Genomic DNA, 60,948 nt, shown 5'->3' on the forward strand with positions numbered 1-60,948 from the left:
CACTGCATTGAACTGCGCCTTCAGTTCCAAGTAGGGGCGCCTCTTGATGATGACGCGTTTCAAGCTCTTCTGCAAGGTCTGCACTCTGGCTTCAGCCGCATGGCATTGCCGGGTCACCCGCTGGTGCTCAAACTCGCTGCGCAGTCGCTCCTCCTCTGCCTCATTCACCTGTTACCGGGATCAAGGAACCAGAAATGAGTAATAAAAAAAACAAACAAAATTAATAAAAAAATCACAACAACCTTTTTCAATGCCAGAACTGTTCTGTCTCAAAAAAAAAAAAAAAAAAAAAAAAATCACCAGTTAACAATATGATTTAAAGTGGTTCTAAAGACTGAAGGTTTTTTACCTTTCTGTATTCTATGCATGAAGGTAAAAAAAAAACCTTCTGTGTGCAGCTCTCCCATGATACTTACCTGAGGCCAATCGTGATCCAGTGCTGTGCCTAAGAGCAGCATCTCTCTCTGCTCTCTTCTTTGACTTGGACCTCATACACACTATACGACTTTTGCTGTCTGATTTCCTTTAGATTTACCAAAACCATGTAATGGAAGGGCCTACCTGATTGCATGCAAATTGAAACTCTTAAAGCGTTTGTTACCCCAACACTTTATATTCCTGATATATGCCTTCTGTACCATGGTACTTGTGTGAGAAAGTCTCCTGTTCTCTTTGTATTGCTTCCTTTATGTGTAATCCCCAATGTTCCTTGCTAGTGCCTCTGCTTTCCTATTAAAAACTGACCACAATAAGCAGGAGAACACACCGTGGTCAGTTCTCTAGCTATGCTGGGAACTCAGTGTACTCTTCTCCAACGATCAGACCTGAGAACAGAGGGAATGTGATCACTTATAAAAAAAAAAGAGGGAGAAAAAAGGTGTTTATAATGTATTTTTATATCTATACAAAAATGTTTTGCCTTTCATTTCTATTTTAAACTGAATGGGTTGTTTTAAAAGCTGATCGTTTACAATCACTTTAAGGTTTGACCTCATATTATATGGTTTTGGTAAATCTAAAGAAACAAAAAAAAAAAAAATTGACCGAAAATTGTATAGTATGTATCCAGCTTTAGAGACAGCAGCAGGAGCGATTGGTGAGGAGGAGAGCGGGGGGATGGGGCAGCATACACAGATTCGGCTCGGGATCGAGCACGTATGAGTGCCCCCATATCAAGTGGCTTGCTATGGGGGTACTCAGCAGGGGAGGAGCCAGGAGCCCTGGTGGAGGACACGAGAAGAAGAGGATCAGGGCTGTTCTGTGCAAAACCATTACACAGAGCAGGTATTTATAACATGTTTGTTATTAAAAAAAAAAAATTTAAAAAATGGACCTTTAGTATCACTTCAAGTTTCTGAGAACTAATATGCATTTTACCTGATCTTTCAAGAAATGTGTTGCCTATGCCTGTCTTTTATTAAAGGATAGATTCATTTTTTTAAAAAATAATGAATGCACATTTTTTTTTTTTTTTGCAAGTAGAGTGGAACCTTGGATTACGAGCATAATCTGTTCCAGGAGAATGCTTGTAATCCAAAAGCACTCGCATATCAAAGCAAGTTTCCCCATAGAAGTCAATAGAAACGAAGATAATTCGTTCCACATTGACTTCTATTGCATGCAATACCGCATGTGGCCAGAAGTGGTGGGGGGGCGCCGGAGAGCCTCGGAAATACTCGGGGACACCTCGGCTGAACTCGGAAAGGCTCGGAAACACTCGGGAACAGAGAGTGATTAGAAGTATTTCCGAACCTCTCCGAGTGTCACCGGTGCCCCCGCACCTCTGGCCAAATGCGGTACTGCACCGCCCATTGGCTTGAATCCTGCTCATTTTGTGAGACAACACTCGCAAACCGAGTCAGGATTTAAAAAAAAAAAAAAGTTGCTCATCTTTCAAAACGCTCGTTAGCCGCGTTACCCATAAACCAAGGTTCCACTGTAAAAAAAAACCCTAGTTAGACTTACCGGTAACGGTATTTCTACGAGTCTTTCAGGACAGCACCTGGAGAGAGCGCAGCTCCACCCACTTTCCCAGGAAACACTGCAGTCAGTTTCTTTAAAGACCGGACACTTCCACCATGGCCTCAGTTGTTCATAGAGTACCTCCAGCCATGCTGAAATTAGATAAGCAGAACACAGCAATAACACATCTTACAACCTCAAAACTTAGGGCGGGTCATCGGCGCTGTCCTGAAAGACTCGTAGAAATACCGTTACCGGTAAGTCTAACTAGGGTTTTCTCCCTTCGTCTTTCAGGACAGCACCTGGAGATGATAAAAGAGTACTTACTCTAGGGTGGGACCACCGCCTGCAGGACCTTCCTGCCAAACGACTGTTCCGCTGCTGATAGCAAGTCCAACCTGTAGTGGCGGGTGAAGGTGGAGAAACTTGTCCACGTGGCCGCTTTACAGATCCGACCCGGGGAAGCCCCTGCCCTCTCCGCCCAGGACGTTGCTACTGCCCTTGTTGAATGGGCTACTACCCCCTTAGGGGGCTCTGCTCCTGAAGCTTTATAAGCTTCGCTGATGGCCATTCTGAGCCATCTACCTATGGTGCTTTTGGATGCTCTATACCCCTTCCGTGGACCAGAGAAGAGAACAAAGAGCGAATCTGATCTTCTAAAATCTTTCGTTATCTCTATATAATGTAATAAACACCTTCTCACGTCCAGGGAATGGAAAGACCTCTCCTTAGCACTGGACGGGTTAGGACAAAAGGTAGGGAGAATTATCTCTTGTTCCCTATGAAATGCTGATGCCACCTTTGGCAAGAAACCCGGGTCAGTTTTTAGCACTACCCGGTCTGGAAAAATATAACAAAAGGGTTCTCTTATGGAAAGAGCTTGTAACTCGCTTACTCTCCTAGCTGAAGTTACTGCTACTAACAGGACTATTTTTAACGACCATAGCCTGATTGACGCTTCCTCTGGAGGTTCAAACGGCCCTTTGATTAGACCCCGCAGGACCACAGACAGGTCCCATCTAGGAAAAAACTTAAAAGGTATTGGCCTAGCTCTGGCCAATGCCTTGAAAAACCTAATAATAAGCGGCTCCCTTGATAACTGCCTCTCAAGAAAAACCGATAATGCAGCTACCTGCACTTTTAGGGTGCTAGCTGCCAACCCCATCTCCATTCCCTCATGGAGAAACTCTAGCACTGAAGCGATTTCCTGTGGCGAAAGTATCCTAATCGCACACCAGCTATTAAATCGTTTCCACGTTTTGAAGTAGATGGCCCTGGTAACCTCCTTACGACTGTTCAGCAGGGTAGAGACCAGTTTATCTGAAAGGCCCTTATTTTTTAACATCTGCTCCTCAGTAACCAACCTGTCAACCTGAGATGCTGGGTATTTGGGTGATGAAGGGGGCCCTGCGTTAGGAGGTCCTTCCGGAGCGGAAGCTCCCAATAAGGTTCCACCGCCATCCCCTGTATTGTTGCGAACCAAGCCCGTTTGGGCCAGAAAGGAGCCACCAGAATCATAGTCGTGTTCTCTTTCTGTAGCTTTCTTAAGACCAAGGGGATCATCTGAAAGGGGGGAAAGGCGTAGCACAACTGGAATTTCCATGGCTGCGCTAATGCATCCAATCCCTCTGCCTGATCCTGCCTGTTCAGTGAGAAGAAGGCCTCTACTTTTGCATTCTTTTGGGATGCGAAAAGATCTATTTGGGGCATTCCCCATCTTTCTGTTAGTTGTTGAAAAGTCTCTACATTTAGACTCCATTCTGCTTCCAGTACTCTTTCTCTGCTCAGAAAGTCTGCCATAAGGTTTAAATCTCCCTTCAGATGTATCGCTGTTATGGAGTTTAGCCTGTCTTCTGCCCAGGCTAGAATCTGGAGTGCCAAGGATAGCAGAACCCTGCTCCTTGTTCCTCCCTGCCTTGATATATAGGCCACCGCTGTGGCATTGTCCGATAGGACCTGAACATGATGGCCCCGGACTGTTCTTTCGAAGGCCCATAGACCCAAGAGAATAGCCCTCAGCTCTCTCCAATTGGAGGACTTTCTGGCTTCCCAGTCTGTCCAACTCCCCTGAGCCATCTGCTCGTCCAGGTGGGCGCCCCAACCCCAGGAACTTGCGTCTGTTGTTAATCTTTTCTGCAAAGGAAAACTCCAGAGCAGACCCCTGTTCAGGTTTGAGTGATTTCTCCACCACCAAAGCTTCCTCTGAACCCGCGCAGGTATCCTTATTAATTTTTCTAGGGACTCTCCATAGGACCAACTCGTTAAAATTGTCTGCTGGAGCTCCCTTCCATGTAGACGTGCCCACTGCACCGCTGGAATAGTCGCAGTGAGTAGCCCTAAGACCGACATAGCTGCTCTTATGGAGATTGGCATATTTGTCTGCGTCTTCTTCACTGCCTCCTGAAGCTTCTCCCTCTTCCCTTCGGGGAGAAAAATTTTCTCCTGGATGGAATCTATCGTGTAACCCAAGAATAGTATGGTCTGAGATGGAATCAAGTTTGATTTCTCCTCGTTGATTATCCATCCTAGACCTACCAAGTGTCTCATTGTCTTTTCCAGATCTCTCACTAACAGGTCCCTTGTTTTGGCAAAAATTAGTAGATCGTCCAGATAGGGCAGGACTGATACCCCCTCTACTCTGAGTGGGGCCAAGGCCTCCGCCAGGACTTTTGTAAAAATCCTCGGAGAAGATGACAGCCCGAAAGGGAGAGCTCTGAACTGGAGATGAAGGGTAGATTCCCCCAGTTTTATCGCAAACCTTAGGTGTTTCTGAGATGTTGACGCTACTGGTACATGCAAGTATGCATCTCTCAGGTCTATGGAAGCCATAAAACATCCCGGGGTCAGGAGATTCTTTACTGAGAATATTGTGTCCATCCTGAACTTCTTGTACCTGATAGTCTTGTTTAGAATCTTCAGGTTCAGGATGAGCCTGAATTTTCCCGCCGGTTTCTTCACAAGAAATATGTGTGAATAGCACCCCTGTTCTAATTCCCCAGGGGGTACGTTCACTATCACCTTTTGTAGCATCAAGTCCTTCAGGATAGCTGTCATTGCTAGTGACTTTTCTGAGTCTCGGGGAGCCTGGGTTATGTAAAAACGCACAGGAGGAGGTTGAGAAAATTCCAGCCTGTAACCCTCCAAGATGGTCCTGAGGATAAACTGGCTGCTTGTTATAGTCTTCCACTGTAAAAAGAAGGTCTGTAACCTTGCTCCCACAGTTGGCTGACCGTCACTGGGTTTTTGGGCTTGTGGTTGGGGGGCGAAAAAGTACTCCTGACTTACCCCTCCCTCTTTGAGACTTCCAAGGCCTTTTGTAGCCTGCCTCTTTGGTATCTGGGGTCTTTCGAAAAGCACGAAAATTTCTGTTGCCTTGCGGAAGTACCTTCTTCTTTATAGGGAAAGCCTTCTTTTTGTCAGCTGTTCTGTCAAGAATAGCTTCCAGCCCAGGGCCAAACACTAGATCACCTTCAAAGGGTAAACCGCATAATTTTGTCTTTGAAGCAGTATCCCCTGTCCATGTCTTGACCCATAACGCCCTGCGAGCTGAGTTTATCAGAGCTGTGGATCTGGCTGACATCCTGATTGACTCCGCTGAGGCATCTGCTATATACCCTACCGCCTTTGATAACACCGGTAGCGTATCTAGCAGATCCTTACGAGGCGTCCCTGCCTCAATGTGGATCTTCAGCTGCTCCAGCCAGTGTTCCAGATTTCTGGCTACCACAGTTGAGGCCATGGCAGGCTTCAAATTTGCTAAAGAAGAATCCCATGCCTTCCTTAATAGGGAGTCTGCCTTTTTGTCCATGGTATCTTTAAGGATACCCATGTCCTCAAAGGCCAGGTCAGTATTCCTAGATACCTGGGAAAAGGCTGCGTCTAGTCTTGGCTTTTTATTCCAAATATGCGAGCTATCCTCATCAAACGGAAACCTTCGCTTGAGGGATTTAGAAAAAAAGGGGGCTCTCTCTGGATCCTTCCACTCCCTCTTAATGGTCTCTGATAGGAATTTATGTACAGGAAAAACCCTGTGTTTTTCCTCCCCGAGGCCTTGGAACATCTTATCGTGTAGGGATAGCTGAGCCTTATCCTCTGTGATGTTAAGGGTAGTATGAATTGTTCTCAGTAAATCATCTACCTCCTCAAGGGATAACTTGTACCTAGAAGAAGGAGAAGAAGCTTCATTTACTTCTTCTGCTTCCTCCTCCGAATTTAGTAAAATGTTACTTTCCTCCTCCTCTGAGTCGCTGCCCCCTCTGGATGCTGAAACAGAGGATTGAGAATGTGGCACCACACTGCTATGCGCCGTTGGACGCCTATCTAGGTAGGACCTGAAGGACTCAAAGGTGTCTGCCAGTTCCTTCCTGAAAGAGCTTAGCAACTCGCTTTGTTGAGCTGCAGGACTAGCAGGAGCTGTCTCCTCCTTAACTATGTCCGTAATGCAAGATTTGCATAATACTTTGGGCCAGGAATCCCTCAGTAACCCCTTACAAGAGGGACACTTCCTTTTAACAATAGGGGAGACATGCTTGGTCTTTTCCTTAGCCTTCTGCAATATCCCAAGGGAAAAAAGACAATAGCTGAACCATATTTCACAAACAACAGTTTACATGCTGTATAAGGAACACAGAAAAAAACACCACCAAGGAAGTTAACCCTTTAACACCTATGATCTGTTCCACAGCCGGTGAATCACCCCACAGATCCACCTTAAAACATAATTAATCACTTATCCCTCCTTTAGTACTCAGGACCAAGTGATCTGCAGGCTCCCCACTTTTTTTTTTTTTTTTTTTTAGGGAAGGGATAATAAATAAACATTATAAATGCCCATAGAGTAAAGACAGAGACCAGTATCCCTGCTTACCTGAGCCTGGCTGATTGTTGTGGCTCCTGCTCCTGCCACCGCCGTCTGATCGTCCTCCATTATTGACAGGACACACAGCGGCGTTTGTGCTCTTTTATTTGATTTTCCCGGGCCGCTCACCGCTGTGAGGGCCGGAAATGAAATCAGCCATGGAGACCGCCCCCCCCTCCTGCGTTCCAGCGGCCGGAACCGGAAGCCGCGTCGCGCCGCTCGAGGCCCCGCCCCCGGTCGGAAATGACACGCTTGCCATCCGAACCCGGAAGGCGTGCGGCCCGTGGAATAGACGCCGCTCTACTCCACAGCCCTGCCACCGGTCTGTAGGAGCGGGACCCTCGCAGCCTGGCTCTCGCCGAGCATGAAGAGGAGGAGGCACCGGAGAATCCCCCACACGTCAGGGAGGATGCTGGGCTGTCTTGGAAAAGAAGAAAAAACGATCCGGTATGCCCTAACTTTCACCACCTGGAGAAAGCGCAGCACACCCCTGGTTCCCTGCAGCGCTTCCACCATGGCGGAGGAAACACTACAACTGAGGCCATGGTGGAAGTGTCCGGTCTTTAAAGAAACTGACTGCAGTGTTTCCTGGGAAAGTGGGTGGAGCTGCGCTCTCTCCAGGTGCTGTCCTGAAAGACGAAGGGAGAAATATGCATTTATTATTATTTTTGTTAGGAGCCTGTAAAGCATTGCACCTACGAACAGCAGATCGAGGGCGCTATTCAGGGCTCTTGCAGACTGTCAGTGTATCTGTCTGCTCATACTTCATACAATCAGGCAGACACACACTGACAGGAAGCATCAATGAACTACCTAGAGAGCTCAAAAGCGCCCTGGTAGTATATTGAGAACTACAAGCCATCAGCCGCAAAGGCTGTTGGTACTTGTAGTGCACAGGAATCTGTGAATCAATGACACGGCCGTGTGGGTGGAGCTCCGCATGGCCGCGGTTTCTTTGAACTGTGAGGAGTGTGGGGAGAAGATCCCCGGCTCGCTGTCACAAGGAGGGAGGGGATCGGGGGAGGAGAGGGGTTAGATCAGTGGTTCTCAACTGCGGTCCTCAGGACCCACCAACAGGCCAGGTTTGCAAGATAACTGAAATACAATCACAGGTGATATCATATGCTGCTCAGTGATTGCAGTATTCTAGTCTACATCTCCCCAAAGTAATACATAAAACCTGGCCTGTTAGTGGGTCCTGAGGACAGGAGTTGAGAACCACCGGGTTAGATGATGAACATGTTACACCCTAAATCTGGGTTCTGAAAGGTGAACTTATCCTTTAGGCCTCAAGCACACTGGGCATTTTTACAGCTGCTCCTAGGGGGCGTTGTGTTTAATTTTTCTTTTTACAGCTTAACCACTTCTGGACCGCCGCACGACGATATACACCCTCACTATAAGGAGGAATATAGTTGTTATGGCAGCAGCTAGCCGCCATAACCCCGGTATCCTCTTCTTCGGCTGGCGATTCTCTTTCCGATATGAGCGGATTTTACGCGTGATCACTTTTATCGGTGCCCTCCGCCGCATACCGGAGCTGTTGGCAGCAGCGATCGGATCTTCACCCTTGCTGGGTATGGAGACAAGTGAGGGGAAGATGGCCCCCACCCGTCTCCATAACATTGCAGGGCGGAAGAGACGTCAAAATGTCACTTCCGCCCATAGCTCTTAAAGGGCCATTTTTTTTTTTTAAATATAAATGACATTTTTTTTTTTATTGCATTTCAGTGTAAATATGAGATCTGAGGACTTTTTGACCCCAGATCTCATATTTAAGAGGTCCTGTCATGCTTTTTTTCTATTACAAGGGATGTTTACATTCCTTGTAATAGGAATAAAAGTGACACAATTTAAAAAAAAAAACAAAAGAAACGTAAAAATAAAAAAGGTAAATAAAAAAAATTTTTTTTTTTTTTAAAACGCGCCCCATCCCGCCGAGCTTGCGTACAGAAGCGAACGCATACATGAGTAGCGCCCGCATATGAAAATGGTATTCAAACGACACATGTGAGGTATCGCCGCGATCGGTAGAGCGAGAGCAAAAAACCTAGCCCTAGACCTCCTCTGCAACTTAAAACATGCAACCTGTATTTTTTAAACGTCGCCTATGGAGATTTTTAAGAGTAGAAAAGTTTGTCGCCATTTTGCGAGTGGGCGCAATTTTGAAGTGTGACATGTTGGGTATCAATTTACTCGGCGTAACATTATCTTTCACAGTATAATACAAAAATTGGGCTAACTTTACTGTTTTCTTATTATTTAATTCAAATAAGTGTATTTTTTCCAAAAAAAGTGCGCTTGTATGACCCGCTGCGCAAATATGGTGTGACAGAAAGTATTGCAATGACCGCCATTTTATTCTCTAGGGTGAAAAAAATGAATAATGTTTGGGGGTTCTAAGTAATTTTGTGAACTTGTAAACAACAAATCTCAGAAAGAGGCTCGGTCCTTAACCACTTGACGACCGCCTCACGCCGATGTACGTCGGCAAGGCGGCACAGACAGGCAAAATCACGTACAGGGTACGTGATTTGCCTTCCGCGGGTGGGGGGTCCGATCGGACACCCCCCCCGCCACCCGAGGCGGTCCCGTTCTGTCCCCCGGCGATCAGAGACGAGGGGGAGGCCATCCGTTCGTGGTCCCCCCCTCGCGATCGCCGCCGGCCAATGGGAACACTCCTTTGCTGCTGTATGCTAAACAGCAGCAAAGGAAGTGATGTATTCTCCCCTCGGGTCGGTAGTTTCCGTTCCGGCCCGAGGAGAGACGACATGTGAGTGAGTGCACCAACACACACACACACAGTAGAACATGCCAGGCACACATTACACCCCGATCCCCCCCCCGATCGCCCCCCGATCCCCCCCCAATCACCTCCCCCCCCCCGTCACAAACTGACCCCAGCAGTTTTTTTTTTTTTTTTCTGATTACTGCTGTGTCAGTTTGTGACAGTTACTGTGTTAGCACAGTTACTGTTACCCCCCTGTAGGTCTAGGGTACCCCCCTAACCCCCCCTAATAAAGTTTTAACCCCTTGATCACCCCCTGTCATCAGTGTCGCTAAGCGATCATTTTTCTGATCGCTGTATTAGTGTCGCTGGTGACGCTAGTTAGTGAGGTAAATATTTAGGTTCGCCGTCAGCGTTTTATAGCGACAGGGACCCCCGTATACTACCTAATAAATGTTTTAACCCCTTGATTGCCCCCTAGTTAACCCTTTCACCACTGATCACCGTATAACCGTTACGGTTGACGCTGGTTAGTTTTTTTTTTTTTTATAGTGTCAGGGCACCCGCCGTTTATTACCGAATAAAGGTTTAGCCCCCCGATCGCCCGGCGGTGATATGCGTCGCCCCAGGCAGCGTCAGATTAGCGCCAGTACCGCTAACACCCACGCACACAGCATGCGCCTCCCTTAGTGGTATAGTATCTGATCGGATCAATATCTGATCGGATCAGATCTATACTAGCGTCCCCAGCAGTTTAGGGTTCCCAAAAACGCAGTGTTAGCGGGATCAGCCCAGATACCTGCTAGCACCTGCGTTTTGCCCCTCCGCCCAGCCCACCCAAGTGCAGTATCGATCGATCGCTGTCACTTACAAGGCACTAAACGCATAACTGCAGCGTTCGCAGAGTCAGGCCTGATCCCTGCGATTGCTAACAGTTTTTTTGGTAGCATTTTGGTGAACTGGCAAGCACCAGCCCCAGGCAGCGTCAGGTTAGCGCCAGTACCGCTAACACCCACGCACGCACCGTACACCTCCCTTAGTGGTATAGTATCTGAACGGATCAATATCTGATCCGATCAGATCTATACTAGCGTCACCAGCAGTTTAGGGTTCCCAAAAACGCAGTGTTAGCGGGATCAGCCCAGATACCTGCTAGCACCTGCGTTTTTCCCCTCCGCCCGGCCCAGCCCAGCGCACCCAAGTGCAGTATCGATCGATCACTGTCACTTACAGAACACTAAACGCATAACTGCAGCGTTCGCAGAGTCAGGCCTGATCCCTGCGATCGCTAACAGTTTTTTTTGTAGCGTTTTGGTGAACTGGCAAGAACCAGCCCCAGGCAGCGTCAGGTTAGCGCCAGTACCGCTAACACCCACGCACGCACCGTACACCTCCCTTAGTGGTATAGTATCTGATCGCATCAATATCTGATCCGATCAGATCTATACTAGCGTCACCAGCAGTTTAGGGTTCCCAAAAACGCAGTGTTAGCGGGATCAGCCCAGATACCTGCTAGCACCTGCGTTTTGCCCCTCCGCCCGGCCCAGCCCACCCAAGTGCAGTATCGATCGATCACTGTCACTTACAAAACACTAAACGCATAACTGCAGCGTTCGCAGAGTCAGGCCTGATCCCTGCGATCGCTAACAGTTTTTTGGTAGCGTTTTGGGGAACTGGCAAGCGCCAGCGGCCTAGTACACCCCGGTCGTAGTCAAACCAGCACTGCAGTAACACGTGGTGACGTGGCGAGTCCCATAAGTGCAGTTCAAGCTGGTGAGGTGGCAAGCACAAGTAGTGTCCCGCTGCCACCAAAAAGACAAACACAGGCCCGTCGTGCCCATAATGCCCTTCCTGCTGCATTCGCCAATCCTAATTGGGAACCCACCGCTTCTGCAGCGCCCATACTTCCCCCATTCACATCCCCAACCAAATGCAGTCGGCTGCATGAGAGGCATTTTCTTTATGTCCTCCCGAGTACCCCTACCCAGCGAACCCCCCAAAAAAGATGTTGTGTCTGCAGCAAGCGCGGATATAGGCATGACACCCGCTATTATTGTCCCTCCTGTCCTGACAATCCTGGTCTTTGCATTGGTGAATGTTTTGAACGCTACCATTCACTAGTTGAGTATTAGCGTAGAGTACAGCATTGCACAGACTAGGCACACTTTCACAGGGTCTCCCAAGATGCCATCGCATTTTGAGAGACCCGAACCTGGAACCGGTTACCGTTATAAAAGTTAGTTACAAAAAAAGTGTAAAAAAAAAAAAAAAATATGAAATAAAAAAAAAATAGTTGTCATTTTATTGTTCTCTCTCTCTCTATTCTCTCTCTCTATTGTTCTGCTCTTTTTTACTGTATTCTATTCTGCAATGTTTTATTGTTATTGTTATTGTTATTATGTTTTATCATGTTTGTTTTTCAGGTGTGTAATTATTTATACTTTACTGTTTACTGTGCTTTATTGTTAACCATTGTTAACCATTTTTTTGTCTTCAGGTACGCCATTCACGACTTTGAGTGGTTATACCAGAATGATGCTTGCAGGTTTAGGTATCATCTTGGTATCATTCTTTTCAGCCAGCGGTCGGCTTTCATGTAAAAGCAATCCTAGCGGCTAATTAGCCTCTAGACTGCCTTTACAAGCCGTGGGAGGGAATGCCCCCCCCCACCCCCACCATCTTCCGTGTTTTTCTCTGGCTCTCCTGTCTCAACAGGGAACCTGAGAATGCAGCCGGTGATTCAGCCAGCTGACCATAGAGCTGATCAGAGACCAGAGTGGCTCCAAACATCTCTATGGCCTAAGAAACCGGAAGCTACGAGTATTTCATGACTTAGATTTCGCCGGATGTAAATAGCGCCATTGGGAAATTGGGGAAGCATTTTATCACACCGATCTTGGTGTGGTCAGATGCTTTGAGGGCAGAGGAGAGATCTAGGGTCTAATAGACCACAATTTTTTCAAAAAAGAGTACCTGTCACTACCTATTGCTATCATAGGGGATATTTACATTCCCCGAGATAACAATAAAAATGATTAAAAAAAAAAATATGAAAGGAACAGTTTAAAAGTAAGATTAAAAAAGCAAAAAAAAATAAAGAAAAAAAAAAAAAAAAGCACCCCTGTCGCCCCCTGCTCTCGCGCTAAGGCGAACGCAAGCGGCGGTCTGGCGTCATATGTAAACAGCAATTGCACCATGCATGTGAGGTATCACCGTGAAGGCCAGATCGAGTGCAGTAATTTTTCCAGTAGACCTCCTCTGTAAATCTAAAGTGGTAACCTGTAAAGGCTTTTGAAGGCTTTTAAACATGTATTTATTTTGTTGCCACTGCACGTTTGTGCGCAATTTTAAAGCATGTCATGTTTGGTATCCATGTACTCGGCCTAAGATCATCTTTTTTATTTCATCAAACATTTGGGCAATATAGTGTGTTTTAGTGCATTAAAATTTAAAAAAGTGTGTTTTTTCCCCAAAAAATGCGTTTGAAAAATCGCTGCGCAATTACTGTGTGAAAAAAAAAAATGAAACACCCACCATTTTAATCTGTAGGGCATTTGCTTTAAAAAAATATATAATGTTTGGGGGTTCAAAGTAATTTTTTTGCAAAAAAAAAAAAAAACTTTTTCATGTAAACAATAAGTGTCAGAAAGGGCTTTGTCTTCAAGTGGTTAGAAGAGTGGGTGATGTGTGACATAAGCTTCTAAATGTTGTGCATAAAATGCCAGGACAGTTCAAAACCCCCCCAAATGACCCCATTTTGGAAAGTAGACACCCCAAGCTATTTGCTGAGAGGCATGTCGAGTCCATGGAATATTTTATATTGCGACACAAGTTGCGGGAAAGAGACAAATTTTTTTTTTTTTTTTTTTTTTTGCACAAAGTTGTCACTAAATGATATATTGCTCAAACATGCCATGGGAATATGTGAAATTACACCCCAAAATACATTCTGCTGCTTCTCCTGAGTACGGGGATACCACATGTGTGAGACTTTTTGGGAGCCTAGCCGCGTACGGGACCCCGAAAACCAAGCACCGCCTTCAGGCTTTCTAAGGGCGTGAATTTTTGATTTCACTCTTCACTGCCTATCACAGTTTCGGAGGCCATGGAATGCCCAGGTGGCACAAAACCCCCCCAAATGACCCCATTTTGGAAAGTAGACACCCCAAGCTATTTGCTGAGAGGTATAGTGAGTATTTTGCAGACCTCACTTTTTGTCACAAAGTTTTGAAAATTGAAAAAAGAAAAAAAAAAATGTTTTTTCTTGTCTTTCTTCATTTTCAAAAACAAATGAGAGCTGCAAAATACTCACCATGCCTCTCAGCAAATAGCTTGGGGTGTCTACTTTCCAAAATGGGGTCATTTGGGGGGGTTTTATGCCACCTGGGCATTCCATGGCCTCCGAAACTGTGATAGGCAGTAAAGAGTGAAATCAAAAATTTTCACCCTTAGAAATCCTGAAGGCAGTGATTGGTTTTCGGGGTCCCGTACGCGGCTAGGCTCCCAAAAAGTCCCACACATGTGGTATCCCCATACTCAGGAGAAGCAGCTAAATGTATTTTGGGGTGCAATTCCACATATGCCCATGGCCTGTGTGAGCAATATATCATTTAGTGACAACTTTATGAAAAAAAAAAAAAAGTGTCACTTTCCCGCAACTTGTGTCAAAATATAAAATATTCCATGGACTCAATATGCCTCTCAGCAAATAGCTTGGGGTGTCTACTTTCCAAAATGGGGTCATTTTGGGGGGTTTTGTGCCACCTGGGCATTCCATGGCCTCCGAAACTGTGATAGGCAGTGAAGAGTGAAAGCAAAAATTTACACCCTTAGAAATCCTGAAGGCGGTGATTGGTTTTCGGGGCCCCGTACGCGGCTAGGCTCCCAAAAAGTCCCACACATGTGGTATCCCCATACTCAGGAGAAGCAGCTGAATGTATTTTGGGGTGCAATTCCACATAGGCCCATGGCCTGTGTGAGCAATATATCATTTAGTGACAACTTTTTGTAAATATTTTTTTTTTTTTTTTTTTTGTCATTTTTCAATCACTTGGGACAAAAAAAATGAATATTCAATGGGCTCAACATGCCTCTCAGCAATTTCCTTGGGGTGTCTACTTTCCAAAATGGGGTCATTTGTGGGGGTTTTGTACTGCCCTGTCATTTTAGCACCTCAAGAAATGACATAGGCAGTCAAACTAAAAGCTGTGTAAATTCCAGAAAATGTACCCTAGTTTGTAGACGCTATAACTTTTGCGCAAACCAATAAATATACGCTTATTGACATTTTTTTTACCAAAGACATGTGGCCGAATACATTTTGGCCTAAATGTATGACTAAAATTTAGTTTATTGGATTTTTTTTATAACAAAAAGTAGAAAATATCATTTTTTTTCAAAATTTTTGGTCTTTTTCCGTTTATAGCGCAAAAAATAAAAACCGCAGAGGTGATCAAATACCATCAAAAGAAAGCTCTATTTGTGGGAAGAAAAGGACGCAAATTTCGTTTGGGTACAGCATTGCATGACCGCGCAATTAGCAGTTAAAGCGACGCAGTGCCAAATTGGAAAAAGACCTCTGGTCCTTAGGCAGCATAATGGTCCGGGGCTCAAGTGGTTAAAGTGGGGTTCCACCCAAAAAAAAAAACTACGTGAAAAATCCTAAAAAAACATACAAAAAAACATTTGGATATATATATATTTTTTTTACTTACCTCTAAATGCCTGTTGCTAGGGGGTCCCTCGTAGTCTGCCTCTTCCAGTGCCTGGGCTGGTGACATCACTTCCCCCTTGGCACAGGAAGGGCTCAGCTCTGCTCCCTCCCTCCTGTCAATCATCTGGGACCCATTACAGGTCCCAGGTGACTGAGCGGCCAATCACGGTGCGCGGCGCCGCTCGCGAATGCGCAGTGGGTGCCAGGCTGTGAAGCCACAGCTCGGCGCCCACAGGTGCAATGCCGGCGCCGCGGAACGGAGGGGGAGACGAGCGGGGCTTCGATCCCCTGCATCGCTGGACCCTGGGACAGGTAAGTGTCCAATTAAAAGTCAGCAGCTGCAGTATTTGTATTTGTATAGTATTTGTATTTGGTAGCGCCGTACAATGCGGTTTGGTGAGACGTGATTTTAACGTTTGGGCCCGCCGTAATTTTGTGCGCATTGGGCAGCCCATTGAAATGAATGGACTGTTGGGAACGCACCTTTGATGGTGTGAACTGGTCCAGAGCTGCGTCGAGGAATCCCAACATACGGAAGCGCCTCATAACACAGTCACTGAGGTGATTGATTTCTATCCAAAGCACGATCTCTGCGAGTTCCGATCGATGGGACGCAGGAATGAGCCCCCCAGTGACAAGTCCACTTTATTGTTGTCCCCCCCAGGAATACACCCTCCACCCTGGGGGGACTACAACTCCCAGCCAGCTCACACAGGAAGGCACACTGAGCAATACTGTCCCCACCCCCACTGCCAGGCATGCACTGGCACCACCACACCCAGTACCCAGGTCGCATGACCACCCCCTGCCACCCACCTGTGTCCCCCCTTATGGCATGACTGACGGGACCTCCTGAGTGACGTCACCCGGCCCCCAGTGACGTCACCCGAAGCCCCCCCCAGCCTCGCCGCCGCCTGTTTGTTGCCGTTGTCCTGTTGCCTGGATCTAGGCAGCGCCTGGCGGCATCGGAAGCGGAAGGACGGAGTCAGGGGGGGTGCGGTCGGTGTTTTGTCACAATCAGCATAGGTGATGGCCATCTTGGTACACCCCGCACTCGTTGGCTGGGTGTCAAAAAACGGAAAATTGTATACTCACCTTTCCGTAATTTTCCTTTCCTGTCGTATCTTCATGGCAGCATACACTTTGGGGTTGTGACTCCGCCCCTCACAACCTGATAGGACCACATAGCTATAAGTTGTAAAGATGGCCCCCGCCCCAGTATTCTCCGTATATATATCACCTTAGACGGGTGGGAAATTGTATGCTGCCATGAAGATACGACAGGAAAGGAAAATTACGGAAAGGTGAGTATACAATTTTCCGTTTTCCTGTCGCATCATGGCAGCATACACTTTGGGGAGTAACTCGCAAAGACTGGGTGGGGATTCAAACTAAGTTTATTAATCAGAGAACAGAAGAATTGGCCTGGATAACGGCTCTTCCGAAATCCACTGTGGATAAACAGGCGGAATCCACTTTGTAATGGGTCATAAAGGTGTTCCTGGAAGACCAGGTAGCCGCTCTGCAAATTGTCTCCGCCGAGACTCTACAATATGCCACCCAGGAGGTTGCCACTGCCCTGGTGGAATGTGCCCTTAAGCCCTCAGGTACTTGCTGACTGCTCAATGAATAGGCCTTTTTTATGGTCTTCACCAGCCATGACGCAATGGTGCGTGAGGATGCCGCTTGACCTCTCCTGAATCCATGCGGAATAATTAGGAGACTTTCCGTTTTCCTGATGGATCTGGTAGCTGAGAGGTACTCCAGGACATTACCCTTGACGTCCAGTGGGTGAGGATCGCCCTGTTCCGTGGTGAGTGCCGGAAGGTTAATCTCTTGGTTGAAGTGAAAGGATGAGGATACCTTGGGTATGAACCGGTCTGAAGGTTTTAAGACTAATCTGTCTGGCAATACTACCAGATATGGATCACTAACCATTAAGGCCTGCATCTCTGACACCCGCTTAGCCGATGTTATGGCTATCAGGAATGAGACTTTTAGCGTCAGATCCCATAAGGATATGTTCTCATTCGGAAAGAAGGGTTCCTTAGATAGAGCTTCCAGTACAACTGAGAGGTCCCAGACTGGGAAGGAAGGTTTCCTAGGAGGTCTCAGCTTTAGACAGGCCCGTTGGAACTGAACCACAAGGGGATCTTGTGCCCATCTGACTCCTGTCAGGGCGGACAAGGCCGAGACTTGGACCTTTAGAGTACTTGATCTAAGACCCTTCTCTAGGCCTAGTTGAAGGAACTCCAGGACCTGTGACACCGATGGTGAGGATGAGTCCCAACCTTGCTGTTGAGCGAAGGCGGTAAACTTCTCCCAGACTCGCCTGTAAGTAATATTCGTGGTAGGTCTCCTGGCCTGGAGTAGGGTATCCACCACTCTCTGGGAGCATCCTTGCTCTAGGTACCTAGCCCTTTCAGCCTCCAGGCCATCAAATGTAGCTTCTCCGGGTTCGGGTGAAGAAGATGACCCTGGGAGAATAGGTCTGGTGACAACGGAAGGGGCAGGGGATCTGCCGTATTCAGCTGTATCAGAGTGGTAAACCATGGCCTCCTCGGCCAGAAGGGAATTACTGCCACCACCAGTGCCGATGACTCCTTGAGTCTCAGCAGAAACCTCGTTATGAGTGGAGTTGGAGGAAAGATGTATCCTAGATGGAAATTCCAGGGGTGCAGGAGACAATCCGTCCCCTCCGCCGAAGGGAATGGTATTCTCGATAGAAATCTCCGACATTTCGCATTCTCTGGGGTTGCCGCCAGGTCTATCTCTGGAGGACCCCAAGTCCTGGATATGAGGGCGTAGGCCTGTGGGTTCAGAGACCACTCGTGATTGGAGGTGAAATTCCTGCTCAGCGAGTCGGCCAGCACATTCTGGACTCCCGAACATAGACTGCCCTTAAGCTTAACAGGTTCAGTTGTGCCCACTCTAGAACAGGACGGACCTCCTGCATCATGGACCTGCTTCTGGTGCCCCCCTGCCTGTTGATATAGGCAACCGCGACCTTGTTGTCCATTCTTAGAAGAACATGTTTCCCTCTCAAAAGCGAGCCGAAGGACAGGAGCGCTTGGAATGCTGCTCTCATTTCTAACACATTCGACACTGTGTCCTGTGCCCTGAATGGCCAGCGGCCTTGGGCCGCAAAGTGCTGATGGTGGGCTCCCCACCCCTGCAGACTGGCATCTGAGGTCACCGTCTCCTGGTAAGGGGTGATTATGTGCTTGCACCTTCCTAGGTTGCGAGGCCGTATCCACCACAGCAATGACTGCTTCACCTCTTGAGGGATGTGAATCGACTGCAACATCGAAACACCGTTCCACTGACGCAGGAAGGAAATCTGGAAAGGCCTCGAGTTCCATTGCGCCCACTGAACCATCGGAATGGTGGATGCCAAGGAGCCCAGGATACTGAGGCATGTTCTGGCTGGTAATCTCCTGGCTGAGATGGCCTTCTTCACATTCTGAATCAGGGGGGAAAACTTCTCATCTGGAAGTTCCACCGTGTTCTCTCTCGTGTCCAGCTCGGCCCCTAGAAAGACCATCCTCTGAGTGGGATGAATACTGCTCTTCTTCCAGTTTATCAGCCACCCTAGAGACTGTAAAGTGGAGACCAGGATTCCCCGATGCTGGATGAGAGACTCCTTGTTGTTCGAGAGAAGCAGGATGTCGTCCAGGTAATGGTGGACTCTCAATTCCCTCTCTCTCAAGTGGGCTATCACGGGCAATAGGACCTTTGTGAATGTCCTGGGTGCGGTGGAGAACCCGAACGGAAGACTTCGGAATTGGAAGTGCCAGCTGTTTATCGTGAAGCGGAGGAATCTCTGGAACTCTGAGTGGATCGGGATATGCAAGTATGCGTCTTGCAGATCGATCAAGAGCATCCAGTCCCCCCGATTTATTGCTTGAAGGATCGACTGGAGGCTTTCCATCCTGAATGTTTCTACCCGGATTGACCGGTTGAGTTTCTTTAGGTCCATAACAGGACGGAAGTCCCCTGACTTTTTTCGTACTAGAAAGAGTGGGGAATAGAAACCCTGACCTCTTTGGGATAGTGCGACTTTCACTATTGCCTGTTTCCTTAACAGATCCTGGATGTACTGGACCAAAGACAACCTTTTCTCCCTGGAAGGAGGAAGCCTGGTTGCGCAGAAGTGACCCCTTGGGGGGGCGGTTCTTGAACGACCACCTGTGTCCGACCCGGATGGTGGATACTGTCCATGGGTCCTTTATCAATTCCGCCCAAACCAACCCGAATCTTGTGAGCCTGGCACCCACTACCGCTGGTTGGGCGGACGTACCTTCAAAAGGTTTCTGTTCATTGGAAGCAGGCATTTTGGTTTTCTGAAATTTGAGGAAGGACGTCTGAGGGTTCTTCCAAGTTCTCCTGTACTCCTTCCCAGGCCTATAGGACTTTGCATCCCTGTATCTCTCCGGGAGATTGCGCTTGAAGGGAGGCGCTCTTTGTTGTTTTGGCCTTCTGTCTGAGGGAATAAGACCAGACTTCCCCCCTGTCACTTTGGATATTGCTGTATCCAGCTTTGCACCAAAGAGGTTAACTCCATCATATGGAATCCTGCACCAGTTGGACTTTGAGGCCGGGTCGGCCGACCAGGGCTTAAGCCATAACGCCCTCCTGGCCATTACCGTTGCTAGCATAGACCTTGAAGCGGACCTAATGGTGTCCACAGAGGCTTCCGCCACAAAGTCTCCTGCGAGACTGAGTTCCTGTAGGGCTTTAACGATCTGGTCCTGATCTGCTTCGTGGTGTTCAAAGACCACCCGGAAATAGCTTTCCCGACTGCGGCCAAAGCCACTGCTGGTCTGCAGGCGCCTCCTGCAAAAACGTAAGCCCTTTTAAGGTCCATGTCCACCTTCCTGTCCAGGACATCCCTGAACGTCACTGCGTCTTCAATGGGAAGCGTCACATGCCTGGCTAGGCGCATCAAAGAGGCGTCCACCACTGGAGGGGAGACCAGGGGAGCTACTCTGGGCTCTTTCAGAGGATATAGCTTAGTAAGTCTGTTAGAAAGACTAACCTTCTTCTCTGGATTCTGCCATTCTTCCTTAATAAGCTCATCCAGTTCCTCTATAAATGGGAAGGCTTCAGGTACCTTCTTGAGATTCGGGAAATACTTCCTTTGCTTCTGCTGTACCTCCTCAGGTTCCTCCCAGTTAATCGCTTCCTTGACCGATTTTGCAAAGGGTCCTATGAGCGAGAAATCAAAGCCTGCTGCCGCTTCCAGTTCTTCCTCGTCTGATGGAAACTCTTGTTCCCTAGATGTACTAGGATGGGATGGTGAGGCGCTCAGGGCTGCAGCCTCCATATCTGGGGTTGAGATATGCGTAGCAGGGACCCCGGTAGGTTCCACAGTGACTAGCTCCTTCTCCCTGGTGGCTTCGTCCATACACCTGCGGCAGGCCAGCCTGTCTCGTAGAGCTGTGGCCCCGCATACCCAGCAAGCATTCCCCGCTGGACGGGGAGGATGTGCAGGAGACTGGCGTCTACGTGCAGGGGATCTTCTATAATGGGAATGTCTATGCCTGGAGTAGGAACGGCTCCTCCTACGGCTTCCCCTGTGGGCTGAGCGACTTCTGCCGCGTGAGCGGCTTTGCCTATGGCTGGAGCGGCTTCTCCTGCGTGAGGTCTCTCTTCGCCTTGACTTAGACGATCTTGATGACCTGGTAGGGCTGACCGATTAGGCAGCATTAGTACGATCCTGCTCTCTTTTTCAATCTTCACTACTTACCATGAACATTCCCCCCCCCCCTTACCTATTGGGCTGATGGTGATCTGCTGGGGCAGCGGTCTCCATAGAAAGGATAACTGTGATACCCTGGAGGGATACAGGCAGGTATAAACATGCAAGCAAACAAACAGAGGAACCAGGGGGAGAGAGAAACACTTACCCCAAGGAGGGAGCGTCAGAGGTGAGGCAGAGCTAATAGCAGAGTTGATAGCAGCGTTAGATATGCTCAGGAAGCTGGAGGCATCAGAAATGACATCTCTGAGCTTTTTAAATAAACCGTCATGGCCGCCAGGGTCATGAACCGGCCGCACATGTGCAGTAGCACTGAGCCGCTCTCTGCGCCATCTTGGAACCTGGCAATGTGCCAGGACGCCCTAAAAACGTTTACTGAGCATGTGCGGAAGCGCTGAGACATCCGAGGACACAGGGGAGAGACAGAGGAGAACCACAGAGCCCAGCAAGCTGCACCAAGAGATGGAAAGACAGATGGAGACCGCTGCACACAACTAAGCCTGTTTAAGGCTTATACTGGAGCCGCACATACCCCTGAGACCACCAGAGTGGGGTTCCTTCCATCTAGCTCATTTAGAGGCTGTACAGGCAAGGACTTCCACCCAGGAGAGGCTAGAACCTGGCTGGGGCGAGTTCGGTAAGGGGGTGCTTCTGACATCTTCAGTCCTTCTCAGGTGAGGAAAAATAAGAGAATACTGGGGCGGGGGCCATCTTTACAACTTATAGCTATGTGGTCCTATCAGGTTGTGAGGGGCGGAGTCACAACCCCAAAGTGTATGCTGCCATGATGCGACAGGAAAAAAATGTCCGTTGCCGCTGTCCTATCAGATCGCATGCTACCCATCAGAAAGCCGCTACCCGGCCTACTGCAAAATGCGCGATGCTCGGCTGAAGCGACGCTGCCTCGCGGCCATCTTGGTACACCCGCAGTCATTGGCTGGCTGTTAAAAAGATGTCCGCTGCCACTGTTCTATCAGGTTGCACGCTACCCATCAGAAAGCCAAAAAAAAAAAAAAAGCCGCTACCCGGCCTACTGCGCATGCGTGATGCTCGGCTGAAGTGACGTTGCCTTGTGCCCATCTTGGTACACTCGCACTCGTCCTCAGTAAGCCTAGAATTAGAAGTCGGCAAGCGGACATCTTTATACACCCACCAGAGGCTTGCTTTTCATAGTTATTTTTTTTAACAGTAAACTCAGCTTATATAGTGAAATATGGGATTTAGAAGTCCGTAACACTGTTTTGATGTTTAATTTTAAAAGCAGCAGCAGCAAGCCTGCTGATCTCACAGGTATGCTGATGTGACAGAACACCGCTGCTTTTAAAATTCAACATCAGAACAGTGTTACTGTTACTTCTAAATACTGTATTTCACTATATAGGCTGAGTTCACTGTTAAAAATAACTGTGACAAGCAAGACTCCGGTGGGTGTATAAAGATGTCTGCTTGCCGACTTCTAACTTGGGTGTACCAAGATGGCCGCAAGGCAACGTCACTTCGGTTGCGCATTGCGCATGCGCAGTAGGCTGGATAATGGCTTTCTGATGGGTAGCAGCAATCTGATAGATAGCCTGTCTTAGACAGGTATCTGCACCCCCCTCCCCCCTGAAAGGTGCCAAATGTGACACCGGAGGGGGGGAGGTTTCCGAAAAGCGGAAGTTCCATTTTTGTGTGGAACTCCGCTTTAACCCTTTGATCGCCCTTGATGTTAAACCCTTCCCTGCCAGTGTCATCAGTACAGTGACAGTGCATATTATTTAGCACCAATCAATGTATTTGTGCCACTGGTCCCCAAAAAAGTGTCAACAATGTCACTTAGTGTCCGATTTGTCCACTGCAACGTCGCAGTCCCGCTATAAGTCGCTGATCACCACCATTACTAGTAAGGCCTCATGCACACTGGACTTAAAATAATGTTATAAAAACGTCAGTAGCTTTTCAGTGAGTTTTTCAACTTTTTTCAACGTTTTTGCAATAGTAGTTTTTAGCGTTTAATAGCGCTTTTTAGCGTTTTTTTTTTTTTAAAGAAAATTTTTTTTTGGCTCCATGCACACTGGAACTCAAAAAACGGCCGTTTTAAACACCGGATTGCTGGCAGGAAAACGCTGCTTTAAAAATGCGATTTTATCAGCGTTTTGCATTGCCGTCAATGCACGTTTAGCGCCTTCTAGCTTTCAGCCGCGTTTCTCTCGCTCTTTTCAAAATCAATGGTTCCCTATGGGAATTTTGTGCTGAGAATGAAGGGGAACCCCTGCCAAAAAATAAAATAAAAAATTGGTGTGGGGTTCCCCCTCGGACGATACTAGGCCCTTCGGTCTGGTATGGATTCTAAGGGGAACCCCCTACGCCGAAAAAACGAATACCAGACAAAATCCATACCAGACCCTTATCCGAGCACACAGCCCGGCCGGTCAGGAAAGGGGGTGGGGACGAGCGAGCGCCCCACCCCCCCTCCTGAGCCGTACCAGGCTGCATGCCCTCAACATGGGGAGTGGGTGCTTCAGGGCGGGGGGGGGGGGTTCCCCTTCATCCTCAGGTCTTAGATCAGAATGGATATGGTCAATTTTGGAGGTCAGGGCAGTTTGGCAGCTTGTAATAACATGTGTCAGAGTGAATCAGCAGAATCCTGTCAGACCAGGTCTGGCTGCTCTGCTTGTGTGACCATGTTAGAGCAGGAGGAGAAGGCAGCCATTCCCGCCAAGTCTGGGGAGGATACAGGATCAGCTATGAGGCGGGTCAGAGCTGCACTCCTGCCTCTGGTCATTTCCCACGGCAACTCTAGAATAAAGATGTCAGGGGGAAGCAATAAGAGATCTCCCTGCACCGTGGAAGTGGCTGATAATTAAAGTTGGTCAGAAGCGGCTCTCAATCAGATATCAGGTGTTGTCCATGTAAGGGGTCAGGCTCATAGACCAGTAGCTATAGCAAAAAAGCTGGCCAGCTGGATAAGTACACTACTAGATTACCCTGGCGGATGACACAGGCTCACCCAGGGCGTAGGGTCTAAGCACTAACCAGTCCTCAGGATCACTCCACCAGGAGGTGAGCAAGCTGGTGTCAGGTAGAAAATGTAACAGGTAGGGATCAAGCAAAAGCGTAGTCACTAAACAAGCCAAAGGTCTGTAACAAGTGGTTGGAGGTTGGGATCAAGCAGAAGCGTAGTCAAGGAACAAGTCAACGGTCAGTAACGAGTAGCAGTGAAGATAAGGACAGGTGCAGGTACGTAAAGGAACAAGATATCGGCTGGAGAGAGCACAATAATCTTGCAAACAGGAAGAGCAGAGACATGACTTTAATCAGGAAGTTCATGGGAGGAACAAAGAGTTCAAGGTTCACCAGGAACAAGAGACAAGACAAGGTTGTCCAAGGGAATAGGCAGGGAACTGTTCAACGTCTCAGGTGGCAGAGTGTCAGAAACCATGAATCAGACTGAGACAGAAGTACAGTTAAATCACACTAGTTTAATAATAAAAGTAAATAGAACAAACATAATCAAAACAAGTTCGGTAACCGGAACGGATAGTCAGACAAGCCTAGGGTTGCCACCTGTCCGAGATTCACCTGGACAGTCCAGGTTTTGAATCATTTGTCCGGGTTTCAGGCGGACCGAAACTTGGACACATTATTTAGTTTGGGTTGTGGCTCCCCAAGTAACCAAGATAGTCACACACACATCTGTTGCCGTCGGGGAGCTGCGGGCGGCTGTCTGGGGGCAGGTTTGGCATCGCTGGGAGGCACGGCAGTGATGTCAGCAAGAGCAATTTAACCACACCTACTGTTCGCTGCTGCACTCTATGGGCACCGCATTACTCTCCTTGGGGCACCCAAAGGTGTCCCAGGCCACTAAAGTGTCCGGGTTTGGCTTGAAGAAAAGGTGGCAACCCTAGACAAGCCAGAAAGTCAGGAAGCCAGGAATCAGCATTGTGGAACAGCAAGCAGGATCTGGAGCCCGAAGGAATGCAAATAAGTCTTTAACAGGAACGCAGGAGAAAGTCTCTGTGATGTTGACCAAGGGGAAAGCAGAGATCATCTGGGCTGGACAGCTTAAAGTGGATGTAAACCTAAAATTTTTTATTTTTTTTGTATATCATACTGTAGAGTATAAGATTTCCTATCATTTGAACCTAGTCTTGCCACACAGAGTTAATCCATCTCTGAGCAATCCTCTTTTATTGTTCAGTGAGAAAAATCTTGACAAACTGAGAAAAACTTTGTCAAATACTCCCCCTTGCTGTGAGTGACAGCCTAAGAGACATGCATTATTTTTTAATTCCCTCCCCCACTCCTTTCTTCAGCAGCTCTGTAAGGATTGGCTGTTCCACACCTCAGCATGATTTGGCATGCTGAAGTCATGTGGTTACTTTCCTGTCTTTTCACTGGATGTTAGAGATCATAGCAGAAGTTCAGTGTTAGAAATACACAGGGGAGTGTAGAGGTGGGCGGGGAGTCTACTGACATCACGACTCCACCCACCGAGCTCCAGACAACAGACCCACCCACAGAATATGCAGTTTTTCGGCTCTCTCATAACAGACAGAGGGGATACATTTGACAGGTAAAGATACATGCAGGAGGCATGTATATCCTTATAGATAACCACTATGGCAGTAGTTTAGAAAGGATGACATTGGGTTTACATCCACTTTAAGTAAGTAGGACTGACAAGCAGGATATCATCAACAGGTGAGTCACTGTGGAGAGATAGGTGCTGGCAATTAGCCGACAGCTGAGTGGCCAGCTCAGAGAAGGAAGGGCTGAGCCCAGCCCAGACACATAGCAAGAAGAGCTACAGCCAGACACTGCAGAGGTTGAGTTCCTGACAGGTGTTATTTTGGATGTTCCCCATGTAGAGTCTCGGTATGGTGCCACAGCTTTATTGTTTTGTTTAGGAGGGTCTTGAATTTGAGCAGCGAGGCTCTCCATCAATTTAATATATCCAATTCTGGTATGGAACTATTTAGGGACGGGGGTTCAAAAATAAGACATAGAATGAGAAAGTGTTTTTTTTTTAATTTTTTTATTGTTGTGCTTGCAAGGACAAATCAAAGCAGTGATTTTAATTAATCTGGACATGTTTCCCTTTCATGACGTGCCCGTGGCTGATTTCTGTAAGCAATTTTATTACACATATGCACATACACGTATGATCTTGGCCACTAAAGGCTAAAAGCCTTGTTTCAATTTATTTAGTTAAATTGCCTGTTGGGTTTTGTACAATAAGCATAGAGCATATTGTTGATCTGTCTCAAGCTTTAAAGTGAGGCCATCCTCGAATGACATTGTAGAGGCTATTTCCAGGACAGCTGGTTGGATTCACGTTTCGGTGACCACGTAGTCTATAATCTCTCTTGATGTATTTTCTGGCCACCCCACAACTGATAAGATTTCTGGCAGCCCTTAGGGCTGCACTGTTCGGGGCACGATCTGTACGGCGGAGACAAAGATAGTCATTAAAATCAATTGACAGCTTTAGTGGAGGAAGCAATTAAAGAATATGGCTTTAGAAAAGTTTGCTGGCTTGCTGTTATGTAGAAGTCATTCTCTTGCAATTAGATACAATTAGGTCCTACTCTGCTTCCTGACGGAAAGCCCCTTTATAAGTCAGCTTTTTAAATAGCACCCTTGCCCATGTGGCAAAACCTTTGCTCCTGGCAAGATTAGTCACAAGAGGTGATAATATGAAGGGATGCATAACCCCACCTCCTTATTTTAAAGGGTGGGCAGCCATATTGTCAGTGTGTTTTGGAGCTGGTTAGGAAAAGCTGATAGTTCTGGTTAGGCAGAGATAGCATACTGTATATTGCAATGGTGCAATGGTGTAACAGCAACAATGGTACTTGCTTGCTAGATGCTGCCTTCCCACCCTTTGCAGCCTTTATCATCGTTCAGTGATTTGTTGGGGTCTATCATTTTTTCAAATTTAATTTCTTGTTGGGTTTTAAAAATTATAGACAAAATACAAGGATTGCTGGGTGGGATCCGGCAAGTTCCCACTTATGCTGACTTTGAGCACATTGGCCGGTATGTAATCATCTACATATCATTATTACATTGTACAGGAAGGCCAGTAAGGGGACCAAAACAGAAAATCTGAGGAGACAATCAGGTCTGCCACCGGAACCCCCCTCCAGTAACAGGGTTTAATGACAAGTGGGCACCACTAAGGGATTTACCCAAACAAGCACAGCCTTATTCCTTTCTATTTAAAGGGACAGGCTACAGGAGCTGACTCTCTATTTGGTCCTCTAAAGATGATCTGCACCACCACTTACTTGTAAAGGTTCCCATGAAGCAAATACCAATGTTTTGGTTATAAGATTTAGCATGAGCTCCTTGAGTTGTCCACCCCCGACCTTCATACACAGTTCCATCCTCTCCAATGAGGAAGCTGTGGAAAATAATGAGAGATAATCAGTTACCAAAACAATAATCCATCATTTATTTAGTTACATCAAACGATATCTTAGATGAACTGTGAGGCCTTTGAAAACAAGAATGGGAGAACATATCAAGGACTCAAATATTCCACAAATGACTCATCCCTCTAATGTCTGTAGGCATTTTTTGAACCAGCACGGGCAAGATTATACTTTATTCTATTAAATTAAAAGGGGTTGAAGTAAAAGCCAGATTTTTGTCTAAGTAACCTTTCTGGATTTACCATCTGGGTATTAGAATTCCAGAAGGTCTCAAATATTTTCTATTGTATGTATTTTAGTATAAAGAGATTTACTCATTTAGAATTATATGGGAAGTTTTAAGCTATCAAAAGGATCTGTTAAAAAAAAAAAAAGCTATCGAATGGATGTTGATTCATCTTATTTTGGATTTATGTTTGTGGTGTGGAAAGTACACCTCCATTGGAGAGCAGATTGATCCCAGAAAGAGGGATTCAGGGAAAGTGTTCTGTAGCTGATCAAATTTTGGTAGATTCCCAATGAAGTAGCCGAAATGTGCTTATTCAGCAGCCCTGTCAACTGCCTCCTGATCCAATATCCTTTGATTAAAAGTAGTCAGGTGGAAAATTGTCAGCCCAATAACAGTGTCATGGTTATGCAATAGTGTTGTCTATCAGCTTACCTGTTCCCATGTGTTCATCTCTAAAGACCAGCTGACTCTCACCTGACTGCTTTTATTAACTCTCCTCTAGCACGGCTCCACCCCAGCTCATATCAGAGAACTCTATATTAAACTCTGCACTGCAGGTCAGCCCTGCTGATCAACCTTTGTGTGTTTGGCTTCCTGTTCCTGCCTGCCGTGTGCTCTATGTTTGTTTCTGTTACCGACTTTGGCGTGTTCTCTACTATTCCTGTCTGCTCATGACCCTGACCTCTGGCGTGTCCCCGACTATCCCTGTTTGCCTGTGACCCTGAACCTTGGCGTGTACTCTGTTGTCCTTGTCTGCTTGTGGCCCTGACCTTGGCTTATTCTTTACTATCCCTATCCTCCTGTTACCTACTGTGGGTGTGAGCTGGGGGACCCTGGGGGCCGCGACCTGGAGCCAGTTGCAGCCCAGTCCATTCTCACCTCTAGAGGCTCTGGTGAACACCTGCTGGCTCTTAGACTCCGCGCCCCAGGGAATCCTACGCTCTAGCCCCGGTGGGATCAGTGTTTGTGTCCCAGCGGCCCTGCCTTCCTTACCACCCGGACTCCCATCCGCAGCAGTCAGCCGTAGGGTCCACTGCCTTGTGGTGCACTCCTGATCCCAACGGTGTGCATCTGTCACCCTGCCTCTAGGTGACCTGACAAACAGCTTCATCCAATCTGATGCAGTCGCTGTTTGGCTATTTTGACAGCCGGCAGCGCTGGCTGTTAAAATAGATGACTGCACCGAAAGTAATACAAAGTGGGCATACATTTTTGTATTAGCTTACATAGGTCATTCTCATTTTACATGTTGGTAGAGTAACTCTTCCTCTATATTAGCTCTTCTTCTTTTTAACTGCAGGTACAGTGCCTTTAAAAAGTATTCATACCCCTTGAAATTTTCCACATTTTTTCATGTTACAACCAAAAACTTTAATGTATTTTATTGGGATTTTATGTAATAGACCAACACAAAGTGGCACATAAATGTGAAATGGAAGGAAAATGACAAATGGTTTTCAAAATTTTTTACAAATAAATATGTGAAAAGTGTGGTGTACATTTGTATTTAGCCTCCTTTACTCTGATACCCCAACTAAAATCTAGTGGAACCAATTGCCTTCAGAAGTCACCTAATTATGAAAAATGGAGTCCACCTGTGTGTAATTTAATCTCAGTATAAATACAGCTGTTCTGTGAAGTCCTCAGAGGTTTGTTAGAGAACCTTAGTGAACAAACAGCATCATGAAGGCCAAGGAGCACGTCAGACAGGTCAGGGATAAAGTTGTGTTTAAAACAGGGTTAGGTTATAAAAAAATATCCCAAGCTTTGAACATCTCACGGAGCACTGTTCAATCCATCATCCAAAAATGGAAAGAGTATGGCACAACTGCAAACCTACCAAGACATGGCCGTCCACCTAAACTGACAGGCTGGGCAAGGAGAGCATTCATCAGAGAGGCAGCCAAGAGGTCCATGGTAACTCTGGAGGAGCTGCAGAGGAGCTGCAGATATCCACAGCTCAGGTGGGAGAATCTGTCCACAGGACAACTATTAGTTGTGCTCTCCACAAATACTGGTCTTTATGGAAGAGTAGCAAGAAGAAAGCCATTGTTGAAACAAATCCATAAGAAGTCCTGTATGCAGTTTGTGAGAAGCCATGTGGGGGACACAGCAAAGATGTGGAAGAAGGTGCACTGGTCAGATGAGACCACAATTTAACTTTTTGGCCTAAAAACAAAAAGCTATGTGTGGCGGAAAACTAACACTGCACATCAGCCTGAACACACCATCCCCACCGTGAAACATGGTGGTGGCAGCAACATGTTGTGGGGATGCTTTTCTTCAGCAGGGACAGGGTAGCTGGTCAGAGTTGATGGGAAGATGAATGGAGCCAAATACAGGGCAATCTTAGAAGAAAACCTGTTAGAGTCTGCAAAAGACTTGAGACTGGGGCGGAGGTTCACCTTCCAGCAGGACAAGGACCCTAAACATAAAGCCAGAGCTACAATGGAATGGTTTAGATCAAAGCTTAGAATGACCCAGTCAAAGTCCAGATCTAAATCCAGTTGAGAATCTGTGGCAAGACTTGAAAATTGCTGTTCACAGACGCTCTCCATCCAATCTGACAGAACTTGAGATATTTGCAAAGAAGAATGGGCAAAAATGTCCCTCTCTAGATGTACAAAGCTGGTAGAGACATCCCCAAAAAGACTTGTAGCTGTAATTGCAGTGAAAGGTGGTTCTACAAAGTATTGAATCAGGGGGGCTGAATACAAATACACGCCACACTTTTCACATATTTATTTTTAAAAAAAAGTTTGCAAACCATTTATCATTTTTTTACACTTCACAATTATGTGCCACTGTGTGTTGGTCTATCACATAACATGACAAAATGTGGAAAATTGAAAGGGGTATGAATACTTTTTCAAGGCACTGTAAATAATAGATGCCAAGCAGAAGCAATGTGAAGTCATTGAGTTCTTGATGAATGAGGGGTGCAGGCTGTCCACAGTCCACAGAAGGCTACAGAATGTTTATTATGAGAATACACAGTTTCTTCATCCATTTGTGTGCATTGCTCTTGTCAATGGTGTCATCTCTGTAAACATTCTGTAGCTTTCTGTGGATGTCGGACAGCCTGCACCCCTACTTCGCTAAGAACTCAATGATAGCGCATTGCTTTAGCTTGGAATCCATTATTTACCTGCAGTGAAAAAGAAGAAGACCTAATATAGAGGGAGAGTTACTCTACCAAGATGTGAAATTTGAATGATCTATGTAAGTTAATAAAAAAGTTAGGCCCACTTTAGAAAAAAAAAGTTAGGCCCGCTTTTATTACTTTTGGTACAGCCCTCTACAACAGCCATAGTGGGAGATTCATTCATCTTCCCCGTATACACGGTTCGATTCAGCATTAATGGGCAACTTGGGTACAACCAGTCTGCCGGATTTGCTTGTAATTTTCGCAAGCTGTTGCTATAGCCGCTAACGATATTCACTGTCTTCTCCTGGTGGGGAAGGCTTCCCCCGCCAGGAGAAGACAATTACTGATTCCCCTGTCAGCTCTGCTTGTGTTGATGGGGGAATAGTGCAAATTTCTTTCCTGCAACCCGTGTTTGCAGGAAAGAAATTTGCACTGTGTATGGCCAGCCTAAGTTAGGTGTATGGCGAGCTTAACACATTTCCTGGACTAGGATGACTATACTGCTCCTCAATAGATACACTACTATAAATAAGTGTTACCACTCAAGGACCGAAAAGTTTTACTGGCAGGCTTACCATGTGAAAATAAAAGGAAAAAGAGCCTTACGGAAGACCAATGCAGCCACCACATCTAAAGATGGGTAAGCTGTAATATATACATTTTAGTTCTTCGTATAAGGTATGCTATGATGTACTAGCTCAATATGGCTCCCTGCTATCTCCTTCTATTTAGCCTTCCCATATATGTTTCTTACTTGTATCCAATGTCACACCATTTTCTGGTGTTCATGTGAAAGTGTTGTATGTTCCTCATTTGAGCGTTGCATGAATTTCGGTTGGAGCAGAAAGCTCCGGCGGTGTGGTGGATGATTACGCCCGGCACTGGAGTACTCAGTCTTGTTGTACATGAAGATCTCCTGGCTGCCCACTGGGAGCGGCTTACAATAGATGGGCATCCTGCGAAGAAAAGTAGAAAAAAGTTCTTGTTGGCAATAAAAATATACAATTACCAGTTCTAGTTAAAGTGGGGTTCCACCCAAAAAAACAAACATACCTGAAAAATTCCAAAAACAAAAAAACATTTGGATATTTTTTTTTTTTTTACTTACCTCTAAATGCCTGTTGCTAGGTGGTCCCTCGTAGTCTGCCTCTTCCTTTGCCTGGGCTGGTGACATCACTTCCGCCTCGGCACAGGAAGGGCTCCGCTCTGTTCCCTCCCTCCTGTCAATCATCTGGGACCCATTACAGGTCCCAGGTGATTTAGCGGCCAATCATGGCACGCGGCGCCGCTCGCGCATACGCAGTGGGTGCCAGGTTGTGAAGCCACAGCCCAGCGCCCACAGTTGAAATGCCGGCGCCGACGAGCGGAGGGGGGGACGAGCGGGGCTTCGTACCCCCGCATCGCTGGACCCAGGGACAGTTAAGTGTCCAATTAAAAGTCAGCAGCTGCAGTATTTGTAGCTGCTGACTTTTAATTTTTTTTTTTTTTTTAATGGACTCCCTGGGTGGAACCCCACTTTAACCAAAGCATCCTAAAACAAATGCTATAGTTCAAAATAAAATGGTGGAGGAGGATGAATCTGTAAGTTGGTTAGATGCACATAATTTGTTATTTTAAAGGGTTAATTCATTTTTACCCCCCAAAAAAACAACAACTGCCTATACAGGTAAGGAGTGTAGGTAAATGGCTTATAATGTCCTATAGCTGTAGGCCATTTAACCTACTGTACCTCCTGAAGCCTGGCCCAAAAACTCCCAGAGATGGCATACCCAATGTCCTGCCTTGTCGCCAGGATGTTGCTGATTCAAACCCCCCTTGCATGCACTCTCTCTCTACCTGTGGCAGCAGCTCTGAGCTCAGCAATGCTTCAACTGAAGAAATAGTGGACCACACCTATGCATGGGTTTGTGAGTTTGCTCCTGTCTTGTTGGGGGTGAACAGTAATAGTTGAGAGTGTCTTAGCAACATCCTAGCAACAAGGCAGGACAGGATGGTGTCATTTCTGGGTGTTTTTTGGCCAGACATCGGGAGATATGTAAATGGTCCACACCAATAGGGGGCCTACACCTATAGGGCACTGTTTACCTTTAGTTAAAACTGCAAAGTTTGTTTTTATCTACAATTCCCCCGTACCTACACAGGCAGTTTTTTGGTAAAGGTGAACTAACCCTTTAAGTGACCCTGTCACCACTTGTAAACAAAGCCCACTCTGTGAAAAAAAATCCATCTTGTTTGAGGCAAAGTTTGAAATCCACACATAAGTATGAATGTTCTTCATTTACAGTGTAAGCTTTGATTACATCTGACCTGGGTCACTTTAAAAGTTGGCATCCAATGCATCCCCTTCTTCTAGGCTTCAGATAATACATTCTTCCCGACACCAGAATGCTGCTTCTCCAAGCTACCTCTGCATGGCGTCCCAGTGTGTCAGGAACATTGTTTAGGGGACTCGCTCCTTGGGACAGAACATTATCACCTGAAGCCCTGAAGATGAGAATCTGGAAACCATTAAAAAGCAATGGCTAAAAAAACTTTCATTAAAAAATATATATATTTAAAGCTCAATTCAACTAAAGCCTCGTACACACGATCGGACTTTCCGACAACAAAACCGTGGAATTTTGTCCGAAGGGCGTTGGCTCAAACTTGTCTTGCATACACACGGTCACACAAATGTTGGCCAACAATTACAAACGTAGTGCCGTACTAGATGTACTACGTGTATTTTCAGCTCTTTAGCGCCACCCTTTGGGCTCCTTCTGCTACTTTTGTGTTAGTAGAAGTTTGGTGAGTGTTGATTCGCGCTTTTCTTTTCGCGTTTTTCATTTATCGCTTTTCATTTAGTGCATTTCAGTTAGTTTCTGAACGGCCGTTCGTCAACCAGACATGTTGTGGAATCGGAGGAGATAACGTTTTATTTATTATTAGCCTTGGAGTTATTGCTTCAGCATTATTTTTTTGGTTGAATAATGATTTGATTTGGTAAATTTTCTATATTTTTGGATGCAGAGAATGCAATTTTTGGTTATTTTCTATTGGCAGATAGCATGTCTATTTTTTTTTTTTTTTTTAATGCACAATAGAAAAAATGTGTAGAATAATACTTGGCTATGTGTTTTACTTCAAATGACAGTTTGGAAGTAGGCAGTTACATTTAAAAAAAATATAATGTAAAATTAACAAGGGACACCAACATAGTTGTATCTTTGATCTTAAAAACTACGGGATAATGGTGTTGTGGTAACTTGCACCAAATAAAAAGAAAAAAAAAGCATAATAATATTATTCTTGATATCACTAGAAAAAAAAAGCCTTTGAAAATTCATTTGCAAAAACTCCATCAGTATCACCAGCAAAGCAGCTTCATTATTATCCCATTAAAGAAGAAGAGAATTGTGCGCTGCATTTCGAGATTTCATAATTTGCTGCTTCACGAATGTTAATTCTCTATTACAAACATTAGTGCATAATGCTTCCAGATCCTTGGTTAACACTTCTATCATAGAAGCAAATTACAAAGTTCTACTAAGAAGGTATATGGTCTAAGATGGTGTATTATAACTTCCTATAATACAGGAGCCTCTCCATTGTGTTTTAGAGGTTGTAGACATGAGGGGACTCATAGGCGTGCCCACGGGGTGTGCCGGGTGTGCCCAGGCACACCCTAATCATCCCTGTGCTCTCACTGCTAGTGCTAGTTGTGACTGCTGCGAGCCTGCGACATTGTCTGTGTAACTCATGTCACCACTGGGCAAGCAAAAACATCTGTGTGCTGCGAGTGGGAGGTGATTAAGCAGGGACTAGGGAGTCGCCGGGACCACAGCCGCGGAGTAATCCAGCCGCATATTCCGATGGGTCTTCTATAGTTCCGGCTGCAGGTCCCACAGGTGGTGGCGGAGTGATATACATCTGCACTCCGCCCACCCACAGCCTCCTCTCTCGGAGGCTCAGCCTGGATATCGACAGGCGGGTGGCTCAGTGAGGTGAGCAGTGAGACAGCACTGAGCAGGGCAGGCAGCCAGACAGACACACGATGGACCAAAAAAAAAAAAGCAACTCGATATGAACTCTGCTGACTTGTCAGCAAGAAAGTAAGTGTGCATTTATTTATTTATATATATATAAGGAGCCAGTATCCTGCAGCGGGGGAGAAGAAGAGAAGTTCTCTCTGAGAGTTTCTGCTGATGAAGAAGAGAGATTCTGGCAACCAACTCGGTCCAGCCCTGCCCCCTCCCTTCAGAGCAGGAGGAGGGGGGGTTGAGGGGGGAATTGTTATCATTCTTTGTGACTGTGTGTGATGATTGAGTGAGGGCCGGTGCCAGCATTACACAGTGAGAGAGAATAGTGTGTCCCCTCCATGTGTCCTCCTGTCACACTGTCTGTCCTCCTTATGTTAGTCTGCTCCCTCCTCTTGTTATCCTGCCAACCTCCTGTCACACTGCCCAGGTATCCCCCTCCTGTAATACTGCCCAGGTACTCCCCTCCTGTCACACTGCCCAGGTACCCCCCTCCTGTAGTACTGCCCAGGTACCCCCCTCCTGTAATACTGCACAGGTACCCCCCTCCTGTAATACTGCCCAGGTACTCCCCTCCTGTCCAACTGCCCAGGTACCCCCCTCCTGTAATACTGCACAGGTACCCCCCTCCTGTAATACTGCACAGGTACCCCCCTCCTGTAATACTGCCTAGATACCCCCTCCTGTCACACTGCCCAGGTACCCCCCTCCTGTAATACTGCCCAGGTACCCCCCTCCTGTAATACTGCACAGGTACCCCCCTCCTGTAATACTGCACAGGTACCCCCCTCCTGTAATACTGCCCAGGTACCCCCCTCCTGTAATACTGCCCAGGTACCCCCCTCCTGTAATACTGCCTAGATACCCCCTCCTGTCACACTGCCCAGGTACCCCCCTCCTGTAGTACTGCCCAGGTACCCCCCTCCTGTAGTACTGCCCAGGTACCCCCCTCCTGTAATACTGCCCAGGTACCCCCTCCTGTAATACTGCCCAGGTACCCCCTCCTGTAATACTGCCTAGATACCCCCTCCTGTCACACTGCCCAGGTACCCCCCTCCTGTAACACTGCCCAGGTACCCCCCTCCTGTAATACTGCCTAGATACCCCCTCCTGTCACACTGCCCAGGTACCCCCCTCCTGTAACACTGCCCAGATACCCCCCCTCCTGTCACACTGCCCAGATACCCCCCTCCTGTCACACTGCCCAGGTACCCCCCTTTCTGTAATACTGCCCAGGTACCCACGCCTGTAATACTGCCCAGATACCCCCCTCCTGTCACATTGCCCAGGTACCCCCTACTCCTGTAATACTGCCCAGGTAAACCCTCTCCTGTAATATTGCCCAGATACCCCCCCTCCTGTCACACTGCCCAGGTGCCCCCCCACTCCTGTAATACTGCCCAGATACCCCCCTCCTGTAATACTGCCCAGGTACCCCCCCTGCAATACTGCCCAGATATCCCCCCTTCTGTCACATTGCCCAGGTACCCCCCTCTCCTGTCACAATACACAGGTACCCTCCCCCTGTCACAATGCCCGCCTCCTATCACAATTCTAGGTCCCCCTCTCCAATTACAATGCAAAGGTGCCATCTGTGTCCTAGCAAAGAGTCACTTGAGTTCCTGTGCCCCACCCTTGGTGTAAGCTGTGTGTTCAGCTCATACTGCACACTGGAACAGTGCTTGCAGAGCACCGGCATTCATTTGAATTTGTCACTGTCAGTGGGTACTACACCTACTAAAACCAACAGAGAGTGTAATTGAATCTGCGGCATGTAAATGTATAAAAAAATAAAAAATAAAAAGTGTGTGTGTGTGTATATATATTTAATATGCGTACACACACGCATGTGTGTTTAAGCTTCGGTTAAGGGTGCACACCTAATGCAACAGGCAGCGCACGCCTATGAGGGGACTAGTTAAATAACGGCAAATAAAACGCGTCAAAATAACGCATGCGGTAAATCAATTGTGAAAGTTCAATTTGCTAAGAATTTAGCGTTAAATAACGAATGTGGTATTTTTTTAAACTGTTCGGTAACTACCGCATTTTCTCATGCAGTAATTTATCGCACGTTTCTGTGGTTAAGAGTTGTTAAGGTAATTTCCTTATGATATTTTACTCTTTCTTTTGCAAAAAACAATCTTTTAATCTAAGATTTACAGTACTCTGTATTTGAAGGCATTGCAATTTGAACTACCTTGGTAATCCAAGCCCCTTTACTAAATCCATCATGTCATACATTCATAGAAACATGATTTTTTTTTTTTGTAAATGTATGGTCTACTAGAGTTATTGAAAATGCTCTTTTCTATGTTTTTGGCCCAATTCTGTGCTGTCGCATATGTTTATATTGTGGAAACTAAAGAAAACAGGACTAAATTTTTTTTTATAATTTTTTTTTTTTAATATCTTTATTTATTTTTCATGTTCCTATTCAGGTTTAACTTGTAATGGTGTATATAACCAAAAGTAATACACTGGACACTTCAGGAGGTCACTTCTAGCTGGAGTAATACTCCATTGTTGCACTTTTGTAAACGTTTACTTAAAAAATTTTTTTTTTTTTTTTTAAAGTTCTTGATGTTTTATTTTCAGCAGATGTTAGCATTTAATTTGCACTGCACATCATGCCTTTTTGATTTAATAAAAAAATAAAATAAAAATACTTGTGTATTTGTGATGTTTAATGCCACATTTTTGTGTGTTCACTGCTGGTGCCAACTTTCTGTGGGTCCTCTGTGGGTGGAATTAGACCCCTTTCTGAGGGTAGTATTGCCCCCCCTTTCTGTGGGTGGAATAATATCCCTTCCTGGGGGTGTTTTGTGGGTTGAATTAGGATCTCAGTGGGTGGAATGCCCCTTCCTGAGGGTTTGAATAGGCCCCTATTTCTGGTACCGCACTGGTTACCGCCACCAAAAGGGTTAAATATTGCACTTTTTTTAGTTCCTGTTTTGTTTGTGAATTGTACTTAACAGATTACCGCACAATTTTATCGTAAAAAAAAAAAAAAAAAATTAGCACAATTTAATTCCCGCATATCAGTCCCAACTTAGGGGCGATTTCAGAGACATCTGTGCGGGTTGCTGCACAGATGTCTATGGAAATCGCACCCTGAACTCGCCAAAAGTAGTACAGAAACTACTTTTAGGAATCGGTGCGGCGCCGCAAATGTGGCTTTGCACCGATTCAAGCGGTGCCACTGCCGTAACTTTCCGCCAATTTGGCACGTGATTGACTTGTCAAATCGCATGCCAAATCGCTCCAATGGGAACCTAGGCTAAAGGCAAAACTATCCTGGATCATGATTAATGAGCATCTTTCAGCCATTTTAAATGATAAGGTTAAATAATTTGAAAGATCCTGGGAACCGTGGATTACCGTATTTATCGGAGTATAACACGCACCGGCGTATAACACGCACCCCAATTTAGGAGGGAATTTTAAGGGAAAAAAAACTTTTAGGAGGGAAGTTGAAGGAAAAAAAACTTACATTTAAATGCCCATCATTGCAGCCTTCTCAGTGCAGCCTTGCCCCAGTGCAGGCATGTCAGTGCAGGCATGTCAGTGCAGGCATGTCAGTGCAGCCTTGTCAGTGCAGCCTTGTCAGTGCAGCCTTTCCCGGTGCAGCCATGTCAGTGCAGCCATGTCAGTGCAGCCATGTCAGTGCAGCCTTCCCCAGTGCAGCCTTCCCCAGTGCAGCCTTGTCAGTGCAGCCTTGTCAGTGCAGCCTTCCCCAGTGCAGCCTTCCCCAGTGCAGCCTTCCCCAGTGCAGCCTTCGTCAGTGCAGCCTTCCCCAGTGCAGCCTTGTCAGTGCAGCCTTCCCCAGTGCAGCCTTCCCCAGTGCAGCCTCGCATCCTGTGATCCCGGACCCCTGCCATCCTGTCTTTCAAAATCGCCGACCGCAATTTGAAAATGGCGCCGCCGGCGCCGAAATACACAGAGCCGGTCCTCGGCTCTTCTCGGGCGGCTCTCTTTTACTTTCGGCTCCACTCGTAGTCCCGAGCGGAGCTATCCGAACCTAGCCGAGTACACTCGGCTAGGTTCGGGCGGCGCTCGAGTGAAGACGAAAGTGGCCGAGAAGAGCCGAGGACCGGCACTGTGTATTTCGGCGCCGGTGGCGCCATTTTCAAATCACGGTCGGCGATTTTGAAAATCTGGCAGCTCCGGATCGCAGGGGATCGGCGTATAACACGCACCCGCGATTTTCCCCTGATTTTAAGGGGAAAAAAGTGCGTGTTATACGCCGATAAATACAGTAAATATCATATTGATGACTCCAGGGCTATTTCCATTAAAGAATTGCCCCTGGACTGCAACAATTGGCACACAGTACTTTTTAATCTTTAAACCTTTTTCTTTCTTATCTTTTCTTTCCTATTTTCCTATTCCTTTTTTGTATGATCAGTGGCGGCCGCTCATACAGGGCGCAGGGGCGCCACCCCCCTAACTCATGCACCCGGACCCTAATCTACATGCAGGGCGCCGGACGCATGAATTTCAATGTTTTTTTTGTAAGCACATGATTAGAGCTTGAGGCTTTAATTGGCTTCAAAAAGAGTGGGCTTGGGGCGCAGAGCACTGCGGCCGGAGCTCACCCAGTTGTGTGACATTAGTGAATTAATGTTCACTAATGTCTTCCTGCTTCTCCTCCTGGCCAATCAGGAAGCTGGTCCTAAGACCCGATTGGCTGTGATTCCTAAGTCCTGATTGGCCGAGAGGAGAAGCGACCACCGGGGCTCAGGAGGAGACTGGGGGGGGGGGGGGGGCGCTGAAGCCGCAACCTGGATGGGGTAAGTGTGGGACTGGCGGGGGGCCTGGCAGGTGATGTGCAATCAAAGCGGCGATCGATGGATCAAACGATGGAGGGGGTTAAGCGTTGGCAGCCCCCCCAAGAAAAGTGAGCAGCAGCCGCCACTGTGTATGATCATTCCTTTGGTCTCATAAGGTCTCTGTTGGACCCATCGAAATTTCTACTTACCGTAATAGGATGACAAACCCATCCTTCTTTGAATAAAAGATAAACAAGACACTATATCTAAGACCCCTTTCACACTGAAGCAGTTTTCAGGCATTTTAGTGCTAGAAATAGCGCCTGTAAAGTGCCTAAAAACTGCCTTCCATGCCACCTGAATGTGAAAGCCCGAGTGATTTCACACTGGGTGGCGTGCTTGCGGGACATTAGAAAAAGTCCTGCAAGCAGCATCTTTGGGGCAGTTTGGGAGTGCTGTATACAGCGCTTCCAAAACGCCCCTGCCCATGGCATGGGTCAGCGCTTCCAAAGCGCCTAAAAAGTGCTTTACCGCGAACGCACGGGCTGCCCCAGTGTGAAAGGGGTCTTAAGAGATATCTAAAGGTTCGTTTTTTTTTTAAACAAACATGTCATACCTACCTCCTCTGCAGTTTGTTTTGCACAGAGTGGCCCCAATCCTCCTCTTCTGAGGTCCCTCAGCGGCGCTCCTGGCTCCTCCTCTTCTTGAGTGCCTCTTTGGAGAGCCGCTCTCCCTCGGGGCACTCGTGTGAACGCGCTCCCATGCCCTGCTGCTGAGTCTATTGACATAGACTCGGCCCCGTCCCCTGGCTCCCGTGTCATTCGATCTGATTGACAGCAGTGGGAGCCAATGGCTGCGCTGCTATGAATCTATCCAATCAGGATAGACTGACGGAGGGGTTTGTGGGGGCTGGGGGTTGTATTACGATTTGACCGTCCCCCCCCCCCCCCCCCCCCAAGAAAATAACCACCGGCAGCCACTGGTGTGCACAATTATTAGGCAACTTGCATTTTTGAGGATTCATTTAATTATTGAACATCTACAGTGTTCTTGATCAATCCAACATGTTAATAAGCCTCAAACCTGAATATTTAACCACTTCAATACCGGCACTTTTGTCCCTTCCTGCCCAAGCCAATGTTTAGCTTTCAGTGCTGTCGCAATTTGAATGACAATTGCGCGGTCATGCTACACTGTACTCAAACAAATTTTTTATCATTTTGCTCCCACAAATTGAGCTTTCTTTTGGTGGTATTTGATCACTGCTGGGGTTTTTATTTTTTTTGCGCAACAAATAAAAAAAGACCGAAAATTTAGGAAAAAAAAAAGTTTTTCTTTGTTTCTGTTATAAAATTTTGTAAATAAATAAGTTTTCTCCTTCACTGACAGGCACTGATGAGGCTGCAATAATGGGCACTGATAAGGTGGCACTGATGGGCACTGATGAGGTGGCACCAATGAGTTGGCACTGATGAGGTGGCACTGATGGGCACTGATAGGTGGCACTGATGGGCACTGATAGATGGCACTGATGGGCACTGATAGGTGGCACTGGTATGCAGCACTGATGGGCATTGATAGGCGGCACTGATGGGCACTGATAGGCAGCACTGATGGGTACTTATGGGTGGCACTGATAGGTGGCACAGGTGGGCACTGATTGACACTGATAGGTGGGCACGGATGGGCACTGATAGGTGGCACTGATGGACACTGATGGGTGGCACTGATGGACACTGATAGATGGCACTGCTGGGCATCACTGACGAGGAGACATCTGGCAGGCACTGACTGACTGGCACTGACTGGCATTATTTGGGCACTTACTGGCATCCCTGGCGGTCTAGGATGGCATCCCTGGTCATCCATCTGTTGTGGGCATCCCTGGTGGTCCTGGTGGTGTCCCTGGTGGTCCAGTGTGGGCATCCGTGGGGGGCTGCGCTGATAAACAATCAGCGCAGACCCCCCCTGTCAGGAGAGCCGCCGATCGGCTCTCCTCTACTCGCGCCTGTCAGACGCGAGGGAGGACAAGCCGATCAACGGCTTTTCCTGTTTACACCGTGATCAGCCATGATTGGACAGGGTTAATCACGTGGTAAAGAGCCTCCTTCAGAGGCTCTTTACCGAGATCCGTGTAGCACCGCATCACCGATCGCCGCGACGCACGCCCCCAGGGGCACGCATCGGCTGTTATCCTGCTGGACGTCATATGACGCCCAGTCAGGATAACTGAACCACTTCCCGGCCGTCATTCTGCTATAGGCCGGGCGGGAAGTGGTTAAGAAAGTAAAAGTGAGATTTTGCCCATTTTAGGAGAATATCTATGTGTGCACACTTATTGGGCAACTACTAGTGTGCAGAATTATGCAACTAAATGAAAAATGAAAATTTCTCCCATCTCACTCTTTATTTTCATCTGTTAAAGTGAAAATAAAAAACAAATAAACTCAAAATTTACAAATAAACATTTCTGACAGTTAAAAAAAAAATCAGTGACCAATATAGCCGCCCTTCTTTTCAGCGAGCCTTCCATTCATGAAGTCTCCCAGTTTCTTGGTCTAATGACAATTAACTTTTTGTGCAGCAGCAACCACAGCCTCCCGGACACTGTTCAGAGAGGTGTACTGTTTTCCTTCACCATAAATCTCCCGTTTAAGAAAGGCCCACAAGTTCTCAATGGGGTTTAGGTGAGGAAGAGGGCCATGTCATTATTCTTTCATCTTTAGGGCCTTTACTGGAGTACTTTGATGCATGCAATGCGCATTGACCTACAGAAATATCATGGTCTTCTTGGAAGATGCAGACTTTTTCCTATACCACTAAAACTACTGAGTGCTTACCCAGAGCATTTTCAGCTTCCCAAAGAACCAAGAGAAGGATGAGCCAACGGATCATGATGACACCAGGATACAGAGATAATGCTGAAAAAAAGCATGCAAAAAATCCAATCTGATATACAATTATAAGAACACAAAGTGCAAAATTTCCTTTGCTATATACAGTAACTGGAGCGACACAGCATGGGAACGTTGACTTCAACCCCAGGGATCATTCATACTTATATGCTATAGATGCACTTTCCCACATCCGCAACTGACCTGCATTATATTACCAAAAGTATTGGGACGCCTACCTTTACACACACATGAACTTTAAAGGCATCCCAGTCTAAGGCCCCATACACACTATTAGATTTTCTGCAGATTTTTGTCTTCAGATTTACCAAAACCATGTAGGGCAAGGGCCTGCCTGGTTGCATACAAATTGAAACTCATATTATATGGTTTTGGTAAATCTGAAGACAAAATTTGCAAAAAATCTAATAGTGTGTATGGGGGCCTTAGTCCGTAGGGTTCAATATTGAGTTGGCCCACCCTTTGTAGCTATAACATCTTCAACTCTTCTGGGAAGGCTGTCCACAAGGTTTAGGAGTGTGTCTATGGGAACGTTTGACCATTCTTCCAGAAGCACATTTATGAGGTCAGGCACTGATGTTGGACAAGAAGACCCTGGCTTGCAGTCTCCACTCTAATTCATCCCCAAGGTGTTCTGTCAGGTTGAGATCAGGACTCTGTGCAGGCCAGTCAAGTTCCTCCACCCCAACTCGCTTATCCATGTCTTTATGGACCTTGCTTTGTGCACTAGTCGAAATCATTTGGTGGAGGGGGGATTATGGGGTGGGGTTTTTTTCAGGGGTTGGGCTTGGCCCCTTAGTTCCAATGAAGGGAACTCTTAAGGCGTCAGCATACCAAGACATTTTGGACAATTTCATGCTTCCAACTTTGTGGGAACAGTTTGGCGATGGCCCCTTTCTGTTCCAACATGACTGTACACCAGTGTACAAACAAGGTCCATAAAGACATGGATGAGCGTGTTTGGGGTGGAGGAACTTGACTGGCCTGCCCCAAGTCGTGTATTGCAAACGCGCTTAGGCGCGCCAAGTGTTTGGGCATTCATTCCATTGGGCAGAATATTAATTTATTATGGCCGGTGGCATAACTAGAACTTTCAGAGCCGGTGCAAGAAACATAAAGGGCCCCCCTGAACCCCGGTTGGGTCCTTCCCTCCGAGACCTGTGGCGGAACGTTAGGGCCCAGTCGTAAGTTCAACCTTTGTGATCTTGGTAGTTTTCGCCACTGGTGTCAGTAGTTTTTTTATTTTTTACTATTTTAAAAAAAAAACCTCTACACTATAATTTTTTAAATTATTTTTTACAATTTTATTAGAAGCCCTGTTGGGGGGCTTTGGTGAGATATCAGGGGTCTAAACAGATGTTCTGCTTTTAAGACAGAGAAAAGAGAATGAGGACACAGCCCTTAATCTCCATCTCTGCAGCCTCAGCTGCACAGAATGAATTGAACTGAGACACAAACTGAGACATAGTAAACACAGTTTACTATGTTTCAGTTATGAATGGATAGAGTAAATGTGTCATCCCAACCTTCCCAGCTCTCCATCCTGACATATCTGCTGCAGCAGCCAGCAGGAGAGGGGGGAAATCTGGCAGAGCTGCCAGTAACGAGGGGGGCTGAGAAAGAGCTCAGGGAGGTTGGAGAGCACATGGGGGGCAGCAGAAAAAAGCTGAATAGGAGGAGTGGGGCAGGGCAGGGCAGCTTCATATTGAGGAACTGATCTCTCCCTTTTGCTCCTGCTAAATGCCTGCGGGAGAGAGAGGAAGAGAAGCTTTATGAGGGAAGGGAGGTGGGGAAGTCTGGATTTTCCAATTAGTGTATACAGTTGTGCTCATAAGTTTACACACCCTGGCAAAATTTATGATTTCTTGGCCATTTTTCAGAGAATATGAATGATAACACAAAAACATTTCTTTCACTCATGGTTAGTTTTTGGCTGAAGCCATTTATTATCAATCAACTGTGTTTACTCTTTTTTAAATCATAATGGCAACAGAAACTACCCAAATGACTCTGATCAAAAGTTTAGATACCCCAGTTCTTAATACCGTGTATTGCCCCCTTTAACATCAATGACAGCTTGAAGTCTTTTGTGGTATTTATGGATGAGGTTTTTTATCTTCTCAGATGGTAAAGCTGCCCATTCCTCTTGGCAAAAAGCCTCCAGTTCCTGTAAATTCTCGGGCTGTCTTGCATGAACTGCACGTTTGAGATCTCCCCAGAGTGGCTCAATGATATTGAGGTCAGGAGACTGAAATAGCCTCTCCAGAACCTTCACTTTATTCTGCTGTAGCCAATGACAGGTTGACTTGGCCTTGTGTTTTGGATCATTGTCATGTTGAAATGTCCAAGTTTTTGTGTTATCATTCATATTCTCTGAAAAATGGCCAAGAAATCATAAATTCTGCCAGGGTATATAAACTTATGAGTACAACTGTATATAAGCGCTCAAATTCTACAGGGAGCTGTGATTACCCAATCTGTCTTTCTGAATTTACAATGTCTATAGTTGCCAACGGCCATGGATTGTTAAAAGCTGTCCCGAACCGTCTTTGTACCGGGCTGCGTCCCAGAACCCAAGGCTGGTCATGGACAGTCAGCAGAGTAGTGCTAGTAAGTTGGAGTGAAAAAGTGTGGCGCTAATGGGTGGTGGGACTCCTGTTGCTAAAACAGGTAGAAAAAGTGGTTAGGAGAGAGTGAAAACTCCTTTAGTGTAAAAGTGTTTGTAAGGTATACATAAAAATATATATTGGGTAATAAACACAGTACAAGTGAAAACCCAGTGTGTGTTAAAGAATATAAAAAACTCAGTAAAAAAGAAAATTTAAAAGAAACTAGTTAAGAAACAATCAAATATATATGGTACAGCAAATACATATCAATGCACGGTGAGCTGAGTGTGTTAATCCACAGAATTGGAGTTCAATGGAGGTGGCAGACCAGAAAAAGAACACCGGTATCCCCAAGGGGAAAAAAATAAAAAAATAAAAAAATATATATATACAGAGGAACTCAAAAGTCTTTTAAATGGCAAGATGGGATAGTCTCATTCAATCCCACAGGTAATTAGATGTGAACTGTCTTCTCAAGAGGTAACCTGAGGGTTATTGGGAAAGAACCCGACCAATGTGTTGGATCTTGGCTCAAATGGATAATTCCCACCAGGAGAAAGGCAGAAGCAAAAAGCAAGAGAATGCCCTTACCAGATCCGGTGGACTCACGGGCCGTAGCGGTGAGTCAAACGAGCCTATACCGTTAAACGGTGTGGGGTAAAGGTGTGTGGGAGAACTTGTAAACCATCTTGTCAGCAGTCCTCATACGAAGCACCGATTTGGAGTCCGGGGTCCCCAGGGTATGGTTCCGATCAGCAGATCACCGTTTCCTCAGAAAACCATCATATGTGCAAATAGGCAAAAAAGGAAAAAAAAAGGAAGAAAACTCCACATAGTGTAAATCCTTGATTAGCAAAGAGCATAAAAGCACTTTATTTAGGGAGTGTACTCCGAAAAAATGTTGTTACAGGCAAGGGGCGGTAAAAACTCGGCCCAAAATAAATTAAAAACCGGCATAAAAGTAATAAAAACAGGCGCAGTGGATAGTGGTGGGGTATAAACATAGAATCCGACGCGTTTCGCCTCCCAAGGCTTCTGCTGGGGTATGAATAAGCCCCCCACACACAACTGCGCTTTATATACAGAGAGATTGGAGTGTAACAGCTGATCGGCGCTGTTACACGGGATAACTTCCGGGTTCGGCAGCGTCATCCGTGACACACCGGTCACATGACTTTTTGTGGCCAATCACAGGCTAGAGAGGATGGTTAGAAGCCAAGCCTCACTCCTGACCACCTATAGACAGAGAAGCAATCCCATTCGTCATATGTGACGGTCACCTGATGTGGCAATGAGGATGGGACGCTCTAAAGTGTCAAGGAGAAGAGGAAGTAAAAGCCTAATGGATAGAGGCGTGGAACGCACAACACGGCGGCGATCCACGCTGATAGTAATTGTTTGTAATAAACTGATGTGATCCCGATCCCGGAAGTGTTCCCAGCATATTAGCAAATGGGCATATAGAAATAAAGGTGTATATCCAATAGGTGTTTACTAACAAATCTTAGTGAGTACACATGTAAGAGTATAACAGCAATATATATGACATTTTCTAGGAATTGAAAGAAGTATAAAGAGAGATGTAAAGGGAATTATACCTAATAGGGAAATAGGGGAGTATACAACAGAGACTCATAAGGGAATCAATGGAAAGAAGGTGCATGTACTTGGTATGTACTGTGCACCTTAATTCTATTGAGTTAAAAGATTCCTTAATGGACTAGAGACTAGGGAATTCGAGGAACTCTTTATCCTATCTAAACAAGATAACAGGGTGGAAAAGTGAAAATGTTTATTTGATCTAGCAAGAATAGACGCTCATTTAAAGCCCCATAGGGAGTTTGAGAACATAGTAAGGGAGAAAGTCAAATGTTCAAAAAATATTAATAAAATGACAGCAATCTAGTGACATTTATGAAAATAGATAGTCCAAGGAGGTGTTGTGTAATTCATAGAGTTGCCAAAGGAGGGGGGAGGGGGGGTGGTGTATCAACGCCTAAGACTGATTTATAAAGGCGTTGATATCCCACTCCACGTTCAATCCATATGGCACATAACATTTCATGAGATGTATCCAAAAAACTTCAAGCTTGGAGACACCCCTTGTGTTTGGTTCCCCCCTCCAATGTGGAACAAATTTGTCAATAATTTGAAACTTTGTTCCAGATGGATTCTGATTATGGTGAAGTAAATAGTGTTTGGGAACACTATGATTGGTGCGTCCTTTTAGTATAGCTGTGATGTGTTCGTTCACTCGTATGGAGAAATTGCGTTTGGTACGTCCTATGTATTGCTTACCACAAGGGCAGGTAATAAGGTAAACGATAAATTTTGTGGTGCATGTTGCAAATTGTTTCATCTTAAATTCCTTCCCAGTGGAAGATGATGAGAAGGTTTCAATTTTGCGAGATTTGCAAACATTGAGTTTGCATACTGTACATTTCCTGCAGGGGAAAAAACCCTTAAGGTCATGAAAGAAAGATGGCGTCTTCGGAGGGTCGACAACTCCTGGTGCAATTCTGCCACCTATTGATGGTGCTCCTTTATATATCACTCCAGCTTGGTCGGGAAGTAATGGGCCCAGTATTCGATCATTTTTCAAAACCTTCCAATGTCTGGAAATGATATTCTTTATCTGCTTGTGTTGGATAGAATAGTTGGTGAGGAAGGCCCATCTATGTTTAGCATCAAGAGGTTTTTTTGGTTGTTCCACTAGTAGTGAGGAGCGGTCAATGCGTGCTATTTTCTGTATCTCCTGGTCGATTAATCCTCCATCGTAGCCCTTTTCTTGGAATCTACATTTAATAGTTTCTGCCTGTCTGAAGAAATCCGGCAAGAGAGAACAGTTACGTCTGATTCTCATCAGTTGGCTTCGAGGTACCGATTTCAGCCATGCTGTATGGTGACAGCTGTCAGTCGGGATGTACCCGTTGCGGTCGGTGGCCTTGAAGAAGGTTTTCGTTTCCATTTGACCGTTGACAGCTGTGATTTCCAAGTCTAGGAAATGTATTACAGACGTGCTAGCTTCGTATGACAAGTGTATGCCTACCTCATTCGCATTTAGGGCTAGCATAAAGCGATTGAGGGAATCCATGGAGCCTCTCCATAGGAGGAGGATGTCGTCGATATATCTGGCCCAAAAGACTAGCTGTAATGGTCTCTGGGCGCCGACGACATCCTCCTCCCACTTGGCCATAAAGATATTAGCCAGGCTGGGGGCAAATTTAGCCCCCATGGCTACTCCCTTCGTCTGTAAGTAGTACTGTCAAGAACGACTATCCCTCCGCCCTTATCCTGTGACCCTTACCAAGAATCCCCCTTCCCATTCTGGGAATAGAGGACGAAATAACAGGGGAAAAGGCAGGGGTAACAGAGATCGTTCCGTCCACTATGAGGACTATAGACAGGACTACTCCCCCCGAAGACGCAACACAAGTCGAAACGAATACCAATATTATCAACCCTACCCGCAAAGAACCCCGATTAATACAAGAAATAGATTCTCACCTCTTAGAGATGAACGACCGAACGATTACCGCAATTCTCAATACCGTTATGAACACGGAGATAGAGACTACCCTGACAGGTCACCTTTTAATTACAACCAGGCCAAACCACAACCTCTGTACCAGGGGGGTTTTCACAGAGAACAGGAATACCCCATACGAAACCTAGAACAAAACGCGGCACCCGAGGGGGGAGGCGTTCCAATAAAGAGAAAAAGGGTTTAAAAGACAGTGGCATCTTCAATCTAAGCAAAGCTGACTTCTCCCCAGCGGAACTCAACGTTCTTAACAAAGGTTTAAAATTTGCCCCCCCTAAAACACTAAGCAAATTCTCTACTTTTATAGATGTACATAAGTTTGTACGCAAACTTAATGTACAAAGATATATTGCGTCCAATCCGAGTAGGCCCTCACATCTTCTCACTAACTCCCATTCAGTTCACTCGGGATTAGCGAATCCGTCTCTTTTCAACCCTCCAGCTCCTATAGCTCCTTCTATTAAGGTATTCCGTGATCTAGTATTGGAAGATCTAGAGGGACTCCCAAAGAAGAAATATTATTCTGACCCCAATATCAAAATCGGCCTGAGGTCTCTTTGCGAACGCAAAGAGCTTGTTATCCGCCCGGCGGATAAGGGCGGAGGGATAGTCGTTCTTGACAGTAAAGATTATCATGCTGAGATGACAAGGATCCTAAGCGACACAGAAACGTACCTTCCCCTTAGATCCAATCCCACTACAAGCTTTAAAAGAAGACTAATAGACCTGATTGATACTGGCTTCCAGCTTGGCATACTAGACAAAAAAGAAAAACATTTTTTGGTCCCGGTAGCTCCGCGTATCCCCATAATGTACTATTTGCCCAAAGTACACAAGAACATTACTCAACCTCCTGGTCGCCCAATTATAAGCGGAATCAACTCCGTGACCTCCCGCATAGGGAAATACATTGATCACTATTTACAACCCATAGTAAAATCACTACCATCTTTTCTGAAAGACACTCGAGATACTATTAACAAATTACAACAAATCACGTACACTAACGATCTTATACTAGTAACCGCAGACGTTACTTCCCTATACACCATCATCCCCCATGATTTAGGTATAGGTGCAGTTGAACTCTTTTTATCGAGAGAAAAGAACATCCCATTGACACAAAAAAGGTTTATCATAGATTTGCTATATTTTGCCACCAAGTCAAATTACTTTTGGTACGACAACCGTTACTACTTACAGACGAAGGGAGTAGCCATGGGGGCTAAATTTGCCCCCAGCCTGGCTAATATCTTTATGGCCAAGTGGGAGGAGGATGTCGTCGGCGCCCAGAGACCATTACAGCTAGTCTTTTGGGCCAGATATATCGACGACATCCTCCTCCTATGGAGAGGCTCCATGGATTCCCTCAATCGCTTTATGCTAGCCCTAAATGCGAATGAGGTAGGCATACACTTGTCATACGAAGCTAGCCCGTCTGTAATACATTTCCTAGACTTGGAAATCACAGCTGTCAACGGTCAATTGGAAACGAAAACCTTCTTCAAGGCCACCGACCGCAACGGGTACATCCCGACTGACAGCTGTCACCACACAGCATGGCTGAAATCGGTACCTCGAAGCCAACTGATGAGAATCAGACGTAACTGTTCTCTCTTGCCGGATTTCTTCAGACAGGCAGAAACTATTAAATGTAGATTCCAAGAAAAGGGCTACGATGGAGGATTAATCGACCAGGAGATACAGAAAATAGCACGCATTGACCGCTCCTCACTACTAGTGGAACAACCAAAAAAACCTCTTGATGCTAAACATAGATGGGCCTTCCTCACCAACTATTCTATCCAACACAAGCAGATAAAGAATATCATTTCCAGACATTGGAAGGTTTTGAAAAATGATCGAATACTGGGCCCATTACTTCCCGACCAAGCTGGAGTGATATATAAAGGAGCACCATCAATAGGTGGCAAAATTGCACCAGGAGTTGTCGACCCTCCGAAGACGCCATCTTTCTTTCATGACCTTAAGGGTTTTTTCCCCTGCAGGAAATGTACAGTATGCAAACTCAATGTTTGCAAATCTCGCAAAATTGAAACCTTCTCATCATCTTCCACTGGGAAGGAATTTAAGATGAAACAATTTGCAACATGCACCACAAAATTTATCGTTTACCTTATTACCTGCCCTTGTGGTAAGCAATACATAGGACGTACCAAACGCAATTTCTCCATACGAGTGAACGAACACATCACAGCTATACTAAAAGGACGCACCAATCATAGTGTTCCCAAACACTATTTACTTCACCATAATCAGAATCCATCTGGAACAAAGTTTCAAATTATTGACAAATTTGTTCCACATTGGAGGGGGGAACCAAACACAAGGGGTGTCTCCAAGCTTGAAGTTTTTTGGATACATCTCATGAAATGTTATGTGCCATATGGATTGAACGTGGAGTGGGATATCAACGCCTTTATAAATCAGTCTTAGGCGTTGATACACCACCCCCCCTCCCCCCTCCTTTGGCAACTCTATGAATTACACAACACCTCCTTGGACTATCTATTTTCATAAATGTCACTAGATTGCTGTCATTTTATTAATATTTTTTGAACATTTGACTTTCTCCCTTACTATGTTCTCAAACTCCCTATGGGGCTTTAAATGAGCGTCTATTCTTGCTAGATCAAATAAACATTTTCACTTTTCCACCCTGTTATCTTGTTTAGATAGGATAAAGAGTTCCTCGAATTCCCTAGTCTCTAGTCCATTAAGGAATCTTTTAACTCAATAGAATTAAGGTGCACAGTACATACCAAGTACATGCACCTTCTTTCCATTGATTCCCTTATGAGTCTCTGTTGTATACTCCCCTATTTCCCTATTAGGTATAATTCCCTTTACATCTCTCTTTATACTTCTTTCAATTCCTAGAAAATGTCATATATATTGCTGTTATACTCTTACATGTGTACTCACTAAGATTTGTTAGTAAACACCTATTGGATATACACCTTTATTTCTATATGCCCATTTGCTAATATGCTGGGAACACTTCCGGGATCGGGATCACATCAGTTTATTACAAACAATTACTATCAGCGTGGATCGCCGCCGTGTTGTGCGTTCCACGCCTCTATCCATTAGGCTTTTACTTCCTCTTCTCCTTGACACGCACTTTAGAGCGTCCCATCGTCATTGCCACATCAGGTGACCGTCACATATGACGAATGGGATTGCTTCTCTGTCTATAGGTGGTCAGGAGTGAGGCTTGGCTTCTAACCATCCTCTCTAGCCTGTGATTGGCCACAAAAAGTCATGTGACCGGTGTGTCACGGATGACGCTGCCGAACCCGGAAGTTATCCCGTGTAACAGCGCCGATCAGCTGTTACACTCCAATCTCTCTGTATATAAAGCGCAGTTGTGTGTGGGGGGCTTATTCATACCCCAGCAGAAGCCTTGGGAGGCGAAACGCGTCGGGTTCTATGTTTATACCCCACCACTATCCACTGCGCCTGTTTTTATTACTTTTATGCCGGTTTTTAATTTATTTTGGGCCGAGTTTTTACCGCCCCTTGCCTGTAACAACATTTTTTCGGAGTACACTCCCTAAATAAAGTGCTTTTATGCTCTTTGCTAATCAAGGATTTACACTATGTGGAGTTTTCTTCCTTTTTTTTCCTTTTTTGCCTATTTGCACATATGATGGTTTTCTGAGGAAACGGTGATCTGCTGATCGGAACCATACCCTGGGGACCCCGGACTCCAAATCGGTGCTTCGTATGAGGACTGCTGACAAGATGGTTTACAAGTTCTCCCACACACCTTTACCCCACACCGTTTAACGGTATAGGCTCGTTTGACTCACCGCTACGGCCCGTGAGTCCACCGGATCTGGTAAGGGCATTCTCTTGCTTTTTGCTTCTGCCTTTCTCCTGGTGGGAATTATCCATTTGAGCCAAGATCCAACACATTGGTCGGGTTCTTTCCCAATAACCCTCAGGTTACCTCTTGAGAAGACAGTTCACATCTAATTACCTGTGGGATTGAATAAGACTATCCCATCTTGCCATTTAAAAGACTTTTGAGTTCCTCTGTATATATATATTTTTTTATTTTTTTATTTTTTTCCCCTTGGGGATACCGGTGTTCTTTTTCTGGTCTGCCACCTCCATTGAACTCCAATTCTGTGGATTAACACACTCAGCTCACCGTGCATTGATATGTATTTGCTGTACCATATATATTTGATTGTTTCTTAACTAGTTTCTTTTAAATTTTCTTTTTTACTGAGTTTTTTATATTCTTTAACACACACTGGGTTTTCACTTGTACTGTGTTTATTACCCAATATATATTTTTATGTATACCTTACAAACACTTTTACACTAAAGGAGTTTTCACTCTCTCCTAACCACTTTTTCTACCTGTTTTAGCAACAGGAGTCCCACCACCCATTAGCGCCACACTTTTTCACTCCAACTTTCACTTGCAACGGTCATATTGCTGTGTTGGCTGCTTCACTTCCATCCAAGAGCTGGCGCAACTTTTAAATTTTTTCCTTACAAGTGCTAGTAAGTTGCTTGTCAATGTGAGAGGCTGGCACCACAACTCAGAACTTAAGAACTGCCACTGTCATAAACTCTGTATTCCTCTCTTGCATATACTTTCCACCATCCTCTACTGCACATACTAATATCTAATTAAATATTCTGCGCTTACCCAAAATGGTGAGGTGATAAGTAATTAATTAATTGTAAAAAAATGTTGTATAAGGTGAATAGTATATATATGTGTAGGTGCTGCTACTCCAAAGAATTAAATACTCAATTCAACAATATGTACATATAAAGGAATTGAGCAATCCCAAAACATATAAAATTCCAAATCACCGTGAAAGACCAAAATAAGTGATAAATCAAACCAGTAAAAAAAATTAAAAAATTAAAAAATTAAAGAAAAAAAAAAAGACTTAATTTTAAAGCCCCCAAAAAAATAATTAACATAAGTTCAAATATGGTGAGGGTCCATGTATAATTCCAGTGCAACGCATGGATATCCACTATATTCAGCGGTAAGTTCTTTTACATCCCAACGGAGAAAGATTAACCTCCTTAGCGGTAATCCCGAGTGTGGCTCGAGGTGAATTTTCAGTACCAAAAGCGGTAACCCCCAAGCCACACTCGGGATCGCATCGCAGGATCCAGGTACAGTTACTTACCTTGTCCCCAGGATACTGCGATGTCTCCCCGCTGTGTGCGAGCCGTGTCCTCCGCCGGATCTATCACAGTGCCGAGCTCCGTTCCCTGCGAGCGTTACGGCGCACGGGGATGGAGAACGGCACCAAATTCAAAAAGTACAAAACACATACAGTACACTGTAATCTTACAGATTACATTACTATATCAAATCATTTCACCTCCCTTTTGTCCCTAGTGCTTTGTCCAGTGTCCTCCCTGCAGTTTTATATTATAAATACTGTTCTTTCTGCCTGGAAACTGGAGATTGTCCATAACAACCAAAAAAATGTCCCTTTACATCAAAGCGGTTTTAGACCAGCTAGAAAACAGCAATAATAAATTAGAATCACTTGCAGAATTGAGCGATAGAGATTTGTGGGGAAATCTGTCATCAAACACTGAAAGTGATAACAGCGACAATACTGCGACTCAGCAAATTTCAGTGTTTTTGATTTGATTACATTATTGAATCGTTTTTATTATTATTATATTATTATTTGTTATAATTATTTATAGTTATTTATTATATTATAATTTATGATTTCTTGTTTCAAACTTTATCATACCCGGGATATCTACTAGACTCTTGTTTGGACAGATTTAAGTGAGATATTCCTTATGCCGCGTACACGCGAGCCGACTTTTCGACTGGACTGGTCCGATGGACCGAGTCCGGCAGACAATTTGACTGTGTGTGGGCTTCATTGGACCTGCAGCTTCATCGGACCTGCAGCGGACTTTTTCGGACTTTAGATTTGCAACATGTTTCAAATCTTTACGTCGGAACTCCGCTGGACCCAGTTCCTATTGAAGAGTCTGCTCGTCTGTATGCTTGTCCGACGGACAAAAACCGACGCTAGGGCAGCTATTGGCTACTAGCTATCAACTATCTTATTTTAGTCCGGTTGTACGTCATCACATACGAATCTGTCGGACTTTGGTGTGATCGTGTGTAGGCAAGTCCGTTCGTTGGGAAAGTCCGTTGGAAGTCCGCCAAAAGTCCGTCGGACCAGTCCGGTCGAAAAGTCCGCTCGTGTGTACACGGCATAAGAATTACAGACCTACAATATAAAACGCCAAATTTCCATGCAAAACAATGTACCGCTTTGAGTATCAAAAATCTGAAATAATCATACCGCCAGGGAGCTTAAAACAGTTGGCCTCTTACCAGACAAGATGAACCCCAGATTATAGGGATCAAACATGCTTGATTAACACAGTAACTGCACATACTACCTGCTGTCATAGCTTCCACACTCCTCTCCTGTACATACTGCCCACTATCAATGCGCCATTGATGTGTAAATTGCGGGCGGCAGACGGCACTGATATGTTAATTGCGGGTTGCAGGTAGCATTGATATGTAAATGAGCCCCAATCCGCCTTCACCTCTGCTGAATGCTACTGACATAGTTACATAGATACTTAGTAGGCGAGGTTGAAAAAAGACAGTAATATCCTCCAGACGCTTTATTAGCTTTGTTGCCCTTCTTTGTACTCGCTCCATTTCCAGTACATCCTTCCTGAGGACTGGTGCCCAGAACTGGACAGCATACTCTAGGTGCGGCCGGACCAGAGTCTTGTAGAGTGGGAGAATTATCGTTTTATCTCTGCATGCCAATATTCTGTTTGCTTTGTTAGCAGCAGATTGGCATTGCATGCCATTGCTGAGCCTATCATCTACTAGGACCCCCAGGTCCTTTTCCATCCTAGATTCCCCCAGTACAACTCATTGGGGATGTAAACACCCTGCCTGCCACTGAGCCCTGTCACTGAGCCTGCCATCAGCCTGTACTGCAATGGTGAGCAGATTGATGGGGGGTTGGTCTGGAGATAACAGAGAAGGGATTACAGTTTGGAGAGCAAACACGAGCAAAGAGGAGGTGTGCAGGGGAACTAGGGTGCAAAGATGACCCCCCCTCTATAACCCTAAGAGGACAGCACTTTACAGAGGGGCCTTGACGAGGCAGTGAGGTTCCCACAAACATTTACAAATGTTGTGCAACTAAAACCCAATTTTTAGACAGTGCTCAATAGTGAACCATAGGGACTAAGACTGGGATGCCATTAAAGTTCATGTGCATGTAAAGGCAGGCGTCCCAATACTTTTGGTAATGTAGTGTATGTTTAATTAAAGTATAGCATTAGGCTAACGATTTGTCTCTTTTTAAACCACGCCCATTTTAAATGAATGCCTCACCCAAATTAAAATTAAAATTGCTGTAGGCTCATGCCTATTCTAGTTAGGTATCAAAAAGGGTTTGTGTAGTTGCTAAAAATTTTAAATTCTAAGTATGGGTGATAAAAGTCTACACCTAAATTTATAATAAACATGTAAAGAATGATACAAGAAATGGTCAGAGACTGCGGACATGATACAGGAGATGGTCAAAGACTGTGGACATGATTCAAGAGATGGTCAGAGACTGCGGGCATGATACAAGAGAGGATCAGAGACTGCGGACATGATACAGGAGATGGTCAGAGACTGTGCACATCATACAAGAGATAAATAGAGACTGTGGACATGATACAAGAAATGGTCATAGACTGCCGACATCATATAGGAGATGGTCAAAGACTGCGGACATCATACATCATCTCGGTCAGATACTGCGGGCATGATACAAGAGATGATCAGAGACTGCCCACATGATACAAGAGATGGTCAGACTGCGGACATTATACAAGAGATGGTCAAAGACTGCAGACATGATACAAGAGATGGTCAGAGACTACGGATATCATATAAGAGATGGTCAAAGACTGTGGCCATGATACAAGAGATGATCAGAGACTGCAGAAATGCTACAAGAGATGGTCAGAGATTGCAGACATGATACAAGAGATTTCAGAGACTGCGGACATGATACAAGAGATGATTAGAGACTGCGGACATAATAAAAGAAATGGTCAGAGACTGTAGACATGAAACAAGAGTTGATCAGAGCCTACTGACATGATACAAGAGATGTCAGAGACCATAGACATGATGCAAGAGATGGTCAGAGACTGTAGACATGATACAAGAGTTGATCAGAGCCTACTGACATGATACAAGAGATGGTCAGAGACCATAGACATGATGCAAGAGATGGTCAGAGACTGTAGACATGATAAAAGACATGGTCAGACACTCTAGACATAACACAGGAGATGATCAGAGACTGCAGACATAACACAGGAGATGGTCAAAGGTTGGTCGCCCAGGATTTTTACAGTTGCTAGACAAGAAAGTTGCCATGTCCTGCAGAGGATTATGAACATGAACGAAATATAAATGACCAATGCAGCCATTACACATCACTTAATCCTGCTAGCGAGCAGAGAGCACCTATCAATCATCTGTTTCCAACATTTAGAATAAAACCAAAACTATTGGTTGTATACGTGTGAAATTATATATAGAGCCAGACTGCCTTTAGAGATAAGTGCCAATTGCTACAATGTTACTTACCTTTCCTGAAATTCTTTGATATTTCAGCTTCCTCCTCACCTTCCCTTTATACCCCTCTCTGGCTGGGGCTGGGTCACAAATCATCTGATTAGGACCATAAATTTGCCCCATTGTTGGCACATAGTTTATTTATTTTCTATCATAAAATATGGTCTACAGTAAAACAAAGGCGTTAAGCCAGGTGTCAATAGAGGAATTTTCCAGGGAATGAAGTGTGCAAACATTTCCAAATTGCCCTGATAATGATTATGATCTATCACTTCGGGAATATATACAAATTGTTATTGTAGTGCTATTGGTACCGATCTTCAATAAATATTGACTTCCAGATGACCAACAGCTACAAAGCAGATTCTTTTCCTTATACATCTGATTGATATCTGTCTCGATAAAATCGGTATCACGTCACAATTCTAAAGTCCAAATAATTTGCATCTGTTGTTCTCCAGGCTCATGTTATATAACAGTGGTCTCCTAACTGTGGCCCTTTCTTGCCTTTATCCGGCCCTTGGGGCACAATTCCTCCTACTGATACAAGACACTATTCTGCCAGCTAACACCAACAATGGGGCAACATTTCTCCCACTGAAACCAACAATGGGGCAACATTTTTCCACTTATACCCATGATGGGGCACTATTCCTCCCATTGATGCCAAATGTGGCAAAGTTTTCTCCCACTGATGCCAAGAAAATTTCCAGTCCCGCTGGCCATAGTCCAGCCCCCCAAAATCTGAAGGACAATAAACTATACCTTTGTTTAGAAAGTTTGGAGACCACTTTTTTAAAAGAACACAATATAACAACAACATACTGCATAGACCTCATTCATATAGGTGCATATACCCATTCACCTGCACAGAGGGATGCTTTTACCCACCTGGTGGCACAAGTAGTCCACACGGCCCCATGCAGTCATAACTGATAGGTGCTTGGATCTTCACTGATCTTCACGCACATCTCTGCTTGTACATATGTTGTCAGGACCTGGAACACCTGTTGGTGGCCAGTGGATCCAGCAGCCAGCTCCCAGCAGCCAGCAGCCAGCAGATCTCAGTGATTAGTTTCCATCAGATGCTGGCTGCTGAGAGGGTATTTTGGTCCTCCACTACTAGTGCTTCTCGTTTCAGTGTTTTGCTCTACTGCCAGATACTGTGTGCCATTCTGATCCTGACCCTGATCTCCTGCCCTGTCTCCTTGTTCCTGATCCCAGGCCTGGTTTGCCCTTCCCATCTGCTCACTGCATTTCCTGCTGTCTCCAGTTTACCTTGGTGATCTGTGTTCTCTGTTTTGTATATATTGTATATAGTTAGTTGCTAGTTAGGCTTTCTGTTTGTTAGGTCGTTTAGTTTAGGTATTCTATCACTGGGTTTTTGGTTCACTTATATCTTTATATTTGCTATATGCTGGTGCTTGGATTGATTTTGGTTTACTGTAAATAAATCTTACTTGAAATATATATGGCATGGCCCCAGTTTCCTCAGTTTAGCTATGCAGATTTGGCCATCCTGCTACTGATTCATGACATACATGTGGGATCGATGCACAGTTTACAAAGCAGACAGACTAAATTTAGAGCTATGCCCTAGGTCCCAATATCAATAAATAAAAGGCAAAAGGCAATTGGGAAAAAATACTACACCCCGCACTGTATTCCTAAATGACAAAAAGAACTTCTTGCCTCTGACTTTGCCAAGGTTGTAGGTAATCAAAAAATTACCACTCTGATGTAAATTATTCAAGTGTAGCATCACCCAAATCTTTTGTAGGGATCTGCTGCCCTCTACTGTCTGAATTTGTAAATACCTGTAAATATATTATGTATGTACTTCCTGTCCCTGGTTTTTGGCTTTGTAACCCCAGAAGGAGGAAGTGGAGAGAAAGAGAAGGTTTTAGCCACATGTCCTGTCCATGCTACTAGATCCTGGACCAAAAGATCCTGGACCATGCAAGCATTCCACATGTCCTGTCCATGCTATAGATCCTGGACCAAAAGATCCTGGACCATGCAAGCATTCCTAGGATCTAATACACTGAGCAAAATTAAAAACACAACACTTTTGTGTGTTGCCCCTATTTATCATGAGCTGAACGCAAAGATCTACGACTTTTTCTATGAACACAAAAGTCCTATTTCTCTCAAATATTGTTCACAAATCTGTCTAAATCTGTGTTAGTGAGCACCTCTCCTTTGCCAAGATAATCCATCCACCTCACAGGTGTGGCATATCAAGATGCTGATTAGACAGCATGATTATAGCACAGGTGTGCCTTAGGCTGGCCACAATAAAAGGCCACTCTAAAATGTGCAGTTTTAATGTACTGGGGGGGGGGGGGGGTCGGGGGTCCGAAAACCAGTCAGTATCTGGTGTGACCACCATTTGCCTCACACAGTGCAACACATCTCCTTCACATAGAGTTGATCAGGTTTTTGATTGTGGCCTGTGGGATGTTGTCCATTCCTCTTCAATGGCTGTGTGGAGTTGCTGGATATTGGCAGGAACTGGAACACTCTGTTGTATATGCCGATCCAGAGCATCCCAAACATGCTCAATGGGTGACATGTCCAGTGAGTATGCTGGCCATGCAAGAACAAGGATGTCTTCAGCTTCCAGGAATTGTGTACAGATTCTTGCACCATGGGGCCGTGCATTATCATTATCATGCTGCAACATGAGGTGATGGTCGTGGATAAATGGCACAAGAATGGGCCTCAGGATCTCGTCACGGTATCTCTGTGCATTCAAAATGCCATCAATAAAATGCACCTGTGTTTGTTGTCCATAGCATACGCCTGCCCATACCATAACCCCACCGCCACCATGGGCCACTCCATCCACAATGTTGAGATCAGCAAACCGCTCACCCACACGACACCATACATGCTGTCTGCCATCTGCCCTGTACAGTGAAAACCAGGATTCATCCATGAAGAGAACACCTATCCAAAGTGCCAGACACCATTCACTGTGAGCATTTGCCCACTCAAGTGGGTTACGATGACAAACTGCAGTCAGGTGGAGACCCCAATGAGGACGAAGAGCAGATGAGCTTACCTGAGACGCTTTCTGATAGTTTGTGCAGAAATTCTTTGGTTATGCAAACTGATTGTTGCAGCAGCTGTCCAGGTGGCTGGTCTGAGATGATCTTGGAGGTGAAGATGCTGGATGTGGAGGTCCTGGGCTGGTGTGATTACATGTGGTCTGCGGTTGTGAGGCCGGTTGGATGTACTGCCAAATTCTCTGAAACGCCTTTGGAGACGGCTTCTGGTATTGAAATGAACATTCAATTCAAGGGCAACAGCTCTGGTGTATAGTGTAACAAGCGCGCATCATAAATTGTTGTGTACTCAAATAGAAGTGATCCTAATAGTTATGACTACTATTAGTATAACACACTCAAAACCATTCTAATATGAAACAAAACCATTTGAGAAAATACTCAAAAATTATTTTGAAAAAAATATTTTTTCGTGAGATTAACTTATATTGAAGTTATATTAATATAATAAGAATTATATGGTATTCTTATAACCACACACTAAAGTGTTCTGATGTGAAACAAACTCATGTGAAAGAAATTACTGAAAGTTGTGTTACTGGCTACAATG

General features: G+C 45.5%; 1 protein-coding gene and 1 long non-coding RNA gene across 2 annotated transcripts in view; both read right to left on the reverse strand.

Moving 5' to 3' along the window:
- Window positions 1-15,878, reverse strand: part of LOC141111231 (uncharacterized) — a 15,966-nt gene extending 88 nt beyond the window's left edge. Inside the window, exons 1-2 of the long non-coding RNA XR_012236406.1 lie at window positions 15,745-15,878; window positions 1-168 (exon numbers count right to left, since the gene is read on the reverse strand). The exon at window positions 1-168 is cut by the window's left edge and continues 88 nt beyond it. This is a non-coding gene — a long non-coding RNA (uncharacterized lncRNA). The remainder of the gene's footprint in view (window positions 169-15,744) is intronic.
- Window positions 15,879-26,038: 10,160 nt separating this feature from the next.
- On the reverse strand, window positions 26,039-57,408 carry LOC141111289 (peptidoglycan recognition protein 1-like). Its single transcript, XM_073603487.1, has 5 exons — window positions 57,340-57,408; window positions 42,447-42,527; window positions 31,573-31,774; window positions 27,295-27,410; window positions 26,039-26,446 (listed from the first exon to the last, which is right to left on the reverse strand). Exons 2-5 carry the CDS (start codon window positions 42,499-42,501, stop codon window positions 26,268-26,270), a joined length of 552 nt encoding a protein of 183 aa, XP_073459588.1. The 5' UTR covers window positions 42,502-42,527; window positions 57,340-57,408; the 3' UTR covers window positions 26,039-26,267.
- Window positions 57,409-60,948: the final 3,540 nt, after the last annotated feature.

Source organism: Aquarana catesbeiana, linkage group LG01 (assembly GCF_042186555.1).
Source record: "Aquarana catesbeiana isolate 2022-GZ linkage group LG01, ASM4218655v1, whole genome shotgun sequence".
NCBI classification, from domain to species: domain Eukaryota; kingdom Metazoa; phylum Chordata; class Amphibia; order Anura; family Ranidae; genus Aquarana; species Aquarana catesbeiana.

Excerpts from the sequence above, each read along its gene's own strand:
- LOC141111289 (XM_073603487.1), bottom strand. The coding sequence starts at position 42,501 with ATGATCCGTTGGCTCATCCTTCTCTTGGTTCTTTGGGAAGCTGAAAAT. Across the intron at positions 31,775-42,446 it reads GGAAGCTGAAAATGCTCTGG|GATGCCCATCTATTGTAAGC; the intron begins GTAAGCACTCAG and ends TTTTCTTCGCAG. Across the intron at positions 27,411-31,572 it reads TGGTGTGACATTGGATACAA|CTTCCTCATTGGAGAGGATG; the intron begins GTAAGAAACATA and ends TATTTTCCACAG.